This window comes from Somniosus microcephalus, chromosome 11, assembly GCF_052327205.1.
Source record: "Somniosus microcephalus isolate GS21.2 chromosome 11, FLI_Smic_1.0, whole genome shotgun sequence".
NCBI lineage: Eukaryota > Metazoa > Chordata > Chondrichthyes > Squaliformes > Somniosidae > Somniosus > Somniosus microcephalus.
In genome coordinates, this window is record NC_140997.1 from 55,916,897 (window position 1) to 55,977,844 (window position 60,948).

The 60,948-nt window shown below is 44.0% G+C and overlaps 2 protein-coding genes across 7 annotated transcripts; one reads left to right on the top strand and one right to left on the bottom strand.

The window, feature by feature from the left end:
* Nucleotides 1-647: 647 nt before the first annotated feature.
* mfsd1l (major facilitator superfamily domain containing 1-like) lies at nt 648-37,919 on the top strand. 6 transcript variants are annotated; one of them, XM_086000724.1, is made up of 13 exons: nt 648-833; nt 9,164-9,264; nt 10,392-10,501; nt 14,049-14,104; nt 24,008-24,151; nt 25,329-25,487; nt 27,426-27,541; nt 27,776-27,876; nt 28,506-28,617; nt 30,728-30,865; nt 33,788-33,927; nt 35,966-36,077; nt 37,579-37,919. In XM_086000724.1, exons 1-13 carry the CDS (start codon nt 812-814, stop codon nt 37,693-37,695), a joined length of 1,428 nt encoding a protein of 475 aa, XP_085856850.1. In that variant the 5' UTR covers nt 648-811; the 3' UTR covers nt 37,696-37,919. The 6 variants fall into 6 exon arrangements, with proteins under 6 accessions (XP_085856850.1, XP_085856851.1, XP_085856852.1 ...); XM_086000725.1 differs by lacking the exon at nt 25,329-25,487; XM_086000726.1 differs by lacking the exon at nt 9,164-9,264.
* A 4,215-nt stretch (nt 37,920-42,134) lies between these two features.
* Nucleotides 42,135-59,195, bottom strand: LOC147110586 (jupiter microtubule associated homolog 2-like). Its single transcript, XM_086000733.1, has 5 exons — nt 59,042-59,195; nt 48,542-48,687; nt 46,071-46,213; nt 45,116-45,158; nt 42,135-44,862 (listed from the first exon to the last, which is right to left on the bottom strand). The coding sequence occupies exons 1-5, from the start codon at nt 59,164-59,166 to the stop codon at nt 44,705-44,707; spliced, it is 615 nt and encodes a 204-aa protein (XP_085856859.1). The 5' UTR covers nt 59,167-59,195; the 3' UTR covers nt 42,135-44,704.
* Between the last annotated feature and the right edge of the window lie 1,753 nt (nt 59,196-60,948).

Genomic DNA, 60,948 nt, shown 5'->3' on the forward strand with positions numbered 1-60,948 from the left:
ACTTCAGCCAGGCCCAGGCCCAGGAGCAGTCCTACGAGGAGGTCCCCCGACCTGCCCGCTCCCCTCCGCACCGGGTGACCAAAGATCAGGAGCATGGGGCTGAAGTGCAGCCAAAAATCGAGGAGCAGCCCCCTTCAAATAATGGAAGGGGGGCTGCAACCTCTCAAATTCAACATACACATGCAACACGGAATCATCCAGGCCACAGAAGAGGTATGCCCAGCCATCCACGTGGAGCCTGAGCAGAGGTGAAGCATATACAAAAGCAAAGGAAAAATAAATCAGTTTTGGAGTCACCTCAAGTCATCTTCATTTGCTTTATAATAGAGCAACACTGATGAAACTCTGGAACCTGATGAAGCTTTCACTGAAGAATGGTGTGTAGAATCAGATCAACTAAAAAGGTAAAAACAAAAAAAAAATTAGTTTACAACTCCCTCTTTTTCTTTATTCAAATAACACCATAATATAGATATTTTTATAATTTCTCTCTATCTAGCATTGCAAAGTAATAATTTTACCCACTACAAGCTGAAAAGATTGTGTGGATTATTGAAGCATGAAACAAACCCCTTGCAGTAAAACTGTTTTAGAAACGAATAAATCGTGGTAGTACAGAAAGTGTGCAAACATTTCTTCAGATTACTTTGTCCCTGTGCCAACGAATGAAGAGCACAATCTGGTGATGTCATCCGCACAGTGGAGCAAGTCAGTGATCCGAGTACGCATGCGTGTGAGGTAGCGGAAACGCATCAGGAGGTTGGCAGGTGGGGGTGAAGTCCTTCACCTGGGCAGGAGCAGATTCTCCAACATGGCTCAGCCAGCAGAAAGAGGTAGGGATTGGCGGGCAGGTTGGAGTTTGTCTGTATTTGTGACGGCTCGGGATTTTGCAAGCCTTGCAACTCAGAAATACGCGGCACTTTGAACGAAGTTCTTCCCTTTCTCCTTTTAGTTTGCTGCAGATTTTGAAGCTATGGGGACAGGATGGGAAGCGGCAATTAGAGTGGGAGGAGGCTCGTATGAAGGAAAACACCAGCACAGCCCAGTTGGGTTGAATGTAGATTCATGTGCGAAAAGCGCGTGTCAGAAAGTTGTTAGATGAAGTAGTAATAGTAGTAGAGTGTGTGTGTGTGTGAGAGAGTGAGTGTGAGACAGACAGCGAAGGGGTGGGGGTTTGTAGAGACTGTTGTGAAGGTTCGGGCTCAGTGATGTCAGTCGCTCCCTGAAGCAATCTGAGCACCTACTTTTTATGGACGTTGCGTCCTATTGCTCTATATCTACTTGTGTGGTGGCGGGATCTAGGAATGTAACAATGAAACTCCCTTTGTGATCTGGAGTGGTTTTCTGTGTCTTACACACCGGTACTCTTTCAATCTGTCCAATCATGGACCAAGGTAACACTGGGTAAGTCAAAGTTGAGTTTGAATTGCAAACGGCTTTATTACACAGTGGGTAGAATACACAGGACAGTGAGATTGATGAGTTGTTTGATACGATTGGTACAACTTCTGTTTATACACTGTTGCAAAAGTAAAGAACACAGGAGCGCCAACCCATTCCATTGGTCAACTAGCTCAATTTAAAATCATACTCTCTGTGTACTCTGCCCTGACGCCCAGAGCAACGGTTCAATCTGTTCGCAGACCTGCTGCTCGGCTCCCCGTCAGTGGCTACGCTCCGATTTTTTAAAAAGCCGCGCTCTCCTTTAGAATTCAAAAAAGGTTTCGAACATCAAAGTACAAAGTATCCTCCTGTATAACCAGATATGTCCATTGTCTGTATAACCAGATAGCAAATTGTTCATTGTTTCGGCCTCTGTGAGAAGTTCCTACCTTGCATTGTAAATACAATCTGCCTGCCTACTGATCCCCAACTCAGTCTTGGGAAGCTAACCTCTTTTGGTAAAGTTTTGCTTAAAAACAAAATACAACTTTTGCTTAAAAAATACAACTTAACATTCCTCATGTCTAAGTCCTTTCTGTGACAAAATGACCAAAGAATCTCAAATGACAATAAGCCTCTACTAATCAACACAATTTAATGTATCATGTCAAACTGCTTAATACTTGGAAGTCAGGTCTAAGCCTAAGTATGGATAGGGGCAAGTTAGGTGAGGGAGCTATTGAAGAGGTAAGTTTTAAGCAGGTTTTTGAAGGTGATGAGCAGTGTCTGAAGGTGGCGGGGTTTAGACCAGATTTGAAAGAATGGAGGAGGTTGTACAAGCAGGGAGAGGTGAAGACGTGGAAGAATTTGAATGTGAGGATTTTGCAATTGATGCACTGAGGGATAAGGAGCCAATGGAGGTTGGCAAGAATAGGGAAGGTAGGTGAGTGGAATTTTGTGCAAGAAAGGATAGGGGTGGTGGCATTCTAAATGAGTTGGAGTCAATGTAGGATGGAGCTTGGGAGGCCAGCTTTGGAAAAGTCAAAAATATCAACAGAAAATGCTGGAAATACTCAGCAGGCCAGGCAGCATCCATGGAGAGAGAAACAGAGTTAACGTTTCAGGTCTGGGACCCTTCATCAGATTTCCAGCATCCGCAGATATTGTATTTGGAAAAGTCAAGTCTGGACTAAAAGGCATGGGTGAGGTTTTTGCCAGCAGTGGGGTGATGGAAATAGAGGTGATGTTTCAGAGGTGGAAATAAGCAGTCTTGATGGATTGGATGTGGGATTCGAAGCTCCGCTCAATGTCAAAGTGTTGGATTGAGTTTAAAAGGGGTGCGAGACTGGGGTCATGATGCAGAGTTTATGGCAAGGGCCAAAGAGGATGGCTTTGGTTTTGCCAAAGTTGAACTGCAATAAATTTTGGTTCATCTACAACTTGATGTCTGACACAGTATTATAAAACCACTTTGTGGTAAACCACTGTTATCGTTTTCATTGTTGTTCACTGTTGTTCACTACTGTTATCGTTATTGCACATTGTTACCTCTTGCCACTCACTGTGTACCAAGGCATGCCTCAGCTGGCTCCGCCCATGGCTCCGCCTACATGGCCTGGTATAAAGGTGGCTGCTCGGCAGCCCACTTCCTTCTTGGAACCGGTCGACCACGAGAGGCATGCTCTGTTCTTTAGCTAATAAAAACCTTTTCATTACTTTCCTAATTCATCGCCTTTTATGGAATAATTGATAAGCGTATCAATTTTATTAACTAAAATTAAAATGTTGGCACCTGAGCAGCAACAACAGCAGGCGTTGCTGCGAGCCCTCAGACCAGCATGCCTGGACCTCGACCCTCAAACGTCGGGTTCATCTACCAATTTCGAACACTGGCTGAGCTGCTTTGAATCCTTCCTAGAAGCCTCCGCCGTGACATCGGAGGAGAACAAATTAAAAGTTCTGACCGCCCAGGTGAGCCCTCAAGTATATACACTCATCCGGGACGCTACTACGTACACGGCGGCCCTCGACCTACTAAAAGGGCAATACACGCGCCCAGTGAATACGATTTACGCCAGACACCTCCTGGGATCCCGCAGGCAGCAACCGGGGGAATCGGTAGAGGCATTTTTACAGGCGTTACAGACACACTGCAGGGACTGCGACTGTAAGGCGGTAATGGCTGCGGTGCACGCGGAGGGACTTATCTGTGATGCCTTCGTTAAGGGCCTCCAGTCCGACTACTCCCGGCAGAGACTGCTCGAAAGCAAGGAGCTCGACCTGAAGACGGCCGTAGCCCTCGCGCTCTCGTTAGATGCGGCCCACCGAAACCTCGAAGCATACTCATGTAACGGTGCCGCGCCATGGTCATCGCGACCTTGGGACATGGGACCGCCGCCCCCGGTACCAACTACTGCAGCGATGTCCCGTAACCAGGCCCAAAAATGCTATTTCTGTGGCCAGTTAAAACACCCTAGAGCGCGCTGCCCGGCGAAGACCGCTACCTGCTCGGGCTGCGGGAAGAAAGGCCATTACACCAATGCCTGCAGGGGGAAACCTGCGAACGCCAGCAGTGCCGCGTGCGAACCGTGGGGGCAGCCATCTTATCCGCCATTTTGTGCACCTCCGGCCGCGTGGGGATCGGAATCATGGCCGCCGCCATTTTGTCCGCCGCACTCAACCGCCATTTTGTCTCCGGACTCGACCACCGTCTCGTCGGACGACCATATCGACTCACTCAGCCATACACTGGCCTCCGTTACGCTGGATCAAGCTCTCCCTCATCATCTGTCCAGGTCCATGATGGACATCACGGTAAACAGCCGCGCCACTACTTGCCTGTTTGACAGCGGGAGCACGGAGAGTTTTATTCACCCCGACACGGTGCGTAGCCACTCCCTCACGGTCCTGCCAACGCGCCATCGGATTTCTATGGCGTCCAAGTCCCATTCAACGGACGTCGGCGGCTACTGTGTGGTGACCTTTTTGGTTAGGGGCACAGAATATAAAAATTTTAAACTTGTCCTGCCCCGTCTTTGCGCTGCCGTTCTGCTAGGGTTGGATTTTTAGTGCCACCTTAAAAGTGTCACATTGGCATACGGTGGACCCCTCCCCCCCCCCCCCCCCCCCCCCACTCACAGTCTGCAACCAACACCTTTTAAATCGCCCGCCGCACACCACTTGCAGCCTTTCCACACTCAAAGTTCCCCCCCCCTTGTTCGCTAACCTCACCCGCGACTGTAAACCCATCGCTACCAAGAGCAGGCGGTACAGCGCCGGGGACAGAGCTTTTATTAGCTCTGAGGTGGAGTGGCTCTTGAAGGAGGGCATTATCGAAGGGAGCACCAGCCACTGGCGAGCCCAGGTTGTAGTCGTTAAGACCACCGATAAACGCCGCCTGGTCATTGACTACAGCCAAACCATAAACCGGCACACTCAGCTGGACGCATACCCCCTTCCCCGCATATCTGATATGGTCAATCAGATTGCGCAATACAGGGTATTCTCCACCATTGACCTTAAGTCAGCATACCACCAACTCCCTATCCGCCATGAGGACCGCCAGTATACTGCCTTCGAGGCAAACGGCCGCCTCTACCACTTCCTTAGGGTTCCCTTCGGCGTCACCAACGGAGTTTCGGTCTTCCAAAGGGAGATTGGCTGGATGGTTGACCAGAACGTGCTGCAGGCCACCTTTCCCTATCTGGATAACGTCACCATCTGCGGCCACGACCAGCAGGACCATGACGTTAATCTAGAAAAATTCCTCCGTACGGTCCAGCAGCTGAACCTAACATACAATAAGGAGAAATGTATGTTTCGCACCACGCGCCTGGCCATTCTCGGCTGCGTAGTGGAGAACGGAGTCATCGGGCCCGACCCCGACAGAATGCGCCCCCTTATGGAGCTCCCCCTCCCCCACTGCCAAAAAGCACTGAAGAGATGCTTGGGGTTTTTCTCTTGCTATGCTCAGTGGGTGCCCAACTATGCGGACAAAGCCAGACCCCTCATCAAATCCACCTCCTTCCCCCTGACATCAGAGGCGTGTGCAGCCTTCACTCTTATTAAGAGTGATATTGCGAAGGCCACAATGCACGCAGTGGATGAGTCCATCCCCTTCCAAGTGGAGAGCGATGCATCCGACTTCGCCCTAGCTGCGACCCTTAACCAGGCGGGGAGACCCGTGGCCGCCTTCTCAAGGACCCTCCAGGGCCCCGAGATTCGACACTCCTCTGTCAAAAAGGAGGCCCAGGCTATTGTGGAAGCGGTGCGACACTGGAGGCATTACCTGGCCGGAAAACGATTTACCCTGCTCACTGACCAGCGTTCAGTTGCTTTTATGTTCAATAATAAGCAGAGGGGCAAAATCAAGAACGACAAGATCTTGGGGTGGAGAATTGAACTCTCCACCTACAATTACAAAATCTTGTACCGGCCCGGGAAACTCAATGAGCCCCCAGATGTTCTATCACGAGGTACATGCGCCAACGCGCAAGTTGATAGACTGCGGACCCTCCACAATGACCACTGCCACCCCGGGGTCACCAGATTCTGCCACTTCATTAAGGCCCGCAACCTGCCCTACTCCATAGAGGAGGTCAGGACTATGACCAGGAACTGCCAAATCTGTGCCGAATGCAAACCGCATTTTTATAAGCCAGACAGAGCACGCCTGATCAAGGCCACCCGCCCCTTCGAGTGCTTGAGCATCGACTTTAAGGGGCCTCTCCCTTCCTCTGACTCGCAATATCACACTTCCTCAACATAGTTGACGAGTACTCCCGTTTCCCTTTCGCCATCCCCTGCCCAGACATGACCAGTACCACGGTCATCAAATGTCTGAATGACCTCTTCGCCTTGTTCGGGTTCCCTAGCGATATACATAGCGACAGGGGCTCATCTTTCATGAGCGACGAACTTCGTCAGTACCTGCTCGCGAGAGGTATTGCTACGAGCAGGACCACCAGCTACAACCCCCGGGGGAACGGCCAGGTGGAAAGAGAGAACGCGACGGTTTGGAAGGCCGTCCTCTTAGCCTTAAAATCTAAGGGCCTTCCGACCTCTCGCTGGCAGGAGGTCCTCCCTGCGGCGCTCCACTCCATCCGGTCACTGCTTTGTACTGCCACTAATGCCACCCCTCATGAGCAAATGTTCGTTTTCCCCAGGAAGTCCACATCGGGAACCTCGCTACCGACATGGCTGACTTCTCCTGGGCCCGTCCTACTGCGGAGGCACGTGAGGACCCATAAAACGGACCCCCTGGTCGAGAGGGTGAACCTCCTACACGCCAACCCCCAGTATGCCTACGTGGCATACCCAGACGGGCGGGAGGACACGGTCTCCATACGAGACCTCGCACCCTCGGGCGCCCCTGAATCACCACCGTTATCCTCCACCACTTCTCCCAATCCAACCCCTGTAGACGGCATGCCGGAGCCCCAGGACCCTCCGTTGACCACCCAGACACCAGATTCGACGTTGGATACTGCACCACCGCCACCGCTGCTACGACGATCAGGACGGCATACAAGGCCTCCTGATAGACTTACCTACACGAACTTTTAGTGCACTTCACCCCGCCGGACTCAATTTTAAACAAGGGGTGAATGTGGTAAACCACGGTTATCGTTTTCATTGTTGTTCACTACTGTTATCGTTATTGCACATTGTTACCTCTTGCCACTCACTGTACCAAGGCATGCCTCAGCTGGCTCCGCCCATGGCTCCGCCTACATGGCCTGGTATAAAGGTGGCTGCTCGGCAGCCCACTTCCTCCTTGGAACCGGTCGTCCACGAGAGGCATGCTCTGTTCTTTAGTTAATAAAAACCTTTTCGTTACTTTCCTAATTCACCGCCTTTTATGGAATAATTGATAAGCGTATCACACTTCTTAAATCCTGTTTACAGAGAAACATAGAAGATAGGAGCAGGAGTAGGCCATTCGGCCCCTCGAGCCTGCTCCACCATTCAATGCGATCATGGCTGATCATCCAAATTCAGTACTTGGTCCCTGCTTTCTCCCCATACCCCTTGATCCCTTTAGCCTTAAGAAATATATCCAACTCCTTCTTGAATATATTTAATGTATTGGCCTCTACTGCCTTCTGTGGCAGAGAATTCCACAGGTTCACCACTCTCTGGGTGAAGATATTCCTCCTCATTTCTGTCCTAAATGGCCTACCCCTTATCCTTAGACTGTGACCCCTGGTTCTGGACTCCCCGACCATCGGGAACATCCTTCCTGCATCTCGTCTGTCCAGTCCTGTCAGAATTTTATAAGTTTCAATGAGATCCCCTCTCATTCTTCTAAACTCCAGCGAGTACAAGCCCAATCGACCCAATCTCTCCTCATACATCATTCCTGCCATCCCAGGTATCAGCCTGGTGAATCTTCGCTGAACTCCTTCCATGGCAAGAACATCCTTCCTCCAATAAGGTGACCAAAACTGCACACAATACTCAAGATGTGGTCTCACCAAGGCCCTGTATAACTGCAGCAAGACACCCTTGTTCCTGTACTCAAACCCTCTCGCTACGAAGGCCAACATGCCATTTGCCTTCTTAACCGCCTGCTGCACCTTCATGCTTACCTTCAGCGACTGGTGCACAAGGACACCCAGGTCTCGTTGCACTTCCCCTTCTCCCAATCTATTGCCATTCAGATAATCTGCCTTCCTGTTTTTGCCACCAAAGTGGATAACCTCACATTTATCCACGTTATATTGCATCTGCCATGCTTTTGCCCAATCACACAACCTGTCCAAATCATCCTGGAGTTTCTCGGCATCCTCCTCACAGCACACACGCCCACCCAGCTTTGTGTCGTCTGCAAATTTGGAGATATTACATCTAGTTCCATTGTCTAGACAAACTGACAAACTGTATCACAGTATGGTATGGTAGCTGTAGCTACTATGACCGGAAAGCCCTGCAACGGGTAGTCAAAACTGCCCAACGCATTACCGGCTACCGACCATAGAGCACATATACCAGAAACGCTGTCTACGGAGGTCACGGTCCATCATCAAAGACCCTACCCACCCCAGCCACAGTCTGTTCGCCCTCCTGCCATCTGGGAGACGCTACAGATGCATTCGCACCCGTACGACCAGATTTAGGAACAGCTTCTTTCCCAGGGCTGTCATCCTACTGAACTCCACAAATAAACTCTAAAGCCTGCACATCTGCCAATGCACTTTATTATGGTTATATTTATGTTAATATACTACAAGCCAAATGTATGTTGAATGTTTAAATGTCTTAATCCAAATGTACACTCTCGGGAGCCGCAAGCCTACATTTCGTTGTACTGCACTTGTGCACTAACAATGACAATAAAAGTTGATTTGATTTGATTTGATAGATCATTAATATATATTGTGAATAGCTGGGGTCCAAGGACCGATCCCTGCGGTACCCCACTAGTCACTGCCTGCCACTCGGAAAAAGACCCGTTTATTCCAACTCTTTGCTTTCTGTCTGCCAACCAGTTCTCTATCCAAGTCAATACTTTGCCCCCAATCCCATGTGCCTTAACTTTACACGCTAATCTCTTATGCGGGACCTTATCGAAAGCCTTCTGAAAGTCCAAATACACCACATCCACTGGTTCTCCCTTATCTATTTTACCAGTTACATCCTCAAAAAATTCCATATTGTGACAAAATTGCTCCAATGCTAGAGCAGTAATGCAGTTTGTTTAGTCTTTACCTTATTTAGGTATGAGTTGCTTTATTGTTGCTCCCTCAGTTCATACTGTTTTTTTATTCCCTCTTTCTAGCCTATTACAGGTTTGTGGTGCTATTTTTCAACTGTCTAGTGACTTTTGGTTCCTATTTCTGCTTTGACATTCCCAGTGTGCTTCAGGAGCAGTTCCAGGGGGTGAGTACAGAATTGCCCAGAGGATGAATATGTTGCCTGGTCAGTCCCAGGTTATGTAAGTAACCTGGCAATGTTGGGTTCTGTCCACCAGCCCAAGGAACACCACTCTATTGTACTCTGGTGTAGTATTCTGGATATATACAGTATGCTTGCCCAGCATTTCAGACTTACTCAATTAAAAATCTGGCTACCTATTGAATTTATTCTGTGTGCAGCAATGAATTCCTCCTCTGTTCCCTTCTCAGATCAAATATCACCATTAGTTGAGAAGGTGGATAGACGATGCTGCTTTTGAGCTAACTGGGATGCATGGCAGCCACCCAAGGACAATTTCTCCACCATATTTCTCTCCCCACAGCCAGTGGATTGAATCTGATCCTCTTTTGGCATGAGGCTATGGGTTGGTGGTTTAGAATTGTCCAAATTATTTCTTGAAAGTCAGCCAGGTAAATAGAATCCGAGGGTATAAATAGTGAAAAGCAAATGTAAAACATTTTGGGGAAGAACTTCTTCATTCAGAGTGATAAATGTTGGGAATGACTTGGCGGGTAGGATAGTAGATGCAAAAACACTAGGGTTATTCAAGATGCAGTGCATGCTGTATTTGGAGTTAGGTGTGAGCTGTTACAAAGTTACTATGAATTTGCATCTCATTTGAAACGGCACTGACTAGAATTGTAGAAACCAGTCTCTATATCCTCATGGTATAGCCATTAGCCTCTGACAGCAGTGAATTTCTTGCAGGTCTGTTACAGATTTTCATTGTGATTTAAAGTATTAAAACAGTTATATAGTAGACAATATCCACATTCTCCAATATCTTTCCCCACCCCCCCTCCCTGTAAACTTCATGTGAGTTATCTTTTGGATATTTAGTAGATTTTCAAATTTTCAGTTGTTCCTGGGTGGGGTGCTGGGAAATTACTATTGATGCCATGTAAATTAAACCTGTCCCAATGGTGAGTAAATGATTTTTGGTGAGGATGGTTAGAGATCCTAACTGGATACAAGGTCAGTGGTTCAGCAGTAGGGCTTTGAAAAGTTTAGGGTTGTAGGAGTGTAGGTTTGTCCTGATGCAGTACCTTCTGTTGTATCTGCATAACCCTTATGGCCTCTTGTCTTTCCAGAATCTCACTTGTCCCAATTCTACTGCGACCAATGGGACAACAGATTGTGTGGAGGGACTGGGGATGACCCCACAGCAGTACAACCTTCTCTACGCTATCTATGCATGGACGTGAGTTACCTCTAACAAATAGAACAACAACTTGTATTTATATAGCACCTTTTTATGTAGTAAAATGTCCTATGGGTTGGGAGTTTACATGGAGGGAGAGATTAAGGGAGGGTCGTGAACTCAGGAGAGAGAGCATGATGAATTGAGATGAAGGTTGAAATCACCAAGGATGAGCAGTTGCTTGGTGCTGAGGCTGAGGGAGGAAAGCAGTGAAGATATCTTGGTAATAACATTTTTGAGAGTGAGGGGTGGAATAAGGTGAGATGCTCAAAGGAGGAGAAACTGCTGGAGGAATAGGGGGACAGACCAAGTTGTGATTTAGTGATGAGAGCCACACAGCCACCAAGGCGGTCTGGGCGGGGCATGTGGTGGGAGGTTGGGAGACTTCATTTAAGGGCACGATGTTATCACCCCTCAGCCAAGTTTCCGTCAGGGCCATGATGTCGATGCAGCCATCCACGATATGCTCATGGATGGCAAGGGCCTTGTTCACAAGTGAACGGACATTTTGGAGGGAGATTCGGTGAAGGCTGACCCACTGCCAGCATCCACAGGGTCAGTGCTAGGAGGGGTGAGTTGGACAGGGAGGAGATTGGCCAGCCTTGTCAGTGGAATTTCTTGTGACCACAACTTCCTCAGACTCCCTTTTCTCCACACTTCTTCCCTGAAACATCCATTTGTCCTAAATTACTGAAATTTTGTGGAATATTAACTCTGCCCAATAACTTGAAATTCCTTTCCTTTCTGATGTCTTATTCAACTTTCTTTACCTGCTTTCTCCCTTGTTCCTTTGTCAGGGGATAGTGTTCTATGGGCATTTGTCACCCTATGGTACCTTGCTCATTCTTGATGTGTGAGCCTAGACTGTACAGCAAGTGTCTGCAGGCTGTTCAAACACATGGGCATCATTGTTGACTCCAAATTCACCCTTGCCCAAATTCACCCTTGCCCAACCTGCACATTTTCTCATGCACTTGCAATTTCCAGCGGTGGTTATTTGTTGGCAATTACGGTGTACAGTTTTGGTCTCCTTACCTAAGAAAGGATATACTCGCCTTGGAGAGTGCAATGAAGGTTCACCAGGCTGATTCCTGGGATGGGGGGATTGCCTTATGAGGAGAGATTGAGGAGACTAGACTTATATTCCCTAGAATTCAGAAGAATGAGAGGTGATCTCATTGAAACATATAAACCTTACAGGGCTTGACAGGGTAGATGCAGGGAGGATGTTTCCCCTGGCTGGGGTGTCGAGAACCAGAGGTCATAGTCTAGGAATAAGGGGTTGGCCATTTTAGGACTGAGATGAGGAGAAATTTCTTCACTCAGAGGGTTGTGAATCTTTGGAATTCTCTACCCCAGAGGGCTGTGGATGCTGAGTCATTGAGTATATTCAAGCCAGAGAGTGATAGATTTTTGTATTTTAAGGGAATCAAGGGATATGGGGATACTGCAGGTATTGAGGAGTTGAGGTAGGAGATCAGCCATGATCCTATTGAATGATGGAGCAGGCTCGAGGGGCCGAATGGCCTACTCCTGCTCGTATTTCGTATGTTCTTATTACTAACGGGAACCTGTAATGTATATACCCTTTAAGGGGGGAACTACTTTTTACAGCTCATGTATACTGCAGTACCGGCAGTGACCACACCTGTATTTAGCACTGAGTAGTAATCTGTACAGACCAGTTCCACTGTGAGCCACGTTGAGTAAACACCTGTTGTACTGTTTCTCCTGCAGTCCGTGTCTTATTATACACGGACACAACATTGGCGACGAGGCAAGTTCGAACCTACCTGCAACTCTGCATCACCTCCCGGGGATTTGTTCCTGGAGATCAGTGGATTGGAGGTCAAGGCCAGAGACTCGGGCGTCGACCACGGGCAACCGCCCAGTCATCCAGCAGAGACTCGAGAATTGCGGGGGAGGCTGTCGAGAGCCAGGCTTGGCTTTCCAGTCGAGGTGGTCCAACGAAACGGGCTGGCAACAGGTAGTGCGCAGACCCTTCCCGGACAGCGGCGGGCTAGAGCCCGACCGAGCGGCACAGCAAAGGGCCGAGCAGCGTCGACGGGGGAGAGAGAGAGGGCAGAGCACACAGGGCGCAGCCGGTGTTCAGGGGCCGAGCAGTGTCGAAGAGAGGGAGAGAGAGACGCACAGAAACCCGCGAGGCGCCGCCATTGCCACGAGGACCGCCGAGAGCGGTGTTGGCAGCAGCGCAGGAGAAGTGCGCGAAACCTACAGGGCGCCGCCATTGCCACGAGAACCGCCGGGAGCGGCATTGGCAGCAGTGGGGAGGAAGGAAAGCGCGGGAGACGCCATTTTAAGTCATTGGGAGACGCCATGCTGACCAGATCCTAGAGTCACAGGAACAAGTCAACCCCATGCCTCGCCCATACGTACCTGGTGATGAACCCGACGTACAAGTCGCATCTACCCCAGAAACAGTAGCATCGGAAGCTGATGAACCAACCGACGACAGGGGGCCAGAATCGCCTCCGCACCAAGAGCAAGACACTTGGGAAAGGCGCTATCCAGAAAGGATCAGGAAGCCTCCCCAAAGACTGAATATATAAATAGATTATTTTCAGCTAATGTTGCATGTTAAAAGTGTTAATTGTAATTAGTTTGATATTTAATTGTTAAATGAGTGTTATGGTACTGTTAATCTAAAAGGGGAGGAATTGTAATGTATATACCTTTTTAAGGGGGGAACTACTTTTTTTACAGCTCATGTATACTGCAGTACCGGCAGTGACCACATCTGTATATAGCACTGAGTTGTAATCTGTACAGACCAGTTCCACTGTGAGCCACGTTGAGTAAACACCTGTTGTACCGTTTCTCCTGCAGTCTGTGTCTTATTATACACGGACACAACAGAACCCAGGTAGTTTTTTTTCCCCCTTTCCTCCAGCTCAAGGACTCTGTTGTCTTTCCCCTAATGTCACCCTCTATGCAATTAGCTAACCTGGGACTTTCTGGTATTAATAGCTCAGTTACACATTGTCTTTTCCACTGAGACATCCTTTCTGAATTGATAAAGAACATGTTTTGTAAAATCAATACTATATGTGACCTTCTGCCCAAGGCTCAGCTTTCACTGTTGCCACTAATAGACCTCATGCTAGTTTTAGGTGGTTCTGATTACATACGGGAAGTTTACCTGAGTAGCAGACTGGCATCCAATGTTCTACTGGCACAGAAACACTAAACTCATTAAATACAATTGCTTTGACCTATTGGGATAGGTTGAAGGCAGAGTAAATTTAACGGGGGGTTGACATTGGCCCCTCTTAACACCCCAATTGCTGGCTGTAGAATTTCAATGGCGGAGACTGTAACAGTTTGGCTTCTCTTCTCAGCTGCCTAGGTGATGCCACAAAGATGGCAGGGATGAAAATGGTCTTTGACAGTCCAGCGGCCCAACTGGAAGGAAGGGAAGGGGGAGGATGAAGAAGAGTTCCATTCCAGCAGTAATGCAATGAAGAACGCAAAATTCTTGGAAATGGTTTTTGCGCTTTATTCCTTATTTGTATTTTCTCTCCTGCAGCAATGCTGTGGTGGTGATACTGGCTGGTTTCCTCATAGACAAGCTGGGAAATTGCGGTGAGTCTAAAGAACAGCGTGAACATGGGAGTGTAACCTAGAACAGCTCAGCCTGGTAGAAGAGGCTATTTCACATCCAAATTGGTGCTTCTCACTGTGAGGCTAATGTGTTCCAGATATGCATTAAATTCTTTATCAGCCCCTGAAAATGGAAGACTATATTCGACTTTAAAGATACAAATTACACTCCCATGCGCTGGTGGGTAAAGTAGGAGGGTGGCGGTGGCTCGAGGCGGGGAAAACTGGGGCAGAAATGTTGCTATGCGGTCAGTGTCCAGGGGCTGCAGGAGATTTGTGCTCTGCAGTCTACGAACCTCAACAGAGGTCTTAACTTGTATATTTGTAGCTTTTAAGCCTTGTAAATCCTTGTCAATCACCCCAATAATGCAACATCATTGCTGGTCTCTCACATCCAGCACTTCCTGTTTGTTGTACAGCTGTGCTGGCTAACTTAATTAGATAACTTTTCTGACCTTGTCGTTTGGTCATTTTTGGGTTACTGACACTGCATTACTCTAGTTGCATGTGTTTCTTGGATTGCACTTTAATGTGTGCTTTTATTTTTGCCTCCTTTTTTTGTTTCTTTTTACCACCTACTATTTAAAGTTTTATTGCGATTGTTCACAGCACCCTCTGCATGATATGGGCAATCCATACAGAACTCCTCTTCTCTGGGGAGCTGGGGAACGAGAAGTTCTACAGCCAGTAGAGGAAGCCGGTGCACCTGTGTCGGAAGAGAGCTCAGCAGGCACATGCCGACCCAAAGAACTACGTGTATAAGAACATAAGTAGTAGGAGCAGGAGCAGGAGTAGGCCATACGGCCCCTCGGGCCTGCTCCGCCATTCAATAGGATCATGGCTGATCCGAATCTAGACTCGCGTCCACTTCCCTGCCCTCTCCCCGTAACCCCTGATTCCCTTATCTGCTAGGAAACTGTCTATCTCCATTTTAAATTTATTTAATGTTGCAGCTTCCGCAGCTCTCTGGGGTAGCAAATTCCATAGATTTACTACCCTCTGAGTGAAGAAATTTCTCCTCATCTCAGTTTTGAAAGGGCAGCCCCTTATTCTTAGATTATGCCCCCTAGTTCTAGTCTCACCCATCAGTGGAAACATCTTCACCGCATCCACCCGATCAAGCCCCCTCACAATCTTATATGTTTCGATAAGATTGCCTCTCATTCTTCTGAACTCCAATGAGTAGAGTCCCAACCTACTCAACCTTTCCTCATACGTCAACCCCCTGATCTCCGGAATCAACCGAGTGAACCTTCTCTGAACCGCCTCGAGAGCAAGTATATCTTTTCTTAAATATGGAAACCAAAACTGCACGCAGTATTCCAGGTGTGGCCTCACCAATACCCTGTATAACTGCAGCAAGACTTCCCTGTTTTTATACTCCATCCCCTTTGCAATAAAAGCCAAGATTCCATTGGCCTTCCTGATCACCTGCTGCACCTGCATACTAACTTTTTGTGTTTCATGCACGAGGACCCCCAGATCCCTTTGTACTGTAGCACTTTGCAGTTTCTCTCCATTTAGATAATAACTTGCTCTTTGATTTTTTCTGCCAAAGTGCATAACCTCACACTTTCCAACATTATATTGCATCTGCCAAATCTCTGCCCACTCACTTAGCCTGTCTATGTCCTTTAGCAGGTTTTTTATGTCCTCCTCACTCACTGCTTTCCCTCCCATCTTTGTATCGTCGGCAAACTTGGATATGTTGCACTCGGTCCCTTCCTCCAAATCGTTAATATAGATTGTAAAGAGTTGGGGTCCCAGCACTGACCCCTGCGGAACACCACTAGTTACTGATTGCCAGCCCGAGAATGAACCATTTATCCCAACTCTTTTTTTCTGTTAGCCAATCTTCCACCCATGCCAGTATATTACCCCCAATCCCATGATTTCTTATCTTGATCAGTAATCTTTTGTGTGGAACCTTGTCAAATGCCTTTTGGAAGTCCAAATACACTACATCCACTGGTTCCCCTTTATCCACCCTGTATGTTACATCCTCAAAGAATTCGAGCAGATTTGTCAAACATGACTTCCCCTTCATAAAACCATGCTGACTCTGTCCTATTAAATTATGTTTATCCAAATGCTCTGTTACTGTTTCCTTAATAATGGACTCCAACATTTTGTCAACCACAGATGTTAGGCTAACTGGTCTATAGTTTCCAGCTTTTTGTCTACTTCCCTTCTTAAATAAGGGTGTTACATTAGCAGTTTTCCAATCTGCCGGGACCTTTCCTGAGTCCAGGGAGTTCTGGAAAATAATCACCAATGCATCCACAATCCCTACCGCCACTTCTCTCAAGACCCTAGGATGTAGGCCATCAGGTCCGGGGGATTTATCCGCCTTAAGTCCCATTATTTTACTGAGTACCATCTCCTTAGTGATTTTAATCGTGTTTAGCTCCTTCCCCCCCCCCCCCCCCGTTTGTCCAGTGTTGGGATATTTTTAGTGTCCTCTACTGTAAAGACTGATACAAAATATTTGTTCAGTGTTTTTGCCATCTCCATGTTCCCCACCACTAGTTTCCCGGTCCCATCCTCTAAGGGACCAACTTTCACTTTAGCCACCCTTTTTCTTTTTATATAGCTGTAGAAACTCTTGCTATCTGTTTTTATATTTTTTGCTAGTTTACTTTCATAATCTATCTTCCTTTTCTTAATTAATCTTTTAGTTATTGTTTGCTGGCTTTTAAATGCTTCCCAATCTTCTATCCTCCCACTAGATTTGGCTACTTTTATATGCCCTTGTTTTCAGTCGGATATTATCCTTTATTACTTTACTAAGCCACGGATGGCTGTCTTTTCTTTTATTCCCCTTTTTCCTCAGTGGAATATATTTATCTTGAAAGATGTGAAATATCTCCTTGAATGTAGACCACTGCTCTTGTACCGTCTTACACTTTAATCTGTTTTCCCAGTCCACTTTAGTAAATTCTACTCTCATACCTTCATAGTCTCCTTTATTTAAGCTCAGTACGCTGGTTTGAGATCCAACTCTCCCATCCTCAAACTGAATTTGTAATTCAACCATATTATGGTCACTCATTCCAAGGGGATCCTTTACTAGGACATTTTTTATTAATCCTGTCTCATTACACAGGACCAGATCTAAGATTGCCTGCCCCCTGGTTGGTTCAGTTACATACTGCTCCAGGAACCTGTCCCTAATACACTCTATGAACTCTTCCTCAAGGCTGCCATGCCCAATTTGATTAGTCCAGTCAATATGAAAGTTAAAATCCCCCATGATTATAGCTGTTCCCTTATTACAAGCCCCAACTATTTCCTGATTTTTCTCCGACCAACAGAGTTGCAACTATTAGGAGGCCTATAGACTACGCCCACTGTTGACTTTTTCCCCTTATTATTCCTTATCTCCACCCAAACTATTTCACTATCCTGATCCTTTGACCCAATATCATTTCTGACTATTGCAGTGATTCCATCCTTGATTAACATAGCAACCCCACCTCCCTTTCCTTCCTGTCTGTCCTTCCTAATTGTCAAATACCCTTGTATGTTTAGTTCCCAGTCATGATTATCTTGCAGCCATGTTTCCGTAATGGCCACCAGATCATACCCATGTGAAGTTATTTGTACCGTCAACTCGTCAATTTTGTTACGAATGCTGCGTGCATTCAGATAAAGAACTTTCAAATATGTTTTCTGACAATTTATTCCTGCTTTTACCCCTTTTACTACTTTACCTTTTATCATTATACATTCTGTCCCTTCCTGACACGCTCTGGTTTTTAATTCCCCCACTGCTACCTTACTCTATTGCCTTCTCCGCTGTCATTTTTATTTTTCGCTCTCTTTAAAACCTCCCCCCCACTAATTAGTTTAAAGCCCTCTCTACAGCCCTAGTTATTCAATTCGCCAGGACTCTAGTCCCAGCACTGGCCAAGTGAAGTCCGTCCCAACGGAACAGCTCTCTCCTGCCCCAGTACTGATGCCAGTGTCCCAGGAAGCAAAACCCATTTCTCCCACACCAGTCTTTGAGCCACGCATTTAACTCTCTAATTTTATTTACCCTAGCCAAATTTGCACGTGCCACAGTTACTTGGACATGTCTGAGGAGCTGTGTATTTGCCACTTGCGCTTTACCAGCCTAAACATTCAGGGAACTTTTCCATTTCCTGCAACTAGAGCTCCAAACCTCCTCCTGACTGGCATGACTCATGTCTGCCTTGAACATCTATGCCACCTGTCAGATTAACCAGTATACAGTGCACTGCTGCTTGAATTAGGTCAATGATGCATTGTTTGCCAGTGTCAAGAACTTTAACAATTTTCTTAAGGATGATGGCCATCAAAACAAAAGGACTCTACTTTTTAGAGTAGCTGAGTTCCAAAAGTGCAAGAACTTGTCAGTGGAACTTGTTTGTCTCTTTGGCTCCTTGCACCAATGCACTGGCATTTATATACAGGGCTTGGATCAATTGAGTAGATGAATCCAAATTATATAGGTTCAGACACCAGAGATAAATCAACTTGGCTTTATTAATAGTAACCAGCAAATCTGTATGTCTATATACTTACAAGTAGGAATCCATCGGGGTCTACAAGCTACTAACCAATCCAGGTGAGTTCTCGGCACGGAATACCAACAACAGCAACTTACATTTATATAGCACCTTTAACGTAATAAACTGTCCCAAAGTGCTTCACAGGAGTGTTAATAAAAAAAAATTGACACCGAGCCATATAAGATGTTAGGGCAGATGAACAAAAGCTTGCTCGAAGAGGTAGATTTTAAGAAGAGTCTTAAAGGAGGAAAGAGAGGTGGAGAGATTTAGGGAGGGAATTCCAGAGCTTAGGACCTAGGCAACTGAAGGCATGACCGCCAATGGTGGAGCATTTAAAATCGGGGATGTTAAAAAGTCCAGAATAGGTGGAGTGCAGAGGTCCAGGGGATTATAGGGGCGAGGTCATGGAGGGATTTGAAAACAAGGATGAGAATTTTTAAATCAAGGCGTTGCTTAATTGGGAGTCAATGTAGGGGAGATGGGTGAGCAGGACTTGGTGCGAGTTAGCACACGAGGCAGGTTTATGGAGGGTAGAACTAGGGAAGCCGTCCGGAAGTGCATTGGAATAGTCAAGTCTAGAGGTGATAAAGGCATGGATGAGGGTTTCAGCAGCAGATAAGTTGAGGTAAAGGCGGAGATGGACGATATTACAAATGTGGAAATGGGCAGTCTTAGTGATAGAATGGATACGAGGTAGGAAGCTCAATTCACGACCAAATATGACGCCAAGGTTGCGAACAGACTTGGTCAGCCTTAGACAGTTGCCGGGGAGGGAGATTAAATCAGTGGCAAGGGAATGGAGTTTGTGGCGTGAACTGAAGACAATGGCTTCGGTCTTCCCGATATTTAATTGGAGGAAATATCTACTCATCCTTTGCTGGATGTCGGACAAGCAGTCTGATAGTATAGAAATGGCGGAGGGTTTAGGAGAGGTGGAGGAGAGGTAGAGCTGCGTATCATCAGTGTACATGTGAAAACTCACATTATGATGTCATCGAGGGGCAGCATGTAAATTAGAAATAGGAAGGGGCTAAGGATCGACCCTTGGGAGTCCAGAGGTGACAGTGCAGGATCGGGAAGAGAAGCCATTGCAGGTGATTCTATGGTTACAGTTGGAAAGATAGGAATGAAATCAGGCGAGTGCAGTCCCATCCAGCTTGACGACGGTGGAGAGGCATTGGAGGAGAATTTTGTGGTCAACTGTGTCAGAGGCTGCAGGCAGGTTCAGAAGGACGAGAAGGGATAGATTATCTTTGTCGCAGTTAATTAGAAAGTCATTTGTGACCTTGGTAAGAGCAGTTTAAAAACTGTGGCAGAGCAGAAGCCTGATTGGAGGGATTCAAACGAGTTCTGGGAAAGATGGACACCGATTTAGGAGGCGACAACACATTCAAGAAGTTGAGAGAGGAAAGGGAGCTAGGAGATGGGGCAATAGTTTGCAAGGACGGAGGGGTCGAGGGTTAGGTTTTTGAGGAGAAGGGTGATGACAGCAGATTTGAAGGAAAGGGGGAGAATACCAGAGCAGAGAGAACCATTAACAATATCCGCTAACATGGGAGCCAGGAAGGAAAGTTGGGCTGTCAGCAGTTTAGTAGGAATAGGGTCGAGAGAGCAGGAGGTTGGTCTCATTGACAAGATAAGCTTTAAAAGAGAAATATGCAAATTTAGGATTAAGGCAGGGGGAAAACTCGAAGTATGTTCCGGTGGGCTAGGAGAGGGCGAGAAAGCAGAAGCAGTTGAACAGATGTTGTCGACCTTTTTAACAAAGAAGTCCATGAGCTCCTCACATTTATTGTTGGAGGTGAGGGAGGTGGAAGCAGGGAGGGTGGTTTGAGAAGACAGTTAGTGGTGAAGAGAAGCCTGATGTTATTTTTGCCGTCCTGGATAATCTTAGAATAGCGGGCGGTTTCAGCGATGGAGAGCAGGACCCGGTGGTGCTTTATATGATCTAGCCAAATCTGGTGATGGATGATTAGACCAGTTGTCTGCCAAAGACGTTCAAGTCTGCGTCCCTTGGACTTAAGGGAGCAGAGATGAGGGGTATACCAGGAGGAAGGACTAGGGTGAGAGCGTGTAATGATTTTAGTGGGGACAAGGGCATCAAAGGTGGTGGAGAGGGTGTGATTTAGTATGTCAGTAGCTGCGGCGATGTCATGAAGAATTGTAGGCCAAAGGTTAGGTAGTCGGGAATTAGAAAGTGCAGTGGTAAAGGGCTTGAGGGAGAGTTTTTTCCAGGGGCAGATATGAAAAGAAGTGGGTTTAGGAGGGGGAAGGAGAATATGGGTAGAGAGTGATGTAAGGAAATAGTTGGAGATTGCCTTATCGGTAATGGTTACGGAGGGGATAGCGAAAGCCACGTGAGATGATACCAAAGAATTACTGACAGTGATCCTATTCATACACTTGGGGGGGGGAAAAAAGTTTCTATGCAATGTCAGATGACTTGCTCTGAACCTATCAATTCTGAGGTTGTTGTCATCTGAGTCTAGTGTCATATGCTACTACACCAGTAGTTGGCAATGTTACACCACATATACAGGAAACTCTTTGGTATCCGGGACCGGCGTGTTGCCGGTTGATCAAAAATTCCGGGTGACGGAGAGGGTTATCTACCGAGGCTATTTTTTAACAAAGAAAAATTTAAAAAATCAGGCAATGTGCAGTATACAGTAATTGGGTACTCACCTACACAATGTTGTGTTAAATGGATGGTGGAAGATCCTTGATTAAGTACAGTACTGCCAGTTGAGTGTAATGCACAGCAGCATGGGAGACACACAGTACCCCTGTAAAATGGCAGATCAGAAGAGACTACGGGCAGCGCGGAAGAGTCAGACTCCTGTTACGGGGTATTGAGGTGTTCCGACTCCCGACAGCGCCAAGAAGCTGAGTAGTGGCAGTTTGGAGAACTACCCCCACTGACTAACTCGGCCACCGCGAGAGACTCGGACTCTGACTCGGCAACATTGCCAGTTATTGAGGTGTTGTTTTCAGAGTGAGAATTTTGCCGGTTAAGAGATTTCGGGATATTTAGGTGCTGTTTAAACGAGAGTTTCCTGTACTTCATTTTCACTGGAACGTGGGTGGCATTTCATTTCTTACAAGTAAAAGATAAGACAATTTTGCATGGTTATAAACAGAATAATAGCAACTTAAACCAGACATGATCTCTCCAAACTAGCCATAATTCTTTACAGAAATCTTTTAATGCTTAAATTGCCTTAAACTGACAACACACAATCATAGAATCATACAACACAAAAGGAGGCAAATTGGGCCCATCATGCCTGTACCAGCTCTTTGAAAGAGCTATCCAATTAGTCCTAAACCCCTGCTTTTTCCCCATAGCCCTGCAAATTTTTATTTTTCAGGTATTTATCCAATTCCCTTTTGAAAGTTACTATTGAATCAGCTTCCACCACCCTTTCAGGCATTCGCATCACATCCTGCCAACTTAGCTTTGCCAGTCAGAATCCTAACGACCTAATCTAAACCATGTGTTAACTTCTTATCACACAATACATTCTTGTAATACAAATATTAATGTTGACTACTGTAATGTTGAGCTATTTTTCCTCATTTCGCACCAGATATTCTAAAGTCTCTACCAAATCACACCCAATGAATGTCTGAGGTTTGTATACTTTCTCCTTTACTGTAGCTCCTATGCTAACTATCCCATGATACTCATTACCTATGTCAAGCTGCTAACCTGTTATACATTAGCCTATAAACAGCAAAGGATTCCATTCCATCAATGTTCAGGTAGTATGTGACATGATGCAGGTCGATGCCAGGTACCCTGTAACGTGCTGGGATGCAATTATTCATGCCAGTGTATGATCTCGCTGTTATTTCAAGGTAGGTCTGCCCCAGATGTAGGACTCCTTACGTCACCAGTGTGGAATCCAAGAACCAGTGCCGGTGTGAAGTTGTCCCAAATCGGGTACAACGCAGGTTAGATACAGGGTGCCATTCTGTCCCAGCAAACATCTACCGCAACAGTTCTACTGCAAGGCAAATTGGTGTCTATATTTGCATAATTCCACGTGACTCAGACTCCGAGTGTTTTAGTGTCTCTAAGATCTCTAGTTTCCAAACCAACTGCGCTATATTGCTATATATAAATAAACTCTCATTTTCTCTGCATATTTGAGGTTTTTGTTTTCACTTCTGCTCTGAATCAGTATAAAAGCACGGGGTAATTAAAATTTTTGGCAGTAGTATAAAATGGGAATATCGGATTGGCTGCCAGTTATACACCTCTCCCCGTTTCTTTTCCATTGACTTTAAGGAGCGGTGTATAACAGGCGACCGATCCAATATTGTCAATTTTCCTCTATCGGCAAAGGTTAAAATGACCCCCACAGACTTTGTTGCTTTTCAGTTGAGCCGCTTGACCAACCAGACCCTTTCCCCAGTTTATCCTTTAACTCTTAAGAAATGCAGATTTTTAAACTGCTACACCAGTATTTACCAGTTTTCTCCCCTCAACCTCTCCTGTTCTGAAGATGTTGAATCCTTGCAAGGTGTGGAATCATTGTGGAGGTACTGTTCTCTAGGCACTGGGCACTCCCTGGTACCTCAGACAAATGTATTCATATGCTGTAGGCTATTTAAGTCATTGGGAAATCGCAGCCCTGCCCTATCCTTACTAGCCACCTGATGTTTACCCATGCAAACTTCCAGCAGAGGCCTAGTTATGGATCAGGAGCTGAAGTCCTGGATTCCTTTCTCCCCACACCCCCCCCCCCCTTCCCTTCCCCTCCCCCAAACTTAGATGCACTAAAGCCAATTGTGCCTCTAGTTGAGTTGAGCTAATTTAGGGTAGATCAAGAATCAAACCAAGGACATTTCTGTTCTGTATGACTCAGCTACCCATTGGACAAATGAATGGAGATCTTGGGGAAGCTATTCCAATATTTAATAACCAATGTACAAACTTTAGTCATAGCGTTTGCTTACGAGAGCAAACATCATGGGGGCGTGTTAAATGGGATCCTGCTTTTATAATCTGGTAAGGAAAAACTAGAATATTATCTCAAATTAAGTAAGGAAATCAAGACCATGGGACAGAAATTTAAATGACACGAAGTCATTTTAAAAGATGTTTTAGGAAAAACTTCTTCACTCAATGTTAAATGTTTGGAATAACCTCCCAGGTGGGGTGGGGAAGGCAAAAGTATTAGGGAGGTTCAAGAAGCTGCTTGCTAAGTTTGGAGAGTTGGGCTACAAGAGGCGTGAACATCGATGGGCTGAATGGCCTTTTATTGTCTTCGAGTTTAATCATGATCTAAATGTTCTAAGTTTTTTCTCTTGTGAAAACAGTTTTATTTGTTTTCCCCCGTAGTTGGGATCTTCTTGTTCTCCATCCTTATTGTGCTGGGCTCAACTACATTTGCTTTAGGATCTCACTTCAAGGGTACAAGTTACCTACTGCCACTGATGCTCATTGGCCGGCTTCTCTTTGGCTCGAGCAATGGGTCACTCGTCAGTAAGTACCAGTTTCGACCTAACTCTAACAGACTAGGAAATAAATGGGCAGGGGCTCAGTATTGATTTTTTTTTTAAGTCAAAGTAGTTCACTATCCAGGATAATCTTGCATTTTAATTCCTTTTTCTAGCCAAATTGCATCCCTCTCCTCCTGAAGGATTGAGTAAAAGTGTGTACATTATTAGTGTGTGTGTGAAATGTGAACTTGGATTTTGAAACGATGTGCACAAATACGTAGCATTTAGTAGGGTCATCACTACAATTGTGGCGTTATTTATTTTTGCATTATTGTTCATGTGGTAGAGGCTGCAAATTATGGGCCAATATTTTGCATGTAACTCTGAGTTCTGACAAAAGATTATCCCCAAAATGTTAACCTGTGTTTTCTCTTTACAGATACTGTGTGTTGCCTGGTTTTTATTTTTTGTCTGTAGTTGGAGGCTAATGATGTGATTTCCAGATCACTGGACTCTGCACACTTTTCCCCAGATATTTTTGGACAGCATGAGGTTTAGTCTCCCATCAGAATCCTTTCTTGCACTGCTCACTGTTTGTACTGGGGGTTCTTTCTAAAGAACATGCTTTGGGGTATTTTGAACCATACAAGTTACAGAACAGAAGGAGGCCATATGGTTAATCATGTCTGTGCCAGCTCTTTGCTAGAGTAATCAAAACTAATCTCACTGCCCCCTTTCCCCCCCCCCCCCCCCCCAAGCTTTGTACCTTTCTCTGCTTCAACCACTTGTTTTGAGGTATGTTTCCAAGGTTGCTGACAATCCTCTGGTACCTCATCCAAGTGACCATTTCTTCATGTATCAGCTTGGGGAGTCGGGACGCTATTCAACTAGGGAGTTGGGCAATGGTGGCAGTATATTTTCTTATCCGGTCTGTGCCTGACCACCACATACGCAGACTTTTGTTAGCATGAGTCCTTGAAGGGAAACCTTGGCTGAATGATTGATTTTCTTTGCTCTCTTTCCACCCCCCCCCCCCCCCATGTCTGTAGCTCCTGAAGCCAATTGTTATGCCCCATCTCTACCCAAGTAAGCAGAGCTAACCAGAGATTGAACCTGGAACCTTATCTCAAATTTAAACTAGGTAGTGTATATGCGAGTTGTCATTTGTTTTTTAGAATGGCTGCATCACTCATACATTCTATTTCTGCTCCCCCCAACAGTTGTTCAAAACCGAGTTATTGCTTTCTGGTTCAAAGGTAAGGAGCTGTCACTGGCCTTTGGGCTGAGCATGGCCTTCTCCCGCCTGGGCAGTGTCCTGAACTTCTTATTAACCCAGTCCTTTCAGGCAAGTTTTGGGATTCAGTGGACACTTTGGGGAGGTAAGAATCTATATTTTTTTTGGGTGGGAGGAATTTTTAATTTTTTGGTGAGGGCAGGGAAAATGAAAAAATATCTCTTCCTGTGTGAGGAAGGTTGAATCAATCTTGTTGATTAATTAACTATCAGGGTAAATCTAAATCTTAGACTGGTTAGAGATGCTAAGTCATTCTGATGTATTAATGTCATAATGCATGAATTGGTTTTATCCAGGTTACATTCTTCAGCTGATGCTTTTATCAATTAGTCAGTAACTTAAAAATACTAAAAGGACAGACCCAAATAGATGTCTGCAGTACTGATTAATTTGATAGTATGATAAATTGATAACTAGTTTGGATATTGGTGCAATCTTGTTCTGATGCCGTTAGAAACAGACTAAATGAATTGAATTGTACTTTGTAGTCTTGAGGGGCTTCAAGGTGTTGCAAAACTGACACTTGCTACCCTCTTCTCTCAAACAATTCTTCAGCCTGGTATTGACGAATTTGTAGAGCTGTCTACTGATGTGTGGAAGAACATCCCAGGATCACACTTCCCTCTGGTTTTGCCTTGCCCGCTTCTCTCCTCCCCTGCCTTGGCTTGGCAACTCTTGCACAGTGATTTGGTTGCACAAACCCCCCCCCCTATTCCTTGCATGAGTGCCAATGCAATGTGCCAATGTCGTAAGTGTTAGTTTCTGCTGAACAGCCTTGATATTTGGTTTCCTCAGATGTGCAGCTGCTTACTGACCCTGAATGAAGTGTGCAGTTAGTTTAGAATGTGGTTTTAGGCTGATGTCAGTGGTTATTGTCTGGCTGCTGTCAATCCCACAGTACGGCACTATTCAAAGAAGAGCAGGGAAATTGTCCCAATTTCCTGGCCAACATTTATCCCTCAACCAACACCTAAAACAGATGAGCTGGTCATTGATTTCATTGGTATTTGTGGGACCTTGCTGTCCTACATTACAACAGTGACTATATTTCAAAACGTGTTTCATTGACGGTAAGGCACTTTGGGACATCCTGAGGTCGTGAAGGACACTATATCAATGCTAGTAAGTAGCAGAGGAAAACTTCAGGCAGTGAAGGATTTCAACAGTGTTGAAGACTGGAATCAGTGAAATTGATGCTTAGTGCACTAAGATTTAAAGTAATTGGTAGAAGGATTAGAGGGGAGTTGAGACATGTTTTCACCCAGAGGGTGGTGGGGGTCTGGAATGCATTGCCTGAAAGGGTGGTAGAGGCAGAAACGCTCATCATATTTAAAAAGTATTTGGATATGCACTTGAAGTGCCGTGACCTGCAAGGCTATGGACCAAGAGTTGAAAGTGGGATTAGGCTGGATAGCTCTTTTTCAACTGGCGCAGACACGATGGGCAGAATGGCCTCCTGTGCTGTAAATTTCTATGATTCTCTTCTATGCACCAAGAAACCCACTTGTAATAATACTACCTCTAACATTGGAAAGGAGAAAAACAGCTATCTGGACAGTTAGTACCTTTGGCTTTATCCCTTTCTCAAGATTTTCATTAATTTAAATCCCTTCGTGGTCTCGCCTCTCCCTACCTCTGTAGCCTCTCCAGCCGCCCCCCCCCCCCCCAAAGTGAACTTTCCGTTTCCCTGCCATGGCTTCAGCTGCCTCAATCCCATGCTCTGGCATTCCCTCTCTCAATTCTTCCTCCTCGCCATCTCCTTCTCTTCCTTTAGTTTAGACCCTCCTTCAAACCCACTTCTTTCACCAAGCTTTTGGCCACCCCTCCTAATATCTCCTGGTTCAGTGTTCATTTTTTGAGTGTTCCTCTATGAAGGACTTTGGGACTTTTTTTTTTGCGGTAAAGGTACGATATAAATGCTGCAGCAGGTCTGACCGCCACTGGTGGGACCATCTGATCTTTGTGTCTGTTGCAGTGTAGTTTCTGCTTGTAATGCAATCCTTCCCGTGGTTCATTTTCTCAGGTACGCTACTGTGTGTTCTTAGCTTTGTGTCAGCCATCGCTGTTGGCACCCTGGATAGAGTTGGCACAAAACAACTCGGACTGGACGGTGTCCTTCAGCAGGAATCCAAGAAAGTGGTGCGTAGATTCAGGGCTTTGGGGATTCAATCTTTGGGTAAAATGTTGGTATTTGACTTTGAGTTAAGTATCTGTTACAACCAGGTGGAATGCAGTGTGATCCCTGATCACTGAAGTACATCTCTGGAAGTAGGGATCCAAAAGATCATGTTATAATATATTGCCTGTATGAGCTCTTGCCCCCGTCCCCTACACTGACCCTGTTGTCTAACCTTTTTTGTTCTTCTTTCTCAGCGGTTACAGGATATCCGCTATTTGTCCCTCCGCTACTGGCTGCTAGTTCTCACCATCATGTTCTTCTATAATGGAATCTTTCCTTTTGTTGCTGATGCCAGGTAGGAAGAGTTTATTCTATTAAAAGTCTATTATCTAAAGCGGTCATACCATACTCACAGGTCCCCATTAATATTTCTGTGGGATGGAACTATTGAGTTTTCTCCCATTCTCCTTGCCTCAGAAATGGCTGCTCTAATGGTACAAGAGTGCAGCCATTGGCAAATAAGTTTCTCTATAACAGAAAAAGCTGGCCTATAAACATTTGGCTTTTTTGGTTTGGAAGTGTTTTTTTTTAGCTGTTGTCCCTTGCATGTTCCCCACCACTCCTAGGAGCTCACGTGGCTTCAGGAGGAAAGAAGTCAGTCCTGCTGACTTGTGGCTCAGTGGATGCCAGCAGCCTTCTGGTACATTGGCCAGGTGTGCATTCTTCACATATGAACCTAGCCTATGAATATTGGCAGAATATTTGGCTGGGGCGTTGAGTAGAGTGAAACTGGTTTTGTGTATTACGATCCTCAATCCAATTTCATTAGATTACTGTTTTGAAACGCAAGTTAAATATTTGTTAGTCTCCAGGACTATTATTTAAAAATATGAAGTGTGGAAACCAAATACTACAGTTTACTGAAATTGTCAGTTACTTTACATCTTTGTCCTAAATGTATGAGGACATTTGTTTGTTTTTCAGCAAGTTTATTCAGGATAAATATCCTGGGTACAGTCAGCAGGAAGCCGCCTACATCGCTGGTGCTGTCTATGACAGCTCACTTGTGCTATTTGCTATAGCTGGAATCCTCATTGTGAGTACAATGGTTTGTCCCACCTTGCAGCAGTTTGTGATCACTAGACTCGGGAGACACCCTTGTTGCAGGTGTTCATCTGTCTCCTATTATAGATGGAAATGGAGCTGGATAGAGCTCGGAGTGCGCTCTAATCTAAAGTGTGGACTTGGTAAAACATGAACCATCTTGGAGTAGCTTCATATACCGGAGGATGGCAAGAAAGGTCTGAATCACACTCCATCAATGATGGGATCCCACCTCCCCATATTAAAATCTAATCATGCTGTGAGATGCAGAAAATGACTTGACAGGAAAGCTTAAGAATCTTTAATGAATTGTACTGACAGTTGTACACATTTATTACTTTTTTTTTTACAATGGATTGCAGGTGTGAGGGCTTACTGACTTCAAAAAATAAATTTCAGCTGAGTCACAATTTCCCATTTAAAAATTCCCAATTCTGGTGTATTGTGTTGCAGGTGTTCAGGTAATTTTTGAAATGGTTCCAATCACAGAATCAGTTTTGGTTGTTAATCTTATTCTGAAAATTAACTGATTCTAACAGTGAGGTTTGAATAACTGGCCTTAAACAGAAAGTCTTAAATATTGTCAATTAGTGATAGATGAAATGCATCCAATCAGAATACACTTGGGTGGAGCTGTGAGCTGTTGCCCTTGGTGATTGTGGACTTCGAATATTAATGACATGAACATGTGGCCCAGTTCGTCTGACTGCACACTGTTTCTGCTCAGAGTATCAGTTGATGTGTTCAGCAGTATAACCTTAGCAATTGTGATCTGCAGTTGGACTCTGATTATTTAGATAATGAGCATATATGTCTGTGATCTCTCTTACCATTGCTTGGTAATAAGTACAGGTTGCTTTAAGCTGTTGGACCTGATCTAATTCATGAATTTGGTTTGTGACATGCAAAGATCTTCACAATATGCCAACTGGTGCATCCCCTGTAAACTCAAGCCGATGAAACTATTGACTTTACCATTGGACTGTGTTGTTCAGCTTTGACCTTCTCCTCTTTGGCTATTGCTGTTACACATTGAAATCATTGCTATTCAGTTTTCTGACAAATTAAAGGAGGTAAATTATTTTTAACTATATAAAACACACATAACGGCTGCATTTTGGCAGTTCTTGGCTTGGCCAGCAGATGGAGCTCCCTTCTACTCTAAAAGTAGAATATTTTGTATCAGTAAAACATCAGGACTAGAGTTGGGCAGATATACACCTCCTAGTGGACATTTGAGCCTAGATTTTCCATGATTTTAATGTCATGTTAACTAAATTAATCTGCATTCTCAACCACCCCCATCCATCCCAAGTTTCTCCAATAGGATATCCTCCCCTGGCATTATCCTCGGTGATTTTGGTCTCCATCTCGGCTCCCCTTATCCTCTCTCCTCTGATTTCACTGCCCTTCCAAACCTCTCCCTCCATATAAACTTTCCTACCCACCCTCTACTCTCAGGGTCTCGATCACAGAAGAAGCCATCTCCGAACACTTCCTTATATCCGTCATCACCCACATCCCTCTGTACCCTTCCAGCCCTGTTTGTTTCTGCGCCTGCGCTGGAACAAACTCTTCCACCAAGTCGTTCACGATTGCACTTTGAAGCTTGCGACTGCCTAGACCTTGGCCTTCCACTTGCCACGATATTTCTGCAGCTGTTGAACCGCTCAGCCGCTCCGTCACCTTCACCTTTATATGCCCTTGCCCTCGGAAAAAGGAGGCAAACTTGAACGTATCTAGTGCCCAGCTGGCGACGCACAGCTGGCGACGCCCTCCATCACCCGATCTGGCTGTGTAGCCGTCTACTTCCTGGTCGGCCATGTGCTTTCAGGAAAAAAAGAGGAAATGTCAGCAGAGACCTCAAATGGGGACAATTGTAAAAACTAAAAATTGAGAAGGATAAAGTGTGTTTTCTGAGACTAACTTAAATCAATCAATCTTAAAAAAAAAAAACAAAACAGAAAAAAGGGCTCAAGGAATTAGTTCAAGTGCCTTATCATGCTAGGGCACTCCCAATAGCTAGCAGTCGTCTCAACCGCTGTGAAGTTCTCTTTGATTTAGTATGTATCCATGAAATGTTCTTTTGATTTTTTTTTCAGGATAATGTGGGTCTGAGAGGAATATTTGTCACGATATGTGCTGTGTTGACGCTCCCGGTTTTCGCGCTGCTGGCGTTCACCTTCGTGCCACCATTGGTTTCCACGATATGGTTGGGAGTCACCTACTCATTTGCTGCTGTAAGGGGTTGATTTTTTTTCATTACATAGGATGTACAGCACAGAAACAAGCCATTCGGCCCAACCAGTCCATGCCAGCGTTTATGCTCTACTCGAGCCTCCTCCCGTCTTTCCTCATCTAAATCTATCAGCATAACCCTCTATTCCCTTTTCCCTCATATGCTTGTCTAGCCTCCCCTTAAATGCATCTATACTATTCACTTCAACCACTCCGTGGTAGCGAGTTCCACATTCTCACCACTCTTTGGATAAAGAATTCCCTATTGGATTTCTTGGTGACTATCTTATATTGATGTCCTCTAGTTATGCTCTTCCCCACAAGTGGAAACACTCTCTCTCTGTATCTACTCTATCAAAGCATTTCATAATTTTAAAGACCTCTATTAGGTCACCCCTCAGCCTTTGTTCAAGAGAAAAGAGACCCAGCCTGTTCATCCTTTCCTGATATGTACACCCTCGCATTTCTAGTATCATCTTTGTAAATCTTCTCTGCACCCTCTCCAGTGCCTCTATATCCTTTTTATAATATGGCGACCAGAACTGTACGCAGAACTCCAAGTGTGGTCTAACCAAGGTTCAATACAGGTTTAGCATAACTACCCTACTTTTCAATTCTATACCTCTAGAAATAAACCCTAGTGCTTGGTTTGCTTTTTTATGGCCTTGCTAACCTGTGTCACAACTTTTAATGATTTGTGTATTTGTACTCCGAGATCCCTTTGCTCCTCTACCCCACCTAGACTCGCACCCTCCAAGTAATAAGTGACCTCCCTATTCTTCCTACCAAAATATAGTACCTCACATTTATCTGTGTTAAACTTCATTTGCCAATTATATGCCCATTCTGCAAGTTTATTAATGTATTTCTGCCATCTCTCTATCGTTACCCGTGATATTATCCTGTCTATCCCTTAATGGCCCTATTCCCATCCCAACCTTCATTTTGTTATTGATGTGCCTGTAAAATATTTTACTATTTTGTTTTATGTTCCTTGATAATTTAATTTCATAGTTCCTCTTTGCCTTCCTAATTGTTTTTTTTTTTACTTCTCTCCTAATCTCTTCATATTCTCTCTTATCATGCATTCCCCTGCTGTCTATGTATTTAATGTATGCCGCTTTCCTTACCCTCAATTGTTCCCTTATGGCTTTATTCATCCACGGAGTCTCATTAGTGTTTAGTTTGTTCTTTCCTTTTAGCGGAATATATTGTTCCTGCACTCTGTTGAACACCGTTTTAAATGTTTCCCATTGCTGTTCTACATCGTTGTTTGCCAATATTGTTGCCCATTTTATTTTCCCAAGTTCTATTCTCACCCCCTCAAAATCAGCTTTTCTCCAATCTATTACCCTGGTCTTCTTCATACTTATGTCCTTCTCAATTATGGTCATTATTGCCTATCAGATATTCCCCTACTTTTACTTATATCTGCTCTGGTTCATTCCCCATTACTAGATCCAATAGCGAATCCTTCCTTGTTGGGCTTTTTACATATTGGGTTAGAAAGGAGTTCTGTACACATTGTAGGAGCTCCATTCCCTTATCCCCTTTACCTACCTCTTCTATCCAATTAATATCAGGGTAGTTGAAATCCCCAGTGATGATTATTCTATGTTTTTTACTCATTTCCCTAATTTGTCTGCATATTTCTTCCTCCACCTCCCTTCCACTATTAAGTGGATTGTAGACTACACCTATTAGTGTCATTTATTATCTTTTATCTATATCCATATGGATTCTATTTTTATCTTGCTGATAGTTGCGTCACTTTTTTCTACTGCCATTGTTATCCCTAATAAGTACAGCTACTCCACCTTCCCTTTTTCCCTCTCTATCTTTTCTAAGTATGTTACACCCTGCAATGTTTAATTCCCAGTCCTGATTTTTCTGTAGCCATGTCTCAGTATTCCCTACTATGTCTGGTTCCTCGCAACACTTGATTGCCTCCAGCTCGCCTGTTTTATTACGGACACTGTGTGCACTGCTGTACTCATTTTTTTTATAGGATTTCCTCTCGCTTTATTTTTAACCATCTTTTTAGACTCCTGTTCTATAACTCTATTCCCTTGCCATCAATGTCCTCCCTTACTTATTCTTTCCTATGCTCTCCTCCTGTTTTGTCTATAATTAGGCTGGTTACATTTCTTTTAGATCCCTCCCCCTATCTTTTTAGTTTATCCCTCAATCAGAGTGAGCAGATGGGGCCTTGGGTTAACATTTCATCCAAAAGATGGCATCTCTGACACTCCCTCAGTACTGCGCTGGAGTGTCAGCTTAGATTTTGTGCTCAAGTCTCTGGAGTGGGACTTGAACCCACAACCTTCTGACTTGGAGGCAAGAGCGTTACCAACTGGGCCACGGCTGACACTGTTAACGGAAGCTGCCTGTGTAAATGTGTCGCGCTGCAATGACTCCCTCTTGCTCGTGGTGCCATTGCAGCACCTCCGGGAGAGATACAATTACATTGTGACAAGTTGACACAGGCAGTTTCCATGTGGACATGGAAATTTATAATGGAAAAGTTGACAGTGCATGCAGATGTAATTTGTTTTCATATATAAAAGGTATAGATAGGACTGTAAAAACACAATACAATAACTGGGAATTGCTGGGATACAGGAGAATAATTCAGAACCAGATTTTCTTTCTTTCTTAGTTTTGAAGTCCTGTTCCGGTGAAATGCCAAGCAGTTCTGAGATGGGCTAAATATTATCAGATGAACTGCAGGTTACATCTTATTGCATTGTTATTAAATATTACCCTCTTGGTTTAAATTGAGGGGTGTGGGAAGAAAGGGCGATTTATGCTGGTTCACAGTATTACAATCCTGGGTGTCATTTCCTGATTTAGTTATTTCATTGTGATTATTTTCAGAGGTAAATTGTGCTTTTTTTTTTTTCTTCCCCCCCCCCCCCAAACAGGCAAGTCTGTGGCCATCAATCTTCCTAGTAGTTCCTCAAGCAAATATTGGAACAGCTTTGGGGCTTACAACCTCAGTGCAAATGATTGGTATTGGTCTTTGCAACTTGATAGTTGGGCAGATCCTTGGAAACAAATCCAGGTGAGGGGTTATATTTTGTAAAGTATTTGATGCATATCGTAGCCTGGCATCTGAAATGTGTGCCTTTACTTCCTTTTTACTTTAACTTTTGTTATCTGTATCTCTCCCACTACCTGTGCAAGTTGAGAGTCTGCTCCATACTAATGGAAGCAGTTTACTCGCACTGCATAGAGAAAGTGAAACTTCTCTTGAATTAATATAGGCCCAATATACTTGATGCGTCTAGTAACAATTGTGCAATATAAGCATAAATTGAAAGCGCAATCGCTAAGGGTGGTAGAATGCTGAACTGTGATGATATAGTATGGCTTTATAAAGGGGAACATGTATTGGCAGAAATGGCTTGATCCACAATTTGCATCAGTTAAACGAGACTTTAAAAATGTTAGATATTTCAAATAGTGCTGAATATTGACACCCTGCATTGTCATGCAATGGTTGGTTGAGTATTTTATGCTCACAACTTCTCACATGGAGAATACCTCATCATAGGAACAGGAGTAGACCATTCAGCCCCTCGAACCTGTTCTGCCATTCAATTAGATCATGACTACACTGTCACTACAGTGGCAGTGAGCGGTTTCTGAACAGAGGCTGAATGACTCCCCATAGAGGAGAGGAAAATCAATCAGTGGCTGGGTCTCGTCTGCCCACTTACACAATTTTTAATAGCTGTTTATAAAAGTGTGGCGGTAGGTTGACTGCACGTTCTTAGCCGGAGAATGGTATGTGGTCTGAGGAGGCCAGTGAAGGAATTTGTAAACTTAAAGCTAAATCTGCAATTCGTGCATGAGCAGCATGCGCCCATTTCACATGTCCGTGAGGTCGGTTGACAAAAGTGTGAAGTGCTGGACACTTGTTTCACATTAACTTGACCCACTTAAATCCTGCTGGAGAAAAATATAGCTCAGCCTTGCATAATCCACTGAATGTACACTTACCATAGGAACCTATTTTCTTTTTTTCCTCGTCCACTTTCTTGGCTCCTTACTGACATATTATTCCATGGGTGCTGTTCACCCTCTGATCCCCTGCCCCATGTATTATTCTTCATGCCAGTGCCTTGATGGCGAATGTCAATGGAGTTGTTCAGCTGCAGTGTACATCAGAGCCAAGCCCCATCCTGTCTTTGCACAATGTTCACATGCAGACGTCTGCATAGGTTGCTGAATAGCAACCACGAGCAGGTACCCTGTGACCTTGTGTTTCTCCCCCTCCTTCCTAACCTGGGTTCTTTGAGACCAATTGTAATGCTCTACAGTCACCCCAGTTGAGGTCAGCAAGTTCAGCATGGACCATGTATAGCTGACCTATACTGGCCTGTATCGCTCAGCTACATCCTGGGTAAGCTCACCAACCCGTTTGGGTGGAATCCTGCAGGAAACATTTTAATTGTGTATTTCAAAGATATGTCGGATTAAATGACCTAAACGGAGAGCAATATGTAGCAGTAAAGTTACTGATGTGTATAATGCTCAGTTGGAGGTGCTGCTGGGGGCCATTTGAAAATGTAACTGTAAACTATTGTTCTGAGACTATAGTTTGTGTGGCTGGACTGCATATATCTGGGTTAAGAGGTGTGAGAAGAGCACTTGGGGATGGGCAATAAATGCTGGCCTTGCCAGCGACGCCCAGATCCCATAAGCGAATACAAAAAAAAACTTGGTCTATTTGGCCAACTATGGGAGTTGCTTTCTGTTGTAAAATAGTGCTAGTGCAGGGATATATATACCATGGAAGGTGAGGCAGGATTTGGGGTGGGGGGGGGGCGGTTTTGTATTTCTGAATCCCATATGTTGAGATCTGATCATGGCCATGCTGCTATCAAGGGGAGTTAAGTACTCGCACATGATGCAGCTAATCATCCTGACTGCTGTTTGGCATCTCCTAGTGCCAGACCTGGAAGAATTGAATGAGGCCTGAGAGTGCATTCCTGGCTACCCTTTTTGACCAGAGGAAACCAAAAAGGAAGAAAGTGAATTTTTTTTTAGCTCAACGATGTGCTATTAACATCTGGTATCTGGTGTTTGACATGCAGTGACTTGACAATCCCAGTGTGGCGCTGGCAGCAGGTGATGATCTTCATGCTGGCGAACACCATCAGCTGTATCATCACCTCCATCATTCTCAATATCGTGGACAAACGACAGGTAAGGGTCTCGCCAATAACGTAAAGAATTGGCTGGAGTGAAAAGTTCACAGGATTATGCATATTATTCTTCATTAAATGCTGCTTGGGATAGTCATGTGTCCAGCTGCTAAACAGAACCATTAACTAGGGTAAGATATTTCCTATACTGGGAGGGGGCTTCTGCTCATACCCAGTCCTCTGAACTGGTTGGTGCAGTGAGTTAGATGCTGGCCTTTTACCTCTGGGACCTGGGTTCAAATCCAGCCCAGACAGATGGAATGAAAGTCTCTCTCGTCTGATGGCTGTAAAGGTCCTCTGTGAAATAGGTTTGGGCAGTCTGAATCTAGTTCCTAGTGGGCACCAGTTGGCAGCATCACTCAGACAGGTGTAAGGATAGTTGGGTAAATGGAAAAAGTGCTACACTGGTGCAGTCAGGCTGGTCTTGTATGGTTGGGTTAAAGTGGAGTGGAGGAAGCTTTAGTCTGCACCTGGCTGTTCTGTATCTGACCTTGAAGTATTTCATGTGGATACTGGGTGCATGAACTGTACATTATTTCACTCCTCAGCTATTCTTTTCTTGTTTTCTCTCCTTTTCTTCCTCTTAGCTCTCTCTCCCTCATGTTTTCAGCTAAGCTTTTAGTCACCTTTCCTAACTCACTTGATATTCATTTTATTTTGTTCCTTTTTTCTCCTCAAGACTTTTTGGGACCTTATTCTACAATAAAGGTGTTATACAAGTGTGTGCTGTTGGTGTATTTTTTTAAAGCTTGATTTCCCCCCCCCCCCCCCCCCCCTTTTTGAAGATGTTGATTTGTTGCCAGAGAGTACAATTGCCCTCTGGTACTTCCCAACTGGCCATTATTGACAGCGAGTGCTGGCAGACTATTATCCGCACAAGCACTTGCAGCAAGCGTTGCTGGACAGCGAACAAGAGTAGGAACCTTTCTTTTTCCCTTCCCTGGTTCCCTAACTTGGGACACTGGCCAGCAGTAGCTACTGCTGACCCAGATAAAATCAACTAACTTGGTGCACATTGTGGATTGAACGTGGAACCTTCCTGGTTGTACAATTTTTGCGACAATGGCTTTTCTTCTAACCCATCAAAGAAAGCTCCAAACACAATTGTGTACAGAACAGACTGTATTTAATAATAACCGGTACCAGTGATGCAAATCAGCAACTAACCAGCACTTTGCCTCTCTTTCCTCGCCCTCTACACAGAACCTTCTGTTATCCCTTGGATTTTTGATTTTCCCTCCCCTTCCCCAGTAATAGGAGGAGTAATGACTCCATCTTCCCAGAACCCAGCCCCTTACAGGTTTCAGGTTAAAGAATCTAGCTTTATTGCAGTTAGGAGGTTATACCTGTAGCAGTCCTTGTTAAAGGGTCCCTTTCCTTCTCTCATCCCTCTATTAAGCATGTTATCTGTGTTCTCTAATCAATTGACTAATCATTTTTTAATGGCAACAACCATCTCTGTTCCATGAGTTAGTGACATTTCGTTCTGTTTTTGCTCTCAGGGTAGCACATTGAACAGAACCACTAAGCATTCAGAAGCTGCGAAAGAAGAAAATCGAGAACCGTCAGAAACATCCCCTTTGCTAAGGGAGAGGAGTGATGAGAACAGAATTAACTGAGATAATAGGAAGAACAATTTACCTGTCATGGGTTAAGAAAGAAAATTGGACTATTCTCCAGAAGAATAGCTGATGTCTTTTTTTTAATTGAAGTACAAATCTACCAGTATGATGATCTATTGTCTTATGTCAAAAGCATCAACATCCTCAATCACGTCAAGGCAGTAACAATTTTGTAGCTGAACTAGAGAATTTTTTATTAAATCTAATAATACCTGCTCTTCCATACAAGCCTTCAGTAAATACTGTAACATTGGCTCAAGTTTCTTGCCTACTCCAGGCCTTGCAGTTATTACTTTTTTAACTTTCACTGGGAACTGGAAGTGTTGGGGGATGGGGGCGCGCACAGAGGTTAGCCTTTTACTATTGTCTGGGTATGGGAAAAGCGCTGGTTTTCTGCTGCTCTGCACCAAACCTGCTCTTGGGGTGGGTGCTTAACATTACATAAGGCTGCAAAAGGAAACATTTTCAATTTTCCATAGGTCTGTCAGGTGAAGCTTTCCTTTATATCGCACCTTCTGTCCTGAGGACAAAGTGCCACACAACCAATTAATTACTCCTTGAAGTATATTTGCTATTATGTAGGTCATGAGATGTGACTTTGACCACCTCTGACCAAATAAAAACAGGAGGATGGGAGCAAGACATTGCTCACCTAAGGCATGCGTGAGTGTGTGTGTGTGTGTGTGTCTACTTTCATACAGGTTAAACACTTTTACTGGGAGTCCTGTAAACATTTTATGATGATCAGTCTGCACAGCATCTCTTGCCATGACCTGTTTATACTTTATAAGCATGATGATTGCATGGAGTTTTCAATTGGTGTTTCATTAAAATGATAGAGATTCCAATGTGTTTGTTATGGCTGAAAAACCATAATCTTCAACTCCTGCACCCTCAGTCTGCACCTTCACATTCATTCCTGGATCAAGCACAGTGATTCAGATTGGCTGTCTGTGCAGGCACTGACAAACTAAAGCTGCTGGGGCTTTAACTGTCCCCTGACCCCCTTACTCTGTTCATTGGAACAAACTGGAACAGAACGTTTCTTGCATATATTAACTACATGGCGTTGTTTCTAGCTGTGGCTCAGTGGGTAGCACTCTTGCCTCTGAGTCAGACGTTTGTGGGTTCAAGTCCCACTCCAGGCACTTGAGCACATAAATCTAGGCTGACACTCCAGTGCAGTGCTGAGGGAGTGCTGCATGGTTGGAGCTACCGTCTTTTGGATGAGACGTTAAACTGAGGCCCCGTCTGCTCCCTGAGGTGAACGTAAAAGATCCCATGGCACTATTTTGAAGAAGAGCAGGGGAGTTATCCCCCGGTGTCCTGGCCAATATTTATCCCTCAATCAGCATCACTAAAACAGATGATCTGGTCATTATCACATTGCTGTTTGTGGGAGCTTACTGTGCACAAATTGGCTGCCGTGTTTCCCACATTGCAACAGTGACTACGCTTCAAAAGTACTTTATTTCATTGGCTGTACAGCGCTTTGGGACATTTCTTTTTTTCCCTGAATGTTTTCTGCTAAAACCTAGAGCAAAATCACTGGCAAAACTCAGATGACTGACCGAAATGCTTGCTTAATTTTTTTTTAGGCAGGAAGTGACCCCAATGGGTTAGAGGATGTCAACTAATATCTAAACTTCACTTTTATTTGATAAATTGCATTATTGCTAATGTTGGAGTTAAGTGAGGGAGTTTAATTTTCAGATATGGTAATCCTATTGGTAAAACCCTGTACAGGTTTAGAGAATTAATTGCCAAATATAGTTAGTTGAAAGTTGCAGTCAGTTGAAAATGACTACTCTGAATACAGGCCCTTAACTCAGCAGGTCATGGGTCGGGGACTAAATCTCATCCATCATATGAAAAGCCAATTTCTCAAAATCTGGAAATGGCATTTTGCCAGTATTGTGCCAAAACAGCTGTGAAACACACCTAAAACTCTTTAATTAGTTTCTCATTTAGAAGGAATATTCTGAATTGCAAAAGTCAAAATGCCTATCCCAATTCATGCCTGAACAGGTCCATTGAGACTAATTATTAAAGTAATTTAAATTATCGGCAGTCAACTTTGTTGTAGAAACCCAGTTTGAAGAGGTAGACTCTCTGCCTCTGGCACTCTACGTAGTAAGACCTCTCTGTTTCTCCTCCCCTTTCCTCTTCCCCCACCCTGCAAGTTAATGGGGTGAAATTAGTCAACACCTGCTAGCGCTAAGCAGGCCGCTAGCGAATTGGAAACCTGTTTTACACCAATAACTTTAATGGAAAAGAAAACGGTGCAGTGTACAACAGGCCGCTGATTCACGGGGCGCAGTGTACGACAGGCCGCTGATTCACGGGGCGCAGGGTACGACAGGCCGCTGATTCACGGGGCGCAGGGTACGACAGGCCGCTGATTCACAGGGCGCAGTGGACGACGGGCCGCTGATTCACGGGGCACAGTGTAAAATAGGCTACTGATTTGCTATTTTTGTGTTACTTTCTTGACCAATTTCACCCCAATGTTTTTTTTAATGAGTCTAATGAAACTCTTTCTTCTAACACCTCCTTCCAGTCACCAAGCTGCAAGGCTGTTTAAACTATAGATGTAGAAATATAATCCCATCCCTCACAAGCAGGACTTTGTCCAGGGATCATGTTTCCTGCTAACCCAGTTGAATATGATCTGCAGTTATGTTGTTTACATACAGTATAAGAATATAAACTTATTTCTTAGCTACTTCCTAGTCAGATTTAATTTGTTTATGTATCCAGGATAACCAATGGTCATCAGCCCCATATGTGTGCTCATCCCCCTCATTTGTCTAATATGAGCCCGTGTGCACTAACCATTCCACCCACCCAGGTCCAGTTTAAAAAAAAACCTGATGTTAATTCAGGAATCCTGTGGCAAAAATACTCAAGTCATCATTAAAGGTTTGCCTGATCAACTAGAAATGCTATCCAGAAATAACTTACTTTTAATGTGCTGGGGTCACCCTGTTTTCAAGAAGGTGTTAACATTTCTGGAAGGATGATTGGAACCAGTCTTTACCTCCTGATCCACAGGTTGATCACTCTCTGGCAGTAGTAAGCTTTTGAGCATTAAACTTCAGCCCTGCTTCAGTTTGTGTGGGTGGTCCCAAGTTCTGCCTGACCTCCACCTTAAACATTCTATCTACTCACATGATATCTATGCCCTTAATAGTAAATACTTAGAACAGATCCCCTGCAAGTCTCCATCTAGCCAGTGAGTACCATCCTAGCACAATTATCTCAGACTGGGCATCATTGTTGCCGTTCTCTGCACCTTCTCCAGAGTTGCTGGAGTTTGTATGTAATGAAAGGCATTTGAACCTGGATTTGCTAGCCTGAGCAGGATTGGTAGACTGTCTTTATGTTGGTTCCTACCTTTGGAGCCATTATGGGTGGTCCAACTAAGAGTTATACTCTGACCAGCATTGCTCTAGTCATAGGAGCAGAGCAGCCTTCTCACCAGGACAAGGTGCACTCTCAAACACTCAGGCCCACAGCTGCCCTCCACTTTCCACCCACTTCCTGGTGAAAGCCCTGCCAGGCATAAGCCTACACTGGGGGGGGGGGGGGGGGGGGGAGAAAATTAAGCTGTACAAATGCCACATTATAACAGAAGGGAGGCAAGAAAACCTGCCTCTTGCTATCCTGCCTCAGGTGGAAGTATCAAACCATGACACTACTTCAAATGAGGCCTTATAATCACATACTTTGGTCCTAGGAATGCAGCTTTCAGCCAGAGTTTAAAGTTTGATTGGTCAATGATCACTGAAATCTTTCTCAGTATTTTTAACTGACACCCACTTATGTTATTTTGTGTACCGAAGTGCTTTTTTCCCCCCTCAATTATCTGGCATTATCCGAGTTCTCTCTCAGCAATTGAAAAGATCCACTAGCACATCTCAACACCAGGTTTTCTTAGGATAAATTAAATGTAGGCCTGTTGCTTTTTTTTTTTTTTTTTACATTGAATTTAGCTACCACCATTTGGATTATAAGGTAAATGGCATTAAAAGCAAGTTCTGTCTTGGTTGTAAAAGCAGACCCTTTAGGTACAAGACATTTTAGAAAGTGTAAAATAGATATGATTTATGAAATTTCTGTAAATTTGACTTATTAGGATGTACAACCCAAGCATAGAAAGGTTATTGCGGAATACCTTACGCAGCACAACCAGTAACATTTGTAACTTTGGTTGTCATTTCAGTGGTGACCAGAGTGGAAACGCGATTGGGAATGGAGAAAGATGGGCATGGATTTGGAAGGCAACATGTTCAAAGGACTGGAGAGGATGGAGGTAGTAGTTTAAGACTGAAAAATCCTCCTTGCCACACATCCATTTTGCCAGCCAGCTAGTTCAAGTTCTGATCAACTACAACTGGCAGCAAGACCTTGACAGTACAGTCCTTGGTACACCGCTCCAGAACTCGTGCTCGTCAAACAAAAAAAAATTGTTCATCTCTAAAACCTTTCAATATCAGGTGCTATGCACACTTGAATCAGTTGACTTTCACTAAAGCTATATTTGTTTCTAATTTCTCAAACTGATTTAATACAAAAAGAATTGTATGCACCAAGGGATTCCCCAAGGCTGTCCTTACTTGGTATCAAATGACCTCTACTCACCCTCCAACCTTATCCACTACTTTCCTGATGATTCCACTCTAGATTCGGATCATACACCTTCAATGCACACAACTGCTACTGTTCTCCTGGTACTACAGCTGAACCAGAGTCTCATCAGTTCTATGTCCTTCAACAGAGTTCAGTGAAAATCTTAAAACACTTCATGTAAGTGTTTAAACCAACAGCTTCCACCTGTAATCCTTTGTCCAACATTCACTCACTATCTTCAATTAAATACTCTCCTCCTCCACCACCCCCCCCACCAAAACATATGCTCCAAAAAGCCAGCCCACTTTCATGCCAAACATTTCATTGCCTTCAACAAATTTTAAAGAGCAAGGAATGGTAAAAGTGCTTGATCTCTCCTGCACATTTGAGTTAGCTAGCAGATCAGGGAAGAGTGTATGGATTGATGAAATTGGCCAGAGATAAACCTGGGCAAGGAGTACATGAAGGTGAAAAAGGGGGGGGGGGGGGGGGTGTAATTTAGTCATCTGTAATTTCTAATGGATAATATTTATCCTTAGATGGTATTTATTTTTAATTTCACTTGGGAATGGTTGTGGGACTTCGTGCACCATGTCACAGCAATGGAGGTACCACACATCCACACTTGGGCTAGATTAGTTCAGACCCTGGAGTTGAAGACAGCACTACATATCCAATTTAGAAGCAGAACTAGTAATAAAGATGTACATTACATGCATCAGAGCATATGGTCATAGCAGAGCTTTCTACCTCAAGAAAACCATTCCAATTTATATGTCTGATTAACACCAGTATGTCAGGTATTGAGCACTCACATGTTAGACTGACAAATAAAATGTCTATTTTCTAGTTAACTAGAAAATGCAGAAATTGAGGTCAATCTTATTTTTGGCTATTGCCATCCTGTTATCTGCATCCAAAGATGGTTGCATAAAAGGCACAGAAAAAGACAGCTTCTGCACTGGCAATAATTGGCATACCTGTGTGCACATGACCTTTAACATCATGAACTAAAGGATACAAAGTCAATGAGGATAAAGAGTTAAGTACCCTGAACACTGCTGCAGAAGCTAGAATCCAAGACATCTAATAGAAAATGTACCTTAGGAGCACAAGCAAAATTGGGATTGGTTAGAATTATGCTACAAAACTATATTTCATTTAACAGTCATATCAAAACTGCAAATAATTAACTTTTCAGAAGATGATCAAATACAGCAATCTTTCAGTATAATGTTATTAACCACAGCAATCTCTCAGTACAATGTTATTAACCAATGTGCATAGATTTCATAGTACTAGTCTATGTCTAGTTATAAATACTAGAGTCATCAGCAAAATTAAAACCAGCAAACTTTAAAACCTGCAAGACCATTGCTATAGAAAAGCCTAAAATGGAATTAAATCTTCATGGGAACCCTGATGTAAAATGGGGAAGATGTCCTCTGCACTATGGCTAGCCAATCAGAAACCAGTTTAAAAATAGGAAACATTTGCCTAATGAGTTTCAGGAAAATAAATATTTCAAAACTAAATCATTTGTTTCAAGTTTAAATGTTACCATGCCCATGTTACAGTTGCAATGTTCAATATTATAAACTAGTTCATAGCAGATCAAAATGAGAGCTGAGGAATCTGAATTGCTCATAATGTACATGTTACAATCATGCCAAAAGACTCCTTTCAACACATTTGCAGATTTTGCACAACCTTACATTCTTGGCGAACTAAGGCAACAGCTACAGGATTGGACAATTCTGATCAAACTCATCCATTGCCACATATCATTTAATCCATTATAGCCCCCAACATGCTAGTCCCAGGTCACTTTCTACAGGGTACAAAAAAAATTCAAATGTACAATGCCAAATTGAAATATTATGGATGGTCTAGTTCACACTGTAGGAAAAAAAAAAAGCAGCCCTTAGGAGAAACAGACAGCTTAAAACACCTGATGGGAGTTAGACATAATCTGCAGCAGAGAGGACACAACAACCAAGGTTCAACACAGCCGACATTCAATGCCTAGGTTCTTGTACGGTACTTGGCCAAACCAACATGCTCATTTTATTTTACACCATATTTATTATTTCCACATTTACCAATTGGTACAAACAATTCTGTTTAAGTTATAGAATATTTCTGGGCCAGCAAATCCTTGTTGAAATGAACAGCTGCTTTTAAAATAAAGTGTATGTGTCTTTCACAGAAGAACCTTCAAAGAATAAGGGTAGAAACAGATTGCTAAATATTCAGGTGCTGTTCAGAAAAGGTTCTATTCACAACTCAGTTGAAGTGTATTCAAGTTAACCCGCTGTTCCACGCAGACTTTTGGAAGAGAGAAAACTGGAGTCGAACAGAGCAGAGAGCCTCCTCAGAACAACGAAAGAGTGGATTTGCCACCAGGGGGTTGGGTGACCTTGTTATGAGATCGTGGAAGTGGACCGAGATGAGGTTCATGATCATCCACTGTGGGCTCCTTTGTCTTTTCTTCATCTTTCTTCTCTTCATTTTCTCGTTCATGCTCTGCAGCTATACCATGGGAAAACAAAATTTACATTAAAATGTTAATCACTAGCTAATTGCTTTAATTCCTTCCCCAAAAATTGTATAAACATTTACATCCAACTTCTATTTCATCTTGCTCCTTAAAGTAAAGGCATTGCGGTTACTTTATGCTCAGATTTCTCTCCCGAGATTATATTTGGATATCAATTTTATGCATACCACATGCCAGCTACACCAAGTACATTTCCTGTAATGATCTATTGGCACCAAGTCTCACCTTTCAATTCCTCACTTGCATCACTAGAGAACAAGTTTGAATCCTGTTAACAACAGAAAAGTTAAAAACTCATTAACATGCAGCAACTAGACAACATAATCAATTACAAATCAAGCCATTAGTGCACAGAGTATTCAAGAAACTGCTTTGGGTGCACTTTATGCAGACACTAATGAACTTAGTCTGGAGCAAAAAAAAAAAAAAAAAACAAACAACAGGATTCCCATCAGAGGTAGACCTGATCAAGTCAAATTCAGGACTAGCTACAAGTCCCATTGATTGTTCATTTGGTGACTTGGGTATTAATTTGTAGATGTAATAGTTCCCATCACTCCCAATAAACATATGTATCCAACTTCTAATATTTCATCTTGCTGCTTAAAGTGACGGCATCGTGGTTACATTATGCTCAGATTCACTCACTGCAAAAAGCAGGGCATCCTTCAGGATATTTAAAATGTAATCTATACTTCAAATACTAACTGAAGTTGAAACTTCATTGTGCATTATTAAAAAAGTGTTATGACTAAGCCATCATTGATGCCATTCAGCTTACTTTAACACAACAATGGACGATCATGGACTCTGTTTTATTAGATTGTAGCCACTACAACTTAATATTTATAATATTTATGGGATTGGCAGTCAATAAGGTGTTGCTTACTATAACCCACTAGATGCATCATACCCCAGAAACAATTCAAGCTTTGTGCCATTACAAATGCTGTAAATAAGATGCACCAAGGTGGTGCCTCTTCCCCCTCTGCATAGTACACTATCTAATACAAGAGGCTCAGCAGGACACCTCTCTGCAACACCTAAAGCTATTGACTTGCAAAGGTAGAGCTAACCAGGATTCAAAACAGGGCAGGATACCACAAAAGATACAGCCAGAGTTAATATTGGTCCTTACAGCAACTCAATGAACACAGGGCACTGTGTTTAGGAACTGTACCTTTGGTTTGTTTGGATGCGTGCGAACTACAGTGGAAGCAACCAATTCCCCAAAGAGGTCACTGCTCTTCGCACCAACTGGAGCATTACGTGGTTCTGAAGAAACAGCATCTGGCTCGCTGAAAATCCCACTGCCTTTTCCACCTAAAACAGTTTGATAGTTAGAAAGATAGAAGAATCTGCAGTTTCAAGTTTATTAACAATTCATAAAAGAATTTTTTAATCCAGCAAGTTTGTTTTAGAATGCATTGGCTGAAAGGGTGGTGGATAATTTTAATAAGTAATAACTTGCAAAAGGAAATTGGTAAATACTTGAAGGAAAATTTATAGGGCTATGGGGAAAGGGCAGGGGAGAAAGACTAATTGGATAGCTCTTTCAAAGAGCCAGCACAGGCAGTGAACGGATATCCTCCTTCAGTGCTGTATCATTCTATGAAAGGAGGGGGAAAACCAGCAAGCGCAAAAATTAAATAATTCAAAGCATTCCAGTCCTCAAAGTAGAAATGGGGAAATTCAGTTCCTCGAGTTAAAACAACCACATCACACCCCTCATATTGCTGTATTTGTAAGCATGGCAAACCTTCTGAAACCACTGATGCACAGTAACTGATTTCTTTTCACAACACTGGATTGATAGCCATACTTTACATTGACGATTTCCATTGACTGCCTTCTCAGCAATGCATTTCACCATTTAGATCATCCTTCATGCCACTAAAGTTTGCCTTTTTGAAATCTTATTTTTGTCCTGATGCTTGCCAATACCAATTGCCAGCTTCAAGTTTGATCTCATTTGTGAACTTCTAAATGGAGGATCTCTTTCTAATTTCTTGCAAGAACCAAGTCCAGATGCTAGTTTCTCTCTCCTCCTGCACACCCCCCCCCTCCCAAAGTGTGATCCATAGCACTGTTAGACTTGCCAATTGGACAGTTGTCAGGTGCGGCAGATTTGCCCACCCACAAAATGTGCTGATCTTGCCAGATTGAGGGTCAGCTTCATTTATAGTGTGAGCAAGCTCCCAGCTATGTTGAATGTTGCAACATAGGGAACTCACCAGAAGAAATGTGGAGGAACAATGAGCTATTAAGAGGGCTGATTAAAAAGAAATGGCTAATAAATGTAAAACAATGCAGTCAATCAAAAGATAAGTGGCAGATAAAGGATTAGTAGCCGTTACAAATATTTTAGCACACATTTCAGTTTTACAAAGTTGCTTGGCAAATCTCAGTTGCTAGCACCAATAAATGTTGAGGCAGAAAGTCTGATCAAGTGATGAAAATACTTCCAAATCCTGTTTCAGGACTAGCAAGTAGGCAGCTCTCTTCTCAAGACAACAGGAGTCTCCTGGGAATGAGGAAGGCAACTGACATTACAATAGATCATCACTGCTGGTAGGACCCTATGGTGCACAATAGCTACAGATGCCCTTGTAGCAGACCTCTCAGCTCTATCGGACTGCTGGTTGTCCTGCAGCCTATGTAACCAGCTCAGAGACTCAGCTGTCAATGTTGATTTAGCTGCAGCCGGTCATCCATCGTCACTCCTCAAAAAAAGGATTCCCATTGCCCCCAATGTGAGTAAAATGAAAAAAATGACTGTCAGGGCACTTGGCACAAAGTCCCTTGAACAACTAATGGAACCAGCAAAAGGAAAAATGCTCAGTTCAGAATACTGCCATAATCTGGGACTAAATGTACTACTGCAAATCAGTGGTTGCTTCTGACTGTAGTCAAGGGAATACATGTCAAACTTCAGCAACTGGCCTCAATTTTATCCTTTAAGCCCTAGCATCATTTTGGTAAATCAACCCCCCCCCACCCACAACCAAAAAAAAAAAATCCTCCGAGCTGCAATGCCCAACAGTACTCCAGATGGAGAGTGATCAAGGCTCTATACAACTGAAGCACAACTTCCTTCCCCTTGGAAGGGTATTCCAACCCCTTGAGATAAAGGCCAACATGCCATTATGTATACTGGCTTTTAATGATTTGTATACTTGGACTCAAATCTCTGCTCCATTTTCACCATTTAGAATACTCAGATTTATTTATCTTTCTTGGATCCAAGGAGGATGACCTCCATTTGCCATAGTTTTTCCAACTCAATCTATCTGTCCTTTTGCAACTTCCTGCTCCCATCTGTGCTTAGTCCCTCAATGTCATCTTGGATATACAACTTTCTATTCCTTCATCCAAGTCATTAATATGGTGAAAAGTTGATTGCATTAATAGTAAATACTAACATGTTGCACCATGCCAATAGGACCTCAAATCAGCAATATTGACTCTGGTTTCCCACTCAGCCACTAATCACACCTGCAGACTATAGCAAGCCGAGAGTTTATCATTCACTATCCTGTAGATATCTACAAATTAATTCTATATACACATTATAGGATCTGTACATCCAATATCACCAGTAGCCATCCATGAAAGACAGGGCTTGAAAAGATTAGTTCCACTGGTCTTTACCTGGAGGATTGGATCTCTTTGGCAATAATGAAGTTTCTTCTGGTGGTCCAAAAATGTTGGATGCCATCTTGTGGGGTTTGCTGGACGGCACATCAGAGGCACCAAATGTGTTACTGGAACCGCCACCAGGTGGTCGGAGCACATGGCTAATGAGGAACAGGAGAGTCGAGATGTATTAACACATTAGTGCTCCATTTTAGTCAGTCAATCATCCACTTTTCTATCCCTAGAGCATACTATAAAATCAGAGAACCTAATTTACTAATTCAGGAAGGCCCTGCAAACACTGGAAAGTTCTTAACACTATTTACCAAGAGAAAGATATTACAATGCAATATAATGTTCCAACAGTTTCTACATGTGCTGCATTTTTAATGAGAATGGTTTTAAATTAAACTCAGTATTAAAAAAGGAATAAAACACACACCTAGTGTCAATAGAAATTATTCCTGTTATAACATGTTGGAGAGAACAGAGTTTTTATTCTGCTTCAAAAGCATCAACTAACTGGAACAAGTAGGTTTGTTTCTCCAGTCACCTTTCTAGACAGAATAAAATTGCCAGTTGTGTTGAGCTTATATCCAGTAGGAAATAGGAGCAAGACTGCACAAATTCATTGGGTTGAATTACCTACCCAGTCTCTCCCTCCTCACCCTTCCTGAGGATTTCTATATTGTAAGTTTATACTTTTCACTGTATTTTGGAAAGGTCTTCACAAATGCCAAGAGTTTTAGGTGGGGGGGGGGGGGGGGAGAAACAGCAGGATAATTTCTTTCCTTCCTCTACACCCCCACCCCCAAAAAACACACAGTTGTACAAGTTGGTATTCAAATTCTTATTGTTTGGACATAAAGGAAATGGACTGCAGTTTGACAAAACTACCAATAGCACTTTCCCCAGTGATGCTGCTTAGCATCAGAATAATTCTGAAGTGGTAATTCTTTAGTGTTAATTTGGAACTATTCTATTAAGCAATTGTTACTTAACAGTGGGTACTTTTGTGCTGTAAATTTCTATGATCCTATTGATCCTTTCTAGTTTTCAACTTGCTCCAAAATGAGTGAAAACCCAGGGTCTGCATAATGGATTAACTTAACCACTATGCTACCATACCCCCAAAAGTTATGTTACTAATACTCATTTAAACCACCCAGCTTATAAATTTAACAAATTAGACCCATACGTGGTCTGATACCCAACTATGATGACTGAGCTGTGCCCGTTCTCTGGTGTGGTTTCAAAGCAAGAACTTTTGCACATTAAGTGATCGGGATGCTCACTACACGACAGAAACAGGTCAACACTCGTGTTATACATCCAAGTACAGTGAGTAACTGTTAGAAACACTTTAATATCTATTGCAGATAGGCATGATCATGGACTTACAATATTTTTAAAAAGTCAGATTTTATTCATAAACTATACATGTTGTCTACTGCCAGTCTGCATTAAGGAAGCAAGCACAACCTCCAAGTTTTTTTTTTTGGGGGGGGGGGGGGGGGGGGGGAAATAAAAAAATTACACAGTACTGTTCAGGGTTACTTCCTCTTCAGTACCAATTCCAATATTGTTGCAGGATAAATCATATTAGTGCTGTATTGCAAATGGACTTTTCAACTAAGTGATGTCATCCTGAAACAATGAAAGTCCAGAGTCCACTGTTAAAAACATGATTAGTCTGGTTACTCCAAATTTAGTTCTACTATAAAGTTTACCCACAGATACATCCAGTCACCACTTTAAAGTGCACTTAATGAATAGATGAACAAATCAATATTAGAGTTGCAACTAATCTGAGGCAAATCTAGCATTAGCAACTCGTGTAGCACAGGCCTTGAAATAGAAATGTTGGCCTTTGATAAACAAAACCTCAGAACATTAAAGTATTCACTCAACAGCTCAAGATTATGATGGATTGAAAGGTTCAGCAAACCAAGTGTTTGCTCACCAGTTGGCGTCACTAAGCAATCTCACCATTTTACACAGACTCTACAATGAACTTGACCAGTTAAAGCATTGGCTGGGAATTTCAGTGATGGAGGGTTAAAACAGACATCATTTTCAAATCACCTCAGGAGGTGAACAACTATTTAGCAGATGCAGTAGCCATTCCAGCAATCTCTCAGGCAGATGGATGTTAAATGTTTCAGCTGAAGGATAACCCTTGCAACAATGCAGCACTCAACTCATCCCTGGCTCTAGGGAAGCCAAGCAAACGAGAACAGATCACTGCTGGCATCTTCTAGTAGCTGGCTCACAGAACTGGTAAATCAAATCCTCTACTCCACATGGTGCATGATAGAGAGCACTAGTGGGGCCAGGGGAGGGAAAAAGGGGGAAATGTTTACATTCTATACAAGTTTCAGTACAGAAACAGGCCATTTGGCCCAAACCAGTCCATGCGCCACATGTGCATCCTCCCATCCTAAACATAACATTTTGTTTTGCATTACCTTTCTTTCGATATTTTGAAACTCCAAAATCTGACAGCTTCCAGAGCAACATATAGTCTCTTGTTTAAAACGTAGACTGCCTAATGTGTTGTGTATGTACCTTTAAGAGAGAACTGTTTTTATACTGTAGTACCGGCAGTGACCACACCTGTATATAAAGCCGTAGCAGGCTTCTGTACTTTCAGTTCCAGCATACCCTCTGTTCAGTAAACACCAGTTATTACCGTTCTCCTGCAGTCCATGTTATTGATACGCAGACACTACAGTGGCGACGAGCAGGTTCGAACTCACCTGCAGTACTGCATCACCTCACGGGGATCCATCCCTGAAAAGAAGTTTCTTGGAGGTCGAAGCCAGAGCAACGGGCATCGACCGTGGGCAACCACCCAGTAATCCATTGGAGTTAAGTGAATCGCAGGGGGAAGCTGTGGAGAGCTGGGCTTGGCTCCCCAGTCAAGGTGTTCCAGCAAATCGTGCTGGTAGCAGGTAGTGCGCTGACCCTTCCGGACTGCGGCGGGCTAGATCTCAATCGAGCGACTCTGCAAGGGGGCCGTGCAGCGTCGTCGGGAAGGAGGAGAGGGTGGAGCGCACAGGGCGCGGTCGGTGCTCAAGAGCCGGGCAGTGTTAAAGAAAATAAAAAAAAAAAAAAAAAAGGGGAAGGAAAAGAGACGCGCAGTGGACAGCGAAGAATAAAACGAAGGAAATTAATTAACAAAAAAGAGAGACGTGCAGAAGCTGCAGGGCGCTGCCATTACTATTTAGAACGCTAGGAGCAGCATTGGCAGCAGGGGGGGGGGGGAAGGAAAAGTGCGGGAGGCGCCATTTTAATCCATTGGGGAAGAAGGAAAAGCGTGGGAGGCGCTATTTTAAACCACCCAAGATGCCGAAGAGTGGCAGTATCACGGCTTTCGACAACGAGGTAGAAGACTGGACCACGTATGTGGAAAGAATTGAAGTGTACTGCAAGGCAAATGAGGTGGCCGATGAAAAGGCGGCGTCGGTATTATTAAATTTGATGGGCGCGAGAACGTACGGCCTATTGCGGAATTTAATTACCCCAGCTAAACCAATGGAGAAAAGCTTTGAAGAGATTGTCTATCTTACAGGAACATCTAAACCCTACACCACTGCTGATAGCAGAAAGATTCAAGTTCCATAAAAGAAACCAGCACAAAGATGAGTAATGGTCACTATCTTACGGAACTACGCAAGTTATCGAAGCACTGCCAGTTCGGAGCAGGACTAGCAGATACCTTAAGGGATAAGTTTGTCTGCGGGCTCCAGAGTGAAGGAACCCAGAAACGACTACTTTCGGAAAAGGACCTTACGCTAGAAAAGGCTTTCAGCGTGGCAGTATCCTACGAAGCAGCAGCACGGGGAGCTGTGGAAATACAACAGAAACCTCAAGAATATAGCACCAACAAAATGGCATATGGAGCAGAAAAGTGTTATCGCTACAGCAGAACAACCCATGACCAGAAGGATTGCTGGTTTAAGGACAAAGTATGCAGGCAATGTGGAAAAGTGGGACACATAGCACGAGTCTGCAGGTCGGGAAAGAAAACCAACACTAAAAGAACTAAGGAAAAAGTACAAGTAAAAAAAGACAGTAGTTCAGAAGATCAGGAGAGTAATAATGACTCCGGGAGCAGGAGACTAAGTTGTCTAAAGTTACACAACGTGATCGCAAAGGAGGATCACCGAACCATTTGGGTCACCCTCATGATAGCAGGGTCCCAAGTAAAGATGGAATTGGACACAGGATCAGCCCTAACTGTCATGAATCGACGAGACTATGAGCGGCTATTCTCACATACCCTTGAAGGACACGTCCATTGTATTGAAGACATATACGGGGCAAAAAGTCTACCCCAGAGGAAAAATAAGGGTGCCCGTTAAATACAACGGCAAGGAAACACAGAAACTGTATCTATATATACTACAAGATGGAGGACCACCATTATTGGGACGTGAATGGATCCGAAAAATACAATTGGATTGGCATTCCATTCAGGTGCTAACTGTGGCTGACAAAAAAGATGACAACGTCACACCTGGATGACTGTCAAAAATTCTAACTGACGCAAAAGAGGTGTTCCAGCAAGGACTTGGGACTCAAAAGGTGTAACGGCAATGATAAAAATTGAAGATAAAAAAAAAAAAAAATTTTGGGTTTGCGTTAAGGCCAGACCGGTACTGTACGCGATCCGCCCAGCCATCACAGCAGAGCTGGAGAGTCTGGAGCGCTCGGGTGTGCTGTTCAAGGTGGACTGGAGCGAGTGGGCCACACCCATCGTTCCTGTAATGAAGAAATCATTGAGCAGCACGCCTGGGGAGCCGAAGAAGGTTCGCATCTGTGGAGACTTTAAGGTAACTGTGAACCCAGTCCTGCACACAGTACAATATCCACTTCCACGGATAGAAGATATTTTCGCCTCTATCTGGAGGGAAACGCTTTACGAAGATTGATCTGGCCCAAGCGTATCTACAAATGGAGGTAGAAGCAGCATCCAGAAAATACCTCACAATAAACACTCAAAGGTCTTTACTAGTACAACCGACTGGTATTCGGGGTAGCATCAGCTCCGGCTATTTGGCAGAGGGCGATGGAACAAGTCCTGCAAGGGATCCTGGGGACCCAGTGTTATTTGGACGACATCCTGGTTCTGGGCGAAAATGACAGTGAACACCTTGCCAACCTGGAGCAGGTGCTCACTAGATTACAAGAATATGGGCTACGAGCCAACTGCGAGTTTTTCAGGAAACAAATCTCGTATTGTGGCCACGTGATTGATGAGAGGTTGCATAAGTCCCCAGACAAGATTGAGGCAGTAGTCAAGGCTCCAGCACCGGAAAATGTGTCGCAACTGAAGTCGTTCCTCGGGTTGGTGAACTACTACCATAAGTTCTTGCCAAATTTATCTACAATTCTGCACCCACTGAACGCCCTGCTGCAAACTGGAGTAGCATGGAAATGGGGTGATGAGTGCAAGCGTGCCTTTCAGAAATGTAAATGTCTAATCACTTCAAAAGAAGTATTGGCCCACTACCATCCAACACTACCGATTTGGTTGGCATGTGATGCGTCTCCCTACGGCATTGGAGCGGTGCTGTCACACAAATTCCTTGACGGTTCAGAGAGGCCAATAGCCTTTGCGTCGCACTCGCTAACCTCAGCCGAGCGTAACTACGCCCAGATTGACAGGGAGGCCCTCAGCCTGGTGTGGGGGGTGAAGAAGTTCAATCACTATCTGCACGGGCAGAAATTCACCCTACTGACTGATCACCAGCCTCGTCTCCATTTTTAACCCAAAGGGCGGCGTTCCGGTGATGACGGCGCAACGGCTGCAAAGATGGTCCCTTTTTCTAGGGGCACATCAATACGACAGAGTACAAGGGTACAAAACAGCATGGAAACGCTGATGGGCTGTCGCGCCTGCCGTTGCCTACGGTGGAGGAAGCACCTGCAGTGGACCCTGTTGAGATATTCCATTCAACCATAGTCGAATGTCTACCGGTTACAAACTCAAGTATAGAGAAGGAAACCCGAAATGACCCGACACACTCTCGGGTCTATGATTTGACGGTGAAGGGATGGCCAGCACATGGCGACTCACTGTTGCCAGCATTCTCGCCAAGCAGAGAACAGTTGTCAGTGTGCCGGGGGACCTTGATGTGTGGATCCCGAGTGGTAATTCCACCCAAGTTAAGGGATAGAGTGCTCAATGAGCTTCATCTGGGAGGGGTAAAAATGAAGAGCCTAGCCAGGGCGTTTGTGTGGTGGCTGGGAATCGATAAAGAAATCGAGGATATGACCAAGAGATGCACAGGATGCCAGAAAGTCCAAAACGCTCCACCACAGGCCCTGCTACACCCATGGGAGTGGCCCTCATCTCCATGGCAACAGGTACACATTGATTTTGCTGGTCCATTTATGGACTCAATGTTTTTAATCACCGTGGATGCACATTCGAAATGGCCAGAGGTCATCAAAATGTCCTCCACCACCACAGAGAAAACTATTGCAGTCCTACGGACCATCTTTGCCAGGAATGGCTTGCCAGAACAGATTTGCTCCGACAATGGACCATAGTTTGTGTCTGAGGATTTCCAGAGGTTTTTGAGGAATAATGGGATAAAGCATTACACATCTGCCCCATATCATCCAGCCACAAATGGATTGGCCGAGAGGTTTGTTCAGACCTTTAAAAAAGCTATAAAGGCGATGTATAACAACAACATACCACTACAACACAAGGTGGATAATTTCTTGTTTGCTTACCGGAATGCGACATATGCAGTCACCAACCAAGCTCCAGCCATAATGTTCTTCAACCGAAGGCCAAGATGTCACCTGGATTTGCTCAAACCAAACATAAGACGAGATGTTGAGGATAAGCAATTCCAGCACATCAATGAGAAGCCAACCAGGCGCTTCAAGATCGGGCAACCAATCTTGGCCCGCGACTACCAAACAGAAAAATGGCAGCCAGGAACGATATGCACACAGCAGGGACCACTAATGTACACAGTGGACGTTGGAGAGAGCATCGTGAGACGCTATGCTGACCAGATTCTAGAGTCACAGGAACAAGTCAAACCCATACCACGAGCATGCGCACCTGGTGATGAACCTGAAGTACAGATTGCGTCCACCTCAGAATCAGTGGTATTGGGAGCTGACGAACCAACCAATGACAATGAGCCAGAATCAACTCCGCCGCAAGAACAGGATACTCGAGAAAGGCACTATCCAGACAGGATCAGGAAGCCTCCTCAAAGACTGAATTTATAAATGATTACTTCAGTTGATGTATATAGTAGAGAAAATTGTAATTGTAATTAGTTATTATTTAATTGTTAAGTGAATGTTATGTACTGTTTATCTAAAAAGGGGAGGAATTGTTGTGCAAGAGAGAACTGTTTTTATACTGTAGTACCGGCAGTGACCACACTTGTATATAAAGCCATAGCAGACTTCTGTACTCAGTTCCAGCATACCGTACCTCTGTTCAGTAAACACCTGTTATTACCGTTCTCCTGCAGTCCGTGTGTTATTGATACGCGGACACTACAATATGTATCCCCCTCTTAATTCTGAGCGTACAACCAGGCAGTTTCCACAAGAACAGAATCATCCATAGTACAACGGGTAGCCATCCGAGACAGATAATTGCTCAATGTCCTCAGTCATCTGGGCTAATGGACTGGACATAAACCCTTATTTCATGAGCTGCGCCATTTCACAAACTGGCTTTAAGTGTGAGTGCCAGAGGCTTTTTAAAAAAGCTAGGCAAATTCAGTTTAAAACAAAAAACACAATTCCACTCCAAAATCCGGTGTGAAGAAAAATTTCAAAATGTGAGCAGTTACAGCAATTCAAGTGTATACCCTTCATCAGAACTTACTTTAGAGTTTGCACCAAAGGGAAAAAGTTTCTCTCCCTCTCCCGCCCGCCAACACCCTTGTATTTCTTTTAGGTCCAAACACATTCAACATGAAATTTTACACAGATCCGGAGCAGTGTGGCTACAAATTGGCAATCTTAAGAATGCACATGGTAATTAAGATGAAATCAAGTGACTAAGTTAAAGAGGCAAGCAACTAACCCAAATGCTTCAAGGTTACTTCAGTCATTATCAGATTACATAAAGATTCAACTTCAACTCCATCCCCTTGCTGGAGCAAAACACAATTTCAAGTCTGACTTTCAATAGAACGGCAAAAGAGAAGTCAGGAACTTGAGTCACATTTTAGTGCACTAATTATACCACACGACTGAATCAGTTTATTTGTAGCATTTTTGGCATAATAGGTAGTTTGAACAGACTGAAGTTCAGTGACAGTCATAAGCAAGGAGCCTTGAGCTACATGTAAAAATAGCACAAAAAAAATCCATTTGGCTCATTGAGCTTGTCCCTTTCAACTTACTCAACCAGCTTTTCACCAATTTAAACTTATGCCCTCATTACCAGTTTCAGCTCTGCATTAGATATTCTTATGGACTCCTAATGTACACTGCTCCCAAAAAGAAAACCCTTTCCCACTTTATAACGAAGTACTCAATTTATTACAAAAAGCAAAATACTGCAGATCTGGGAAATTGGAAGTAAAACAGAAAATGCTGGAAGCACTCAGCAGGTCAGGCAGCATCTGCGGAAAGAGAAACAGTGAACGTTTCAGGTCAATGACCTTTTGTCAGGATTATTACAGCAGGGTTGTTAGCTAACAAAGACCACAGCCTGCATTTAAAAGTTTAACATTTTATAAAAACAGACTCTTAACAGGACACATTAATGAGCCTTTGATGAGATGGGTCAGTTCACAGCTCCCATCAAAAAAGGTTTATTGCACTCCCACTATGGAAAAAACAAACTTGAGATTCTCAGGGTAACCAGATAATCTGTTTTTGTTTGAGGGCTTATTGTTGGCTAGGACATGGGGCAGGCACACAGTTTAACACCACATCTGAAAAATGGTAGCTCCAATAACATAGCACCATCAGTATCGCAATGAAGTATCAGCCTCTTATGTGCGTGAACTTATGACCTGACTCAGGAGTGTGCCACCACTGAGCCAAGGCTGACACTTCAGGCCTAAAGACACGCTTTTAGATACTAAAGCAGTGAACATGCACTGAAGTGTTACCACTGACCTATCTGTCTGTATACTTACAACAATATACAAGAGTCTAGCAGAAAATATTTGAGCCCAGAGGAAAGTAGTAACCAAGAGGTCAATACGGATTAGAACATGCTCTCTTTGTCCTCAAAGGACAAGCCCACACAGGATGGTGCATTTATCCACCAAGGCATTCAAATCAAGGTAGGCACCTGCCCAATCTGAATTACTGTCTTGGTAGACTGTAAAGGTACACCACAATGCTTCCAGACTAGTGAGGGCTCTAGAGAGAGATCCTTGCTGGAAAGTGGCTGGCTAAGCTGAAACTAAGCTGCAATGTCGCCATTGGCCCATTTGCCTCATACACGTGAAACCACAAGTGCCAACAGGCTACTGAACCATCAGCACAGAGTCAAGCCTATTTCTATCCTTGCGTCAGTAGATCTGATGAATTCCTTCCCCAAGACTAAAATCTTAGCACCTCCACCTCAGTATCAATACCAATCCAGGAATGCCAATCAGCTCATCCAGAGAGAATTGAGTCAGCCACCTTGTCACAGCAGCTCAGCACACAAGGGTGAAGCCTTCCTTGTCTTTACATATACTCCGAAATGGTAGAAGCGATAAAATGCAGTAATTTCTTGTTGAATTCATTGCAATATAAAAAACCTCGAGACTAATCTTGAATTCTTTCTCCCCACCCTTCAAAGGCTGTCGTATTTAAGGAATACAATCGCATACCAAATGCCAGAGATTACAAAAATGAATGCGCTACGACCACACATACAAAGCAGTTGAATAGACGAATACAAAGCAGTGAAAGTGTGTTTGGTAGATTAAAAACTCAACGATGCGACCTTATCACAGTTGCCGATTTTGTGTCACATGAGCCCATGGGCAATGCAGTATTTTGTAAAATATCAAAGTGACGAAGCATCAATTGCGCAGACGGAAGAGTCAAAGCGAAACTGAACCTCGGCTCGTCACACCGGGTGTGGGTTTGGCGATCGAACCCTATCCTTCAGAAGATGAGCGGACTACAGGGAGGCGCCGGGCTCCGGCACCGTCCGCGGTAAACGTCAGCCGGACAGGGCGGCTGGATCAGCGCCGCTCGGAACTCGATCCAAAGGCGCCCGGTGCCGGGTCAGGAAGTTCGCTGGGTACCGCTCTAGATGGAAAACTTTGAAAAACTTCTCTTCAGGGAGTTCAGGCTACAATGGAAACAGGAACCCCCGGCGGTAGCCATGGGAACACGGCCCGGGTGGGTGACTCCCGGACCAACCCCGGGAGGGACACGGCCTCGGGACTCCGGTACCGTCCAGACAGGCACTGACCGCGGGGCTCGGCCGCTGCCCGCTTCCAGCACCGGTTCGGTGACTAACCGCCGCCGGTGCTTCTACTCACACCGGACGCCGCCTCCTCTCACCTGGAATTGGGCCTGTTCTCCATCCCCTGAAAATTGCTAGTCGAAGTCATCCTGGCCAAGTGTTCTCCCGCTCCGACTCTCTCCCTAACGGCCGCTGCTGAGAGATGGGCTGCACCAATCCTCATTTAAAAGTAGCAACAGAGTCCCCTCTCATTGGCTAATTCCTCCGCCCTTAGCATGGATTCTCACTCTCCGATTGGATGGTTTCCCAAGGAAGGTGGGCCTGGACTATTCGTCATTCAAAAGGAAGCCCCGCCCAAAGAGTGGATCCTGCTTTCTGATTAGATCGCGTTCACGTCAATTAACCCAGACCGCTAGCCAATCAAAATAGCGGGTTGACTCCCAAACGTCATTTAATCCCACCCACCCAGCAGAACGTGCGTCCGGATTGGGTAAATTCGAATAGTTACTTTGAACATGAGACATTGATAAGGAAGTAATGTCAAGCACATTTTAATAGCCAATTTATAGGGCTCTCGCGTGTCAAATAATGTCAATACCAACATTATAAAAGCCATCAGACTCCTTTTCTATCACAGCTGTAATTTGATATGTTAACTTTAAAAAAATTTGGACCCATAACAAGACAAAAGAACGGCCCGCGTGGTTCTGTAATCCGCGCTAAAATGTATTAAGTATTCAAAACCATTGAGCCTTCCTTGAAAAACAGGGCCAAAGTCCACGAAGATAAAGATTGTAGAACTAGTTAACACGTCAGAATAAAAACGGATAAGATTACCTTACATGAAAATAAATGATGTAGAAGGGAATAGGGGGATATTTCCAGGGTGGGAAGAGGCTCGTGTGTATTTTTAAAACCGGCATTGACCAATGGCCTTTTGTAGTTGTTGTAGATTCTATGTAATTATATGAAATTAAGAACATGCTGAGTTTTAGAGTTCCGATGGTTTATTCCTGATACACATGGTAAATTCCCAATTTGTCTTCAGTAATAGTATATTTATGACAATTTAAAAAATATTCCACTGACTCCCTAAATCAAGGTGATAACTGGGAGTAAGAGAATTAAGTGAGGTTCAGAGAATAGAATTTGTTTAAAAGTACTTTTGTACTCTTGGTAGTTATTCAATTCAATTCAATTTTATTTGTCATATATGGAGCAGACGTGTGTACTGCACAATGAAATGTTGATTTTTACGAGTCCTCCCAACATTGGAATAAATATGGCATAACAATGATAAAATACTAATAGAAATACAGTAATAAATAATAATAAATTATACATTCATGAGTCTTATGGCCTGGGGGTAGAAGCTGTTTCGAAACCTGCTGGTACGAGACCGTATGCTTCGGTATCTCTTACCAGAGGGGAGCAGGGCGAAGAGGTTGTGGCTGGGGTGGCTCGTGTCTTTAATGATTCTCAGGGCCTTCCCCCGGCACCTCTCGGGGTAGATATCCTGGACAGCAGGTAGTTTAATTCCTATAGTATGTTGTGCAGCTTTCACCACCATCTGTAGAGCCTTGCGGTCTGTGGCGGTGCTGCTTTTACTGTGTAAATTTTGCTCAGTTGGTAGTTTTCTTCTTAGGCAGTCCCTTGGAACCGAGGATGACTTGCTTCCACGTTAAAAATGAGTTCACAGGTGACTGATGAGTCCAATGCAGGACCTACAGTCTCTGTCACAGGTGGGGCAGACGGTGGTTGAAGGGGCGGGGTGCTTGCGTTACCTGCGCTTGGCTTCCGCTTGCTCCCAGCGAAGAGACTCGAGGTGTTCGGCGCCTTCCCGGATGCTTCTCCTCTGTGCTGAGTCAGAAGGTTGTTGGTTGGGAAATATTGGTGTTCAGAGGGACCTGGGTGTCCTTGTACACGAATCACTGAAAGTTAACATGCAGGTACAGCAAGCAATTAGGAAAGCAAATAGTATGTTGGCCTTTATTATAAGAGGATT

Bases quoted from the DNA above. Each gene is read 5' to 3' on its own strand.
- mfsd1l (XM_086000724.1), top strand. From the start codon at position 812: ATGGCTCAGCCAGCAGAAAGAG. The intron at 10,502-14,048 runs GTGAGTTACCTC...TCTCTCCTGCAG, and splicing joins TACGCTATCTATGCATGGAC to CAATGCTGTGGTGGTGATAC. The intron at 30,866-33,787 runs GTAAGGGGTTGA...CCCCCCAAACAG, and splicing joins TCACCTACTCATTTGCTGCT to GCAAGTCTGTGGCCATCAAT.
- LOC147110586 (XM_086000733.1), bottom strand. From the start codon at position 59,166: ATGAGGATTGGTGCAGCCCATCTCTCAGCAGCGGCCGTTAGGGAGAGA. The intron at 46,214-48,541 runs GTAAAGACCAGT...AAACTGTTTTAG, and splicing joins AAAGAGATCCAATCCTCCAG to GTGGAAAAGGCAGTGGGATT. The intron at 44,863-45,115 runs GTGAGACTTGGT...CCCATGGTATAG, and splicing joins TGCAAGTGAGGAATTGAAAG to CTGCAGAGCATGAACGAGAA.